Source organism: Strix aluco, chromosome 9 (genome assembly GCF_031877795.1).
Source record: "Strix aluco isolate bStrAlu1 chromosome 9, bStrAlu1.hap1, whole genome shotgun sequence".
Taxonomy (NCBI): Eukaryota; Metazoa; Chordata; class Aves; order Strigiformes; family Strigidae; genus Strix; species Strix aluco.
This window is the reverse complement of record NC_133939.1, coordinates 11,652,326-11,716,570: the sequence shown is the minus strand read 5'-3', so window position 1 is coordinate 11,716,570 and position 64,245 is coordinate 11,652,326. Positions and strand designations below refer to the sequence as shown.

Here is a 64,245-nt window from a genome sequence, read left to right as displayed (position 1 = left end):
GTCCTCTCTGTCCTTCACATCACGCTGAAGTTCCCAGGGATGCCATTTTTGCTTTCAAGGCCGTGGTGGGGATAACTGTTAAGAGTCTGTAAGATTGGACCCTGTCTGGGATGTATGTAACATGTATGTGCATTAACACGCTGACATTTCCAATGCATGATTAGTCCTGAGCCAAGGATTACCTTCCGTGAGCCCTTTACTGGCTACTAAGCCCATGGCATCTCTCTTGAACACTGGATTTGGGCTCCTAATGCACCGACTTCCCTGTAATTAAGTGTACCAGCTCCTGAAGGATGTTTGTGCAATAGGGGGAGTGAATCAGATGCTTTTCCACCTGGAGCCTGTGGACATTAGTTAATTATACTGGCTGTGAGCCACCCTGCCCTAGACCAAAGGGCTGGGTACGTGTCCTTGGTTCACTTCCAGACTGATTTTTGCTGGCTGGTTTGGGATCCAGGTGCTGGAGAGTGGGGAAGGCAGTGCTGTATCTTTTGCAGTTTCTGACCAACCTGGGCTCTTCCATGTTCCCAAAATGGTTGAGATGAGGACAGTGCTGCTGTTGGCCTGTTCAAGGCCTCACTGGTGGGTGCGTGCCCATGGGAAGCACAGACCCGTGTCACCTCTGGCCCTTCTTGCAAAATGCCCCTTGCCCTGGCCGGCTGCTGTCCTCAGCAGGCGTCGTGGGGCTTCTGCTGGACCAGGGGCTGCACGTGTCCCTTTGAGAAGCAGTGCCACCCTCAATGCTCCTTTGTACTTTAAAACAGTCCTGAGGGGATATGATGGAATAGTTTTGCTCTGTTTTTTCTGTTGTTTCTTCCGTTGGGAGCTTTTTAAGGATGCCCTCTAAGAACCAGGGTCGAGTAGAGGGGCTGACGGGGTGAATGTCCTGCCTTGTTGGCATCTCCACGGGGCGGTATTGCAGCGGGAGCTTCCCTGTCGCCGGGAGCTGCGCGGGTGAGGAGCGGGTGTCCCCGCGGCCGGCACGGCGGGGCCGCAGTTCCCTCTCGCGGCCACGGTTTGAACGCACACCCGCAACTCGCCTTTGTAATAAAAGGCTCTTTAAACCAGTTACCGACCCTCGCGGAGCCTGAACAGCACCTCCGGGCTCTCCTGCGGAGCCTGCCGGGGAGGGGAGGGGGGCGGCGGTGCTCCGAGCTATTCCGCCAGCTCCTGCTCTTCCCGGGCGAGGAGGTGGCTCTCCCCGCTGTTCGGGAAGGGCCTCTTCCTCCTCCCCACGAGCTCAGGCCAGGGCTCCATCATCCCAAGGCAGGCAGCCTGAGCAGGAAACCCTGCCGCAGGGTGCCAGTGGCCAGGATCCCCCCGGGAAAGCCCTTGCCTGCTCGCTCTCCCCCTCCCCGCTGAAGCGCTGGGCAGCATTGCCCTTCCCAGGCTTCTGGCACCGCTGTGCCACCCGTGTTGGTCCCCTGCAGGACTTCGGTGTGATGGGGCACGTGGGGGAGAGGGGCAGTCAATTTTGGGGGGTTCCTTCTTATCTCATCTTGAGGGATTCCTGATGCTGTGCTAATTATGCCTGGTTTAACCAGGAAGGCTGGGGAGTGGTAACCTGGCTGATGGCTCTTTGCCTGTTAAAGTGGGCTGGAAAGTAAAGTCTTCTCTTCCTCACAACAGAGGGTATGGAGGGTACACTGGCAAAGAACTGCCAGGGTAAGGTGTGCTCCTGCGAAAGGCAAAGGAGATGAAATGTGCTGTGCCATGTTCCTCTGGAGAGGCAGGCGGAGGAGCAAGGACTGGCACAAGTAAGGAACAATACAAATGTGGTGAATGGCTTTTCTGACAAAAGAACAGCTTTTGCGGCATTCCTTGCTTCAGTGCAAGGTGCCATGTGGCTGTGGTGTTAAGACTTACCTGGAACAATATGCCTTAAGACTAGACTGACTGTCATGGGATGCTATGGCATGAGTGATTTGTGGGAGCCCAGGGAGGGAGAGGAGAAATGAGTGCTGTATTTTGTGACTGTATAGGAGGCAATAGGAATCAAGCTGAAGAAAGGAAGGAGAAGGACAAAAGGTTTAGCAGAGAGGATCCAGCAGGATGTGATTCTGGAGGTGGAAAGCACAAGGTATTTTCATATCCCCTGCTCCTGTGAAGGAGATGGAAGAGCTGGTAGAAGGATGTAGCTCTGAGCCAAAATGCATTTCCACCACAATCCCAAGTCAAGGTCAGCAGCATGATGAGTACCAGATGATGAAGCCAGAGGGAATGTCTTACATGATAAGAAAGGAAGGTTAAAAAAAGGAAGATTAAAAAAAGCTCATAACCACTAATCATCAAATAAAGCCTTCAGATAGTTGTTCTTGAAAATGTTTCTCTGGATATGCCATCCTATAGCCCCACGTTCATGCGGAGTCCCTGCCATGAAGTCTTTGTATAGGGAGAGCGCTGCCTTCCATTCCTCTTTGGGCAGAGAGCCAGAATATCACTTCTGACAATTGGCATGAGCTAAGCAGGTCAGGTTTAAAAAGCAGAGGAATAGGTATGTACAGGTCTGAGCTAAAAAAGACCATTGGGCAGCAAGGTGCCTTTTGGTGGCTGCCAAAGTATGAGAGAATTATTAGTTCTGGTGGTAGGTATGTCTGCTGGGCTAAGCACTGTATTGCGGTTTGCAAGTGCAGGGAAACCTTGCACAGCAAACACGGTCAGGGCTGAAATACTGTGCTTGAAGGATTTTTAGATCCAGCTGCATCATGTGTTTCACCTATGTGGTCCTTACCTGTTGTCTGTACTAGGCCGATTTTTTTTTTAGACCAGACCTGGGATAATATTCTTGTCCTTGGTGACCGAGTCAGACTGACATGCACCAAATCCCCCCTTACAAATAGGATTCAGGCCAGATTCTCAGGGTGTTATAGACCAGCACATTACTCAATAAACTATTAAGCTTCTGGTAAAGGTGGTCCTGGCATGAGGAACTGGTAAATGATTACAGGTGTTCCTGCACAAGAATGTTTGTATGCAGCCAGCATCCGAGTGCGGTGGGCTGAGCGAGCAGCTCTGCTGTCTGCTGGACCTCAGCTTTGGTGTGGGTATCAAGCAGTAAAGCACCAGGAGAGACCCTGAAGCTCCCTGTAGGGTACAGCAAGTGTAAGGTCTGTAGATGTGGAGACTGAGAGCCTCAAAAGGAGACAGATGCTTAAGTCCCCTAGAATCAAAGGTGGTTCAGGCACTTGCATCCCTCTGAGGCTCTGGGCTGGGCTGTTGGGGTAGCTCTGCACAGAGTTATCTGTTTTGGAAAGACCTGTTTCTTCCACATGTCCTCCTGTGACCACTCCCTGTGAAGCCTGGGTGAAGGCTTGCACAATCTTGGAAGAAGTGAATGTAGTCAGTCCCTTTTTATAGGGACTGTTACCTTGCCACTTCATTTTATAGCTGAGCCTCTTCAGAACCATGGGAGACATGAGGCCTCCTCATGGGAGATGTGAGGTAGCGTAGGGCTGGATTGACTTGCTGCTTGGTTTGATTGTGGTGGTAGTGTAAACAGGGAAAAAATAGGTTGAGGAAGGATAAGAGATGGAGAGAAAAAGCAGGTTGTAAGTTTAGGAGCTGGACTGAAAGAGGAACACCAGAGAAAGAAAAGCACCATGACACAGGCATGAGCTGAATGAGTGGGGTGTGGGCAGGATTCAGGAGGTAAGAAGGGTGGAAGAAGGTGGACTCTGGAAATAGAGAGGAAAGATTAGGAAACAGGGAAAAGCTGAAGGCAAAGTATATTTAAGCTGAAGTATTTTAAAAACTTTAAGCTGGACCCATTCTTCCTGAATCAGTTTCCTTTGCTGTCTAACCCAGTAAGGCAGATAAAATCCCTCTCTTGGGGCAGGTCAGGGGAAAGATAATTGCTGTCTGCTGTTCTCCTCCAGGAGCCTGGGGAAGCCTCCCTGGCTGCAGGTGTGTGACATGGTGTGCGAAGGCTTATCAGATGGCATGCTCCCCACCACTTTGCTCCAGGAGGTTTGCCCTCACCTAATCTTGTAGCTCATCTCTCTGGGCACAGTTCTGTCTGGAATGTCCTGAGCAGAAATAGCTTCACCCAGCTCAGTTAGGATTTTCATGTAAGCTCAGTGTGTGTGTTGGTTATATCCAGACACTTGTTCTAATTTTCACATATTTGCTAGATCTGGGATTAGAAACTACATCTCTGCTCACAGAGAAGGGTCCTGACCAGCTCTAGTAACCTCCCTGGCTTGTCCTGACACGCAGGAGTTCTGTTCAAGATTGGACTCAAAGGTGTGAGCACCACCAGTGCCTTGGTAGTGTGGCAGTAGCTACCAAAAAACTAGCACTGAGGGGAGGAATTCTGCTGTTGATTAGCTAACCACGTGGACAGTATTCACATGCACAATCCAGCTGCTTAAGAACTTGAAGGATAAAGGCTTACAGCTGCTTCTACTTTAAAAGACATAAAAAACCTAGCTAACATATTTCCTGTGACTACACATCCTTCCTCAGTCCATATCCCTCCATTAATTGCTCCAGGGGGAATATCCTTTTCTTTGCTGCCTTGTCGTGGCCCCAGGCGGGCTGGGCAGGGGCAGTGAGCGGGGGGGGGGGGGCGCTCCTCGGGGCCCCACGGTCACGGCAATACTATTTAACAGCAGCGCTTTTCCTAAGCCAGAGCTCTGTGGTTTGAGGAGGGGAAGGCAGAGCCAGCCCCACAGCCCAAGCCACGGGTATGCATGTTTGAACCCAAGGCCACCTTCTCCTCCTTGGGAAGCCACAGCCCTGTGCAGGTGACCCTTCCCCAGGCCGGGTAGGCTGCCAGGGACCCCCCCGGCAGCCCTGAGCCAGGTGGGCTTTTCCCGCTCTTCCACGAAATACGGTCTAGCGGCCCTGCTATTCTAGAGAATACGCCGGCCACCGCCCCGCCCTACGCCGGAGCGACGTCGGCGCGCGTTGCGCCGCTACACGGGGCACCTCGGCCCGGCGGGGCGGCGCCGCTACACGCAGTGTTACGGCGCCGCCGGGCAGTCCCCGCGCCGTCAGCTGATGGGCGCCGGGCCGGTCCCGCGGCAACATGGCGGCCGAGATCCACTCGCGGCCGCAGAGCAGCCGGCCCGTCCTGCTTAGCAAGGTCGAGGGGCACCAGGACGTGGTGAGCGCCGCGCTCCTCATCCCCAAGGAGGACGGGGTCATCACGGCCAGCGAGGACAGGTGAGCGGAGGCCGCCGGCCGTGGTGCCTCACGGGGCGGTGCGGCCCCTCAGGGCCCGCTCCCCCACGGGGGCTCGGCGAGGGGCTAGGCCGGGGCGGCGGGAGCGGGCGGGCAGGGCAGGCCCGGCCCGGGCGGCCCCTCGGCGGAGGGTCGGGTCCCCTCCTTTCCCTCCCTTCCCCTCCCTCGGCGGTCTCAGCTCCGTGCGGGGCTGGGGCTCAGCCCTCCGATCCGGGGCGGCGCGGTCCCAGCGGAAGGCGGGAGCCGGCTGAGCCGGGGAAGCGTGGCGGGGTGCAGGGGGAAATCGGTTTTTACACTGTAACTTTGCCAGGAGGCACACGGCCATGACTCTTTGCCTGGAGCCATAAGGAAATAGCCGAAGCTGCAGTCCGAGGGAGGAAAATAATATTAGCCGGCTTCCCGCTGGCGGAGGGAGGCAGCGGCTCAGCCCGCCCGGCTGCGGGTGGGAGCGGGGCGTGGGAGCGCGGAGCTGACAGCGTTCCCCTGCTGATGGGAAAAAGCTGTTGTACTTCATGCGTGCTTTCCAGCCCCTGCGAAGGAGATGGAAAAGTACAACTCATTTGTGTGTGTAAAGGGGCTCTGCAACGGCTGTGAGCAGAACCAAAAATGGAGGAATATGTTTTCCCCTGCCTTTAGCTGTGCAGGCTGAATCACTGGTAGGTACGTTACCGCTTCTCCTCTCTGTCAGGAGAGTTGGAACTCTCCGAGCTGCTTCAGTCAAAACAAGCCCGTTCTGATGGCTCAGTGTGAAGGTCTCTGCTTCCTTCTGTCTGAAACAGTTCAGGGAGTGAGTTGGCAGATCTGAGGGGAGCAGTGGTGATGAGCTGCTGAGGACAGTGGTTTCTGGTTGGAAGGGAAAATGTCTTCAGAGTCTAATCCTCATCCTCAGCACTGGCTCACATAGCATGTGAAACATCTGGGGCAAAAGTTGGTAATGTCATTAAGCAGTTATTCAGATAAAACAAAAGTGGAAATGAGGAAGCAGGTAGCACAGGGGGTTGTTGATTAGGAGGGGGATACGGGGTCTGCAGTGTAGTGGAGAGAGTGGAATTTCCCCTGTGCTATGTGGAAAGTGACTTTTAAACGAGAAGAGTAGTAGGAGATGCTTCGTAAGACCTCCTGCCCAGAAACTGCAGCAGTGTTTCAAAGCATGTTAAAGTATGAAAGTGCATTCTTTGAGATGTAGGGGAAGGGGGGGATAATTTTACTGTTATAAAACTTTTAAAACTGAATTTGTATTAATTTTGCATGAATTCTCATTTGAAAAGCCTGACCTTGTGAGAAACAGTGGGGTATGAGTACTGAAAATCAGCAGAGCTATGGTGTTACCTGAACTGATAAACTAGGTTTTCTGGCATTTATTTTGAGGTCAAAAAGAGCAAACAGACCAGCTAGCAACAGCACATGCTAACTTTATAAGCTTCCTGTTAGCCAAGGCATTCAGGAGGTGGGGGAGAGGGCAACAGATAAAGTGCAAAGGATGTAAACTTGTCCTTACCTAAGTGAAGTTTACCAGATACTAGTTTTTCATTAGCTGGCATTAAAGCAACAAAATCTGTATAGGAAAAATTTTGCCTATGTAAAAGCAGCAGGATTTAAATCTTGACTCTTTGAAGCAGTAGTACATACTGCTACTTGTTGAACCATGGCAGTAATTGTACCTAGCTTGCAGCAGTGACACTTGGATGTGTTAGGTACGTTTTCTGGCTTTGATCGAAAGATTGACTTGGTTGGTCTCTTCCCTTCCTGTAGAAATGACTATCTGTAGTACGTGTTGGGTAACAGATTTTGGATGAGACTGAGCAGCTTCCTTTTTATTGCACTCTTACATGTGGTTGTTCTGGTATCTTAGTATTGTGCAGGATGAAGTTGGCTTTTTGGGTGACAGTGTGGGCTGAATCTTAAATTGTGTTCAGTTTGTTTTGATGCACTTCCTGAAGGAGAGAAGGGAAGATTAGCAATTTTTAAGAGTTCATATCTGAGTTAAAACTGAACATAATTTCGTGGTACAGGCTTGCAGAGGCTTTCCTGTAGCAGACAAAGGCAGCCTTTAAACTTAAAGGTCTAATGCTGAAGGTTAGCAGTCTGCATGCTTAAACTGTGTTGATAAGAGCCAAGGATGCAGCTGCATCTTTATCTGGGCAAGTTTTGATGTCAGATACAGACCTGTGCAAGGAGAGCAGAGGCCGTTACCCATCTTCGGTGTGTGTAAATTTCTAAGAGAAGGTTTGGACTCAAGGCTAAATTTGTGTAGCCTGCCTTACTCTGGGAGTTTAATCAAATCTTTTAAACTTTCAGAAATTGTTGCACTGTATTACCTCTAATCTGGGATACCTCCTACAGTACATCAAAGCCTACTCATTCATGTATCCTTCACCTACAGTTTAGTATGTTATCAAACTTACTGCTCTCCTGTTTGTTCACTAAAAATGGGGTGTAGGTGTTAATACTGCATAACTGATTATGCTGCTAGCAGCGAGCAAAGTACAGAGTTCAAGAAGCAAAAGAGCTGCTGTGTACACCAAAAAAGTAGGGCCAGAGTATTTTTTATTACATCTTAATACAGCTAAGGCTGTCAAGTATTTCATAATAACTGGTCAGAGGAATGTGTTTACAAGTTAAGTAGTGAGGAAAACATTGGTGCACAAACATTCTCCAGGAATGTTGTAGCTTATCCTCTTGTTAGAGGAGTTGGAATTCTTTCTATTTTAAATTATATTTCCTAGAATGAGAAGTAATGGCTCTCTTTTTTTGAGGGTACAAAAGATGCCAATAGTTTATCTGTCAAACCAATAAAAATCTAGTTCTTTTTTTTTTAAGTTTTGAAACAAAAAAAGCAAGAAAGAATACCAGCAGGAGTTAAAAAGTTTTTTTTCCCAATCAGATTTTTCAGCAGGGTACTTGCTATCTGTGAAGCTTTCTCAGAACTTACCTAGAAAGGATGATTAACTCTGTGTCCCTGTGAGCATTTTGCCTGACCCTGGCTCCAAGACAGTGTTTGGAATTGTTGCAGTGTGTCCCTCAGCTTGGGCAGCCAGCTCAGGTACCAGCTGTGAGTTAGATCTGTCTGCTCAAGGCTGGCTTGTGTTTTCTCAGAGCTGAGATAGGCCAGGGTGGGCTGCACAAATCTGTGATACAGGCAAATATCTGGACTTAGACTTATTATCCTTATTCTCAGCAGACTAATAACTAAGGCAAGATGAGTGTTTCCTATCTGTAGTTGGGGTTCCTGAGGGATGATAAGCTAGTGTACAAGACCCTAAATGCAAGATGAAGGTATTATATTTACCACAGGCTAACAGGATCTCTAGGGTCACTAGCACATCTGAATGTGACCATCAGCAGCTGCTATTGCACTGCAACTGCTGCTTAAGTTGAGGTATTAGGGGTTTTTTCAGTTATGGAACTCAAATACTGGTCAAAACTAATGTTTTAGTGAGCAGAAATTTGATAAAAAGTGTCAACTGCAAGCTGTGTCCTTGAGCTTGCATTGCACCGTGATTAAACCAGATTCCTAATGCTGTTTTGGGAACACAGTCAATAGCAGTCTAAATACTTCTGGTTTATTTTGGCTACCAGAAAAATGCCATCTTCTGATCTTGCTAGGAAAACAGTTGTTAGTGATTGATTTCAGATAGGAAAGTTAGTGGTTTGAAGGTGTTGGAAAGATGCAGTTCTTGGAACAGGACTAGTGTAGCTCCATAGTACTTGCTGCAGTGCTCGTATTGTAACAAGTTTGGATTTGCCTGCTAATCTTTCATCACTTCTTTCTCCCTGACATTTGGGTTTCAGAGGGCAGCTTATGTGGCATGAGCACAGATACTGTTGAAACACTGAAGGATCTTCTCTGCTCTCAAACCCCAGATTTTTTCTCCAGTACTGTTAGGTGCTTACTGTGTAAAAGAAACAGCAATTGAGAACAATAAAAATCCTTGGAAACTGGTAAGGTCACATAGTATTGCTTAATCATGGCTTTTGTGTATGTGTTTCTTTATATTATTTAAAAAAACCCAAACAAAACAAAACACCCTCTTTGAATTACTCTTTTATAAATTTGCGTGCTTTCCAGCTGAAGGCAACTTCTGGTTCAATACTCAAATGTGTTTGGAGGTCTTTTTTAGTCTTGTTTTACTTCCTCCTGCCACTTTCAGGTATCTGAGTCAATTAAAAAGTGTGTATCTGTCTCTGGGTGCTCCTTAATGAGTTTCAACATTTTTACATCCTTACTGAGACTGCTGTCAAACAAACCTGTGTCTTTCTAGGCCCTTAATAGGGAATGCTTAAGGAAAGTGGAGTGGTAGCCAGCTCTTCTCAGGTACTGAGCACAGGCTTCTTCATTAAATAAAGACCAAGTTTTGAAAAGAGTGCTAAAGACTCCAGGGTTGATATGGTGGTTCTCATAATAAAACAGTTTCATTGTAGGAGACGACTGTGGAAGCAGCATTACTGGGGGACTTGTCTAGTCCTTTAAGCTAGAACTGGTGTTTCACAAGTTAATTTGTCTGGCAAAAGGAGATGCACCACAACAACAGGTCTGTAGGAGAGAGAACTGAGGAGAAGTGGATTTTGGCACAGGTTATTTGCTGACTACTGTGAAACAATCTCTTCAGATTTTGCTCAGTCAGATCTTTGTATAATTAGATATACAGCTGTCTGACAGCTTGTCTTTGCAAGCATGAGACTAGGGAAGTCTAAATCTTGCTTAAACCAAAATAAGAAGCTTTCAGAAGTTAATTTTGCTAACTCTTGCAGCTATTTGCTTAGACTCTCAACTTTAGTGAGGGACTGTATTGTAGATGATCAGTGTACAAATTACACTTCCAGGAAATAATTTGGTTAGAAGAAGCAAATCCTTGCTGCTTTTATATTAATTCCTAGTTTAGTATAATTGATCAGAATACTGAAAGGAAACAAAAATCTACTTTGGGAAAATCAGCAAGGCATGATATCACTACAATAACTCCTAGTCTTTTTATATCAAAAATAGTTACATGATTTTGGCTATCAGTGAAAGAGTTGAATTAGTGGTGGAAGCTACCATCTGAGATGTTTAGAACAGTTAGATATGATGGAGCTGCTTTAAAAAGCAGATTAAAAAGCCATTAAAAATACATAGGTGCTAACCCGTGCTACTACTGGCATTTGCATCAGAAGAATGACTTGGAAGCATTGTTTTCTTCATTTCCTCATGTTACCAAGAAATCGCAACTGCTTTTCTGAAGTGTTAACTTTCTGACTGTGGGGCAGGGTGTTGATTATTGTAAAGGGGAAGTGATAGCTTTTAAGAGACAGTCTTAATGCAAAATATTTAATGCACTGATGTGCATTTGCCACTGAACTGGTGGAAAAGTGACTTGATTCAAAAGCTAAAAATCATTGTTTTGAGGCAGTGTGTACTCAGCTGTACTGATTTCAAGTTTTAGAAAAGGCAAATAGTACATTAAGGGTGAACACTGTCAGCTTTATTTTTGGGTGGTCTTTTAAAGAAAAGCCCTTAAATGCGTTATAGAATTGGAACGCTACCTTTGTCTTCAACCTGAAAAGTTCTAGTCCTGGTGCAAGATACCAGTCCTCTCCTGTCCTCTTTTTGTTAAACTTTTACTGGCAATCCTGTATGATGTTTAGCAAATCTATCCCCTATTTTTTTTCTAGAAACATCTAAATACCAGGCCTTTTTTTAGTTAAAAGTAAATAAAACAGCTCATCTTAATGAAGTCTCTTGACAGTGTTTCCAGGTACACGTAGTTACTGATCATTTAGGTTTCCATTTAGGAATGAGGAAGTTGGATTCAAACAGTAACAAGAAGGCGAACAATGGTTTGGAGAGGAAATTTCAAGTAGACCTAAAATAACCTTAACACTGTCTACATGTGTGCTCTTAACTTCTTGATGTAGATTCCCTTCAAATGTGTCTGTTGTAGGAATGTTTTTAATTGACAGTAACTTTCCACTTCCTTGCTGATTCTCTTATGTCCCTCCTCCCAGGATTTGACGGTCATGAGAGTGGTATAATGCTAAATGTTCTCAAGACTGTTTTTCCTTTCCTTCCAAGGCCTGATTACTAAAAACTTTTTTATAAATAGCCTTAGCATTCTGTCCCAGTCGTCTGGTCAACTTCTTTCAATTCCCATTTGACTGGCTAATCAATCCTGTTTGTATTTAGGCCAGAAGTAGCAGTGCTGCTATGTTGCTTATCCTTTGTGTTTGTACATGAGGGAGTAGAGGCATGGCTTAGAGGAAATAATACTGAACTAGATATGATGTCCTCTGTGGATCCATACATCAATATTTGGGGATGGAGATGTCAGTAACGTGTTGGTCTGGAGGATGAGGTGCTTGTTACTAATATTCAGTATCTGGCTTGCTGAAGATGAGTTGTACAGGGAAGCTGTAAAAATTCGAAAGTTCAGACTTCCATAATGGAATGATTTGCAGTTCTTTTTTTTAAACACATCAAACACTTAATCTGCTATAAATAAAACAAACTGTGGTTTGCTCTGCCAAAGCTGGGAAGTTCCTGCAACTTGAATTTGACTTAAATCAGCCAGAGTCAAGGAGAAGGAATTAAAGGGATGTAGCAATTTCTGAGGTGAACTGAAATAGTATTTCCATTTCATACTTACTAAAACTCAACGTATTCAGAATCCAAGGGTGGCTATTCTCAGTATTCTTAGTATTATTATTCTTGTTATGTTAGACTACTATTATTTAGAGGTTGTTCCTCTAACTATTATGTTTGAGTAGCACAAAAGCTAAGAGGATTTGAGCTGATACATAGTCAATCAGCTGGTTCAGATGCAAAGGATGATGCACTTACTGTCTTCTCCCTGCTCTTCCCACGACACAGAACAATACGAGTATGGCTGAAGAGAGACAGTGGACAATACTGGCCCAGCATCTATCACACCATGTCATGTAAGTACAATGTTGGAGAAGGTAAGTGATGGCCAAACACAGCATGGATTTTGTACCTGTGCCATTTCTCCAAGTGCTGGATTCACTCAGGGATTGTAGATTTGGGAACTTTGCAGCAACTCTAGCTCAGGCTTTAATTTGAAACTAGCTGCGTAGTGGATGAGATCTAAGGCAGCATTCTGTCAGAACCAGATCCTTCACCAGGTAAATCGCTATGCATCTGCAGCTGTAAATGTCTCAAATGCTGGCAAGTAACTTGTCTCCTGAATAAGTGAGCTTTTCAAACCACTAGCTGAAAGTTCAGACATAAGAATATTCTCTGCTTTCCAAGGTGTGCATATTTTTTTCTTTTTTCTTTTTTTTTCAGCATTTAGATTAGTAAGAAAGCAATACTGAGTAGCAGCTTCAGTGTGGAGTAGATCTTGAATGTCAGTGTGCTTTTTTGATTTTGAAACCTCACTCAGCCTGGGTGCTTTGCTGTAACTTCTTTAATGTAGAGTTGCCACCTAGAGATGTACCACATATAACAAGAGGGAATACAATGACAAAGTAAAACATTGTACAAACAAAGGATAGTCTTTGGAATTACAATTTCTGTAGTAATTTGAATACAAATGTTACATGAAGACCAAAGAGTTGGACTCCTTGATGTTCTCTGGTTTTTTTCAGCTTCAAGCTGAGTAGCCTACAACCTAGATTAGAAATGCAAACTGTAATCCTCTTTTTCCTAACAGTTGGTCTAAATTACAGCAGTTGCTACACTTATCAATTTTATAAATAGACTATTCAGATTGTGCTCTAAGAAGGTTTATACAAAATACAGTGTGCCTGTAGGTAATTCCAAGGGATGGACTTGTCCTTATGCAGTATGACCACTGTAATATTCCACACTGTCCTGTCTGGCTTTAAATTTATAAAAACACCTTCAAGGCCACAATTTCTGAGGGTCTTGGAGAAGGTACTAGTTTAGAACAGTATATCCTTCTCATCCTTGTAATTTGCAAGTTTAATGAGGACATCCTTCACGGAAATTTTTTTGAAAAGTTTTCACTAGGACACTGCTATAATTTTGTTGTCATTGCTTTTCACATTTATTTTAACTCTTAATTTCAGAAAGGGAAGTAGGTCTTCAGAGGTTTTCTGCTAAAAGAGATTGTATGTTATCTCAAAAATATGAGGTTTTAAAGTTGCATATGTTGAAACATGATTCTGTATGAATTTGATGTGCAATTACATATTTGTCTAGCAATTTATTCTCTCTAATGATGCAGTCCTCAAATGTAAAGAATGGAATATGGTTCCTGTATACAACTTGGGGCTCCATTTGAGATAATTTAGTGAGCTCAAGTTCTCAAGTCTCACCAGCTGCACATGCTGTTGCTGCTAGCTAGGCTTACAGGCTGGGTAAAATTCCTCTTAACTGTGTTGCACCTTGTGGCAGGAAATCATGTTTGCATCTGGTTCCTAGCGGTATATCTGAGTTACTGTAGTAGTGTACCTTTCCTCAGCTTCACATATGGGAATTTAACTGTCCTACCAAGGAACATTATCTGTGTAGGCTAATTTCTATCAAGCTATTTAATCTTAAACAGCTTTTTGTCCTGAGTGAAAGAATTGGTTTTAATAAGTTATGTTTATCCTAATACCTCTATTTCAGTAACTGTAATGTGCTTGCTTTTTTTGACAGCACCATGTTCAGCCATGGCTTATCATCATGATAGCAGACGAATATTTGTAGGCCAGGATAATGGGGCTATCATGGTAAGTTGCTGTGATTTTTCTTCAGAATCTAGATGATAATTTCTTATATTGTCTGTGAGCACTAGGTGTTGCTGGCAGCTGATAACCTGTTTTCTTTGCCTTCTTTTTGGAATGCAGCTACTGCTAAATGGCTGAACTTCTTAGCAGTTCATCTGAGGTGTACATGGGAGGACTGCAAATAAACAAGGGTTCTTCTAGCTAAATGTGAGCCAGCTAGCCTCAGGAAGTCATTGAGCCATTAGTGTAGCAGTGGACCCAAACAATTACACTTTGTCAGGGAATTATTTTGAGGAGTACCTGAAGCTGGGCGGAGTGCCATGGCGGTGCACTAACAGGTTGTGAACTGCAGCTAGCTTGCATCTGTCTAGAAGTATGGATCTGCCTGTATCTCACCATGCACAAGTCTCTGAATTTTCTTGCTGCAGGTCTTTTTATGATATGGAAATTTCAACACTAGCTCTAAAATTACAAGAGGCAGGGTTGATTTATTTTTTTCTGGAAGTCTTCCTTCTGTCTTTCTATACTCTTGCTGTAATTGCTCTCCCTCTCCTGGAGAGCAGATACATATGGCAGAACAAAAAGTGGGTCTGTGTTTTTCCCCTCTTTCTTGGCAAAGGAGGGGTGACTTGTGACTCTCAAATGCTTTAATGGTTTCCTTTCTCTGTGAAAATAAGGTCAAAATAATAACTCTTCTGTAAGGAGCCAGGGTACTGCATGAATGTCGTAAATAGTGATTCTACTGATAACTACTGTGAATAGCCTACACAGAACTACATAGAATAGTGATTCTAGTGATAACCACTTGAAATTCTAAGTTGAGACTTAAAATTTCGGTAAGCCTAATGGATCAAATAGAGAATACTTTCACTTACATCTGTCCATTATAAAGTTTCAGATACCTAAATCCTAAATATTACAAGATACAGTTTTTTTTGTTCCTGCTGGGGTCAAATGAGATCATATCTCTTCCTATAATCTCCCTTCAGCAATCTCGGTTCTGAAAGGATGCTTAGTGTTGAAAATGTAGCTCACTAATAACTTTAATTTACAGTTGGTGTGTTGGTGTGCTATGCTCCAGCCTGAGAAACTGTGAGTTTTTAGTGAGATATATATTCCTGCTATGCAAATTTTGGCCAGTGAGGTTACTGCTCTTTTTTGGGTATCAATATCACATATGTCACTGCGGTATCTTTTCTAACAGTTCCACTTTACTTTTAGGAGTTTCATATTTCAGAGGACTTTAATAAGATGAACTTTGTGAAGACCTATCCAGGTAAACTGTTAACCAGTGTCTACAGTAACATTTGTGGGAAGGGGAGGCATCTAAAATGCTTAGGAAACTGGACATCGTCACAGATTAATCAAGTCCAAATATGCTTTAAATCTGACTGACCTTCTAGTTGTCACTTAGTTGGGGATAACTGTCGTAAGATAAATGTTCTGTTATTGAGTAATCGTCAGTCAGCTGAGTCTGAGTTGCAGTCATTATCATTAAGTTCAGCACATCATCGGTCTGCGAGTGTAATGAGCCAGAACTAGTGAGCTCAGATTTTGCTCTTCAAGTGAAGTAGTTATACTGCATGAATGTTAGGGTAAGAGCTTTCTAAAGGTGCATTTTGGTATTTGCAGTTTCTATCCTTACTTTCTGTAATCACTGGGCTTGGTTACTTCTAGCTGAAGGTAAGAGTCCTTGCCCTCTCTGTCACCTTAGGAGAGCAATAAGGATGAAAATAGGGATGTAGTTTTCAGGTACACAGGGAATAGGAATTGTTCTAAAATTTATGGAGATGCTAATTTCAACATTTGTCTGCACATCATTAAAAGAAATATAGAATTCAATTGGTTGAAATATTAATATGGAAGACCTGAAGGAGACTCTTAAAGACTGCAGATCATGTAGTGAAACAAAGTGCAGTTTGTCTTGTGACTCCCTGACACTGATAGAAGCAATGTTCTTGTTTAGGAGAAAAAGACCTTGTTCTTAAAGCAACAAAACCCCCCTTTATCCAAGGGAAGATGACTTGACAACTCAGTCAAAGGAAGTATTTGCATCTTGGAGGATGGGGGGGGCTTCTTTCTAATGTTCATGTAACTTCTTGCTTGGTGGCAGCATTCTAAACAAAGCTGTGTGGGATTTGGTTGCTGTCACAGATAGCTGTTTGAATGCTGTGGACTAGATAGACTTTCAGGTGCTTAAAAGCATAAATCTGAGCATAGGTCCCCTGGGGTCAGGAAAATAGGCACTTAAAGCAATTAAGGTTTTTAGATGTGTTACATTACACCTCAGAAGTCCTGGCCTAACTAGAGGAAGCTAAGGGTTTGCCTGCTCCTTAACCAGAGCATCTTGGGTATCTAGGATGAACTCTCTTCTCTCTCAGTGGGAGAAAGACTTAAATTAGCTGACATATTTGGTTCACTTAAGCTATTCAGATGGCAAATACCAAACTGAACAATGCTAACCTTTTAATTCAGCCTGGAGGCAAGTATATGATGGTAAAAACATCTCCCTGGGGCATTGCTTAGATACCATCTTCAACCTGTGTGTCTCTGAATTAGAACATAAGGACACATCACTTAGATTTTTAGGAAAAACTGCCCAGAATCTTTTTCTTCCCACAGCTCATCAGAATCGAGTGTCTGCTATTACTTTCTGCTTGACATCAGAGTGGGTTATCAGCACTGGTCATGACAAGTGTATCAGCTGGATGTGCACCAGGAGCGGGAGTATGCTGGGGAGACATTACTTCACCTCTTGGGCTTCATGTCTACAGTATCCTTTGAAAAACAATTGCTACCCTGAAACTGGAAGAGTACTTCGTTCATTTAGTTCAGTTTGTTCCCCCCGTTTCATGTAAAAAGCTAGTGTGAGTCATGCAAGTCTGCAAACCCTTATACTGATTAGGTGTTTAATACCTTTATTTCTGTTAGCTGTCGTTAGGCAGTAGAAGGGGATGTTGTGACCTTGAAGTACAGAAATTGCAGTGTGTACTAGTTCCTAATTTTGAGATGTTTGTCTGTAGCAGCTTGTGGAAGTGACCAGTAACTATCTATAGCCTGACGTGTATAATTCCTAGGCAAGTCACTTTGTTTCAATGGATGCCGGTGTGCATTTGAGTCCTTCTAGAGCATGAAACATCATGAAAGCCTTTTGGACTGCTTTAATTTTTCTACCTTTGCTCATGTTAATCTTTTCTATCTTTAAGCTATGGGGTACACTGAAACTTTATTAATTACTAGTAGTAATCTGTGTGCGGTTTGCTTTTCTGCAAATTGCATTTAACTGTAGCATTTGTAGCTTAAGAACTGCAGTTGTCTATTCAGCTGTAGGTACTTCAGGGCATTCTTTATCCTATGGAAAAGACTTACAAACCCAGTATCTTAAAATGTAGTTCATATATCAAAACTTTTGAGCATGAGTTAAATACTTTAAAGCTATTTTTTAGTACTTGTTAATGGTGGCAGTTTAGATGTGGCTGGACAGTAATTGGAGGTACTGATTGGTGTATGAGGATTAATGGCAGTAATGTAGAAGTGGCATGATTCAAAAGGTGCAAGAGGTCAACGACATCTCTTGAAAAAATAAAGACCTCTCTAGAATTGCTATATACCTGTGCAGTGCTAAGAAACTAGGAGGAATGCTAACTGCTTGGTTGCCAGCAGCATGTCTAGCCTTTTGAGGTCTCCCATCTATGCAGACCCTGCCTTACTGACTGAAGAGTTGGCCGGTTTGTATTGTTGTGTTGTTGCTCTTTTTTGCTGTCCTTATTTTAGAGTTCCAGGGGGCTTGTGTCCCACAAAACGTTTTATGTACAGCTCACCTCAGCTGAATGCAGCACAGAACTGGGTTAATACTGGGGGTAGGGGGTGGGGAGGGGAGACTAGCTCACAGAAGAGTCTGGCGCCTCTGAGCCTCAATGTTTGAATTCAGTGGGTTCTGTATCAAACACTTGCAAATAATGGAACAGTTCAGTATGAAAATGGAGAAAAGAATATGACCTTTTCTACCAAGGTAATAAACCTCCACCGAAGACCATGGCATTTGAAAATGCATTGTAATTGATCCTGCCTCTGGACTTGTGTTTGGAAGAACTAGCTTTCTGGTCTGTGTACTAGGTGCTTGGTCTCCCTATCAGGAGGTTCCTTAGGAGTTATTTGTTAATGATTGTATGTGTAAGCTTCTGAAAAACACAGTAGAGTGCCTATTCTTTACTGGATTAGTGGGGATAATGGTAGCCTGAACTTCCAAGATGAAGAAAGGATCACATATTCAGGGACTTAGTGGATTTGTTGAAAGCTAATTGTTTATCTCGAGATTCTGAAGGCTTAAGAGATTTCAGAGTGTCATCAGATGGCTTCTGCTTTTTCACTTGTGGTGGATTTTTTGGTACACTGACTTTTTAAGTTAGCCTTTTCTATTGCGTAGAATAGGCTACTTTGCTAGCTGCTGCTTGTGTTTTTGTGTGGCTCCAGGAGGACAGGTGAGTTTATACACAACTCCTGGATTATGTGGTGTCAGCTGTATGGGTTTTTCATAGCTCTTGCTTATATCCTGAATAGCAAAAGTCTTCTAAAGGTGGCAAATGATCTAGTTCTATCCAGTTTACTATGCTTTAGTTTCTGAAGACGGTAGTTACATAGTGACAAAAACTGAGTATCAGAAAACTGTGATGATGTAAAATGCTTTTGCCAAACATGCCACCTGGTTAATAGATCCCATGTTAGGATGTGGTGTGGCTTTTATGTCACTGTGAAATGACAGAACCCTTTCTGAAATACAGTTCAGTCTTCAATACTATGCTCAAGGACCTGCTTCAGTACACTTCAAAATGCAGAAAACAGAAGAAATTAGATGGTCTCACCTAAGTAGCTAGAACTTTGGCAGTATACTTCCACTGTAAGGTAAACTAGCTGTGGAGGTTCAGCATCCTTGTAGCTTAGCTTCCTATCCTGGGGGCATCAACTAGTATAACATCCTAGAAAACTAAGAGTTTATAGGAGCAGATACTAGGTAGGACTGAGTGCCACCTGTGGTCCAGTGAGGTGCTCCTCATGGTAGCTCTGCACTGCAGCAAGTAGCCTGAGGAGTTCTGGTATCTCTTGTAGATCATGACTGTGTTCTGCAAATATCTGCTAGAAATGGTCTAAATCTACTTGGCTTGCTTTAAACCAGGGGACGGATTATCTCATGGCTTCTCCAGTAGCTTTCTAAAACTTTTCTCATATTGTCTTACTTGCATATGTAGGGAAGTGTGAGAAGAGAGGAACGAGAAAGGTTTTTATTACAGTCTCCAACCCCTTTAGAAGTAGTTATGTAAATATTTATCTGGCATATTAAAATGTTCTTTTCCAATTTGTTTAGACTCCATAGCTGACAGCTGTGCTACCTATCTCTTAAGAGCAAATGAGGCTTCTCCTTGACTGATGTTCAGATATGATCATGAAACTCGGCACGCATTTGTTGGTGATTATTCTGGACAGATCACTCTCCTGAAGCTTGAGCAGAATACATGCTCAGTTATCACAACGCTCAAAGGCCATGAAGGTAAAGTAACTCTTCCTCTTAATTCCACTTGACCCATATTATGGTACCTCTTTGTAAATCGGGATGAGACATTCAGCTTTATATCTACCTCTTAAGGATAGATATTGGATAAACAACTAGTGCAGGGTAGTAGCTATCAAAAGCTGTTCAAAGCTGTAATATGGCTATCTCTTAAAGAACAGACACATTCTCGCTATGGGGAAATCTTAGCATTATCAATACTGACAGGTATTTTTATTACAGATGAAAAATAAAGGTAAACATATGCATTTGATTAATCACAAGTTAGCCACTAGATGGCCACCTTTAAAAATTTTAGTCTCCTTAACATTGAAAAGAAAGGATGCGAATGTGTTACTTTTTTTTTTTTTCTGGAGACCTTGTAGTACTATAATACTACATAAAGCAGCTTTAGCAGTGTCCAGACTAGATTCTAAAAAGCCACTTAATTCTTCCCAATGCAGATTTTGCTGTTCTGATCAGTATTCATGAGACTCTAGTTCAGTTTCCTATGTTTAGCTGAAACTAAGCTATGTGCAAGAAATCTAGAGAGCCTTTTAGAATCAAAACTGTCTAGTCAAAGACAAATGTCTCATCCTGTGTAGTATAGCAAGTCCTTATATCAAATGAAGAACCAAATAGTATGTAACATGATATGGAGCCACTGTCTGCTGTAATGAGTAAGGCAAGAATGTAAACCACAGAAGACTGTAATTTAATAATATGCTGAGAGAAATAAACGAGACTTAATGCCTCTTCCCATGTGGTACTGGCAGCTTTCAAATCAGCTGACTACTGTGCATTTAGGTAGGGGTGAATTACTGGGTCATGAGTCTCTGACCTGCTGGAACAGGCTGACTTGTTTAATAGCTGTAAGCATAGAGTAGACTTAGCTAAAGCTGGGTAGGCTCCTGATTTACAGATGACTGTAAAATGATAAAGCTGGTTCCGAATGTGGGAGGCAAGTTGAGATTTTCACATGATAAATGTCTCTTCTGATTTCAAGCAGAATTTGAGATTCAGTTAAGAGCAAAATAATTCTCCTGGCCCTAGAGACTCCTTTACCTCTGTATGCTTTAGCACTAGTCTGTGTGCAAATGCAACTCCTTGATACATACTATTGTTAGTCTGAAAGCAGTACATCTCAACATGGCACTATGTATAGTGCGTATTCTATCTATTGAGTTGTGGTAGGCTTCCAAGCACCAACTTCAGCAGTGCTGAATATTCGCATAGCAGACAACTTTGACTTGTATGTAAGTTCCCAAGGGGACTGTGATTCTCAAAACAAGAATTGATCTAGTATAAAACGTGATTAAATTTGAAGTGTAATAGTAGCTACTTCATCTTTCTTCCTTTTCTTTTTTTTTTTAAAGCAAAAGAGATGATTTGTTAACCTTTTTACCTCCGCAGTATTTGTGTAATATTCTTAACGCCTGGTAACTCTAAACTTTGATGACATCTAGTTCTTCTCTGAGTGCAGCTGTGTTTGCCAGACTTCAGAAGTCTGACTTCATCTTGTTTCCTTCCTAGTTCTTGCCTTACTGTGACTTCATAAGCAAGCAGTGTTTGCTTTGCAGTTTAAATGGTTTTAGAGCTTGTCCTTCAACAGTCAGCTTCCAGAATTCTCCATATGTAACAGCCTACTCTGAGTAATGCTGTGATAATACTCAAACTGCCTTTTATGGTGCAGATGCTCACTGTTCTCTGAGACAAGTATTCTCAAATGGGTCAGTCTGATAACAGTGTAGCCATAAAGGAGGCAAGAAAAATCTCTTGTTCCAGAGAGCTGGAGAGAACTGAATTGTGCTATAATTACCATTCATCTTGCTTTCAGACTAACAAGGGTTTTGATGACAACTGGGCAATGGAAGGATGCTTTAAAGGGAGGAATGTCTGTAAAGGAATAAAATGTTCCTGCAACTTCAAAACTATAGGTGTCATGAGTGTCAAAATTACTTCTTTAGTCTGCTGTCTACGTTGCCATGCATACTGCCAGATGACTCATTTCTTTCTATGTGTGACTAATGAGGTACACAGCCAGGTTGGGCCTTCTGAAATCTAGTTGTGTAATTTAGTATCTAGTGGCCAGATATGCTAACAGCAGTGAAACTGTCACTTAGTTCCTTATTCAAACTATTTTAAGGTTGTAAATTGTTATGTAAGGGAGTTGGTTTACTTGTGAACGCTGCATGCTGTCCTGCAAACACTGACCAACCACTTTATTGTAAATACGACTCTCTGTTTGACAAGTTCTAGTACTTTTCATCTTCCAAAGATCACATAGCAGCCTGCTGACTCTTAAAACCAACTACCTAAATACAAGGGGCAGAAGGCCAGTAACTTGAACTTTCTGGCTTATGCTTTGCATCTAACTTTCTTCTTAGGGATGCTTTGTTATGTTGTCAAATGCTCTTTGCCTCTCTAGCAGGACTGTATCTTGCTGTTGCATGCAGTCCTTTGTGTTAACGGTTCAATGTCTGTTACTGTAGTAAGGGAGTACCTCAGATTTCATTTTAATGACCCAGAAGAGCATCATTGTCTTGGGGAGTGGCTCCCTTAGATCTAACTGCAGAATGTTCTTTCCTAGGAAGTATTACTTCCCTGTGGTGGGATCCTGTTCAACGATTGCTCTTCTCAGGTGCCTCTGATCACAGCATTATCATGTGGGATATTGGTGGAAGGAAGGGGCGAACACTGCTGCTCCAGGGACATCAGTATGTAATGGTGTCTTATTTTTCCTACATGTTACGTAATGAACACAGAGTCCTGGGAACACTAAATAGCATGGCAAGATATTTGAATCTTTGTGAGTAATGTAGAAAACAACTTTTTGCAGAACTCTGAGGACTTTGAGGGAGAAGAAGGATAATCAGCACTAGGAAAGCATTACTGATAATTTTTTGTTGTTGTTGTTTATGTTTGATACTTCTAAACCTTGGGTAATAAGAACATAGTATAAAAGTAGGTTATAGAAAGAGGTGGGTAAAAATCCTAAATCATCTTGCTTGGACTTTATGTAAAAGTTGCATGCTTCTGTATTGTAAATACTTCACTGAGTTGCCTGTGAGGGTGGGACTAGAAACTTAATGTATGTTTGTGTACCCATGTAGAATAAGCTTCAATATGTTCCTGTTCTCTGTCTCTTTCTATCAGTGAGGTGATAAACTAATTGGCTAAATTACAGGGGTGGTCCCTCGACTTCAGAAAAGCATGTCACATCTCCACTGTTCTGTGGATTAGGTAGTTGTCTGTATTTAATCAACTTTTTTTTTTACAGAGACACAACACTAGCTGCCATTTTAAAATCTAGGGCCTTAATTCAGTCTGACAGGCAGTTCACCACTGAAGATATATTCTGTTTAGAAATGCAGTGGTAGTAGAGATCTTGTTTGTGTTTAAAGATGTATTTGTATAGTGCATTCTCCTCTTGTCTAATTCCATAGATGCCTCCATCCACCTTTGATCAAGACTGATAGCCTTAGCCCTAGAACTGTTGTTAAATCTTGAGGATTTAGTTTTATGGCTAAAGAACTAATAATAGAGTACCGGTTACAAAAAAGTAACTGAAGTCAGTGACTGGAGGACTTTATACTGCTGTTACTGCTGCATCATGTGTCCTGGTGAAGACTTTTAACACTGTTAGTTTCTCTTCAAACATCACACTTAGCATCAAACTTCATACTGAATGGGAAAGTAAGTTCTTCTGAGAAGCAGAATGACTTTTTTAATTCAACTTAGATGTTGCAAAGCAGTCCAATACTGTTGAGATCTTTTGTTAGTTTCTTAGGGTAGACTTTTATTTTGCCATGACTTTATTTAGGATTAAACTGTCTTATTGGTGAATGCATGCTTTGCTTTGCAGCTACAGACTTATTTGTTGTGATTTGTTAGCAAAAGTGGAAGCTCTGTCTGCTTCACAGCTGTATCTTGAAACAAATATTTCTCTTTATTCTTCCAGTTGTCTCTGTTTTGATAACTGGCTCTACTTGCCAACACAGAAGAGTATTTGTACGCACTCTGAGCCAGTTGACACTCAGCAAACTGTTAATGCTTACGGCCTGTAAATGTTAACAGGGAACTGTACTTCTGGTATTCTGGTCAAGCCTATAAAAACACTGTTCTAGGCAACATCCTGGTGCTAGGGTAGTGCTTAGGTGACAGCATCTGTTCAGTTGTCTTCATAGCTCTATTTAGACTTAGCAAAGTGTTTGGAAATCAGTTTTGGCTTCCTAGGTAGCTTTACAATGATAAATCGGGGTTTGCTGGGAAACTAAGCTTTCTTTAAACACTAATGGGTAAATAGTGTCTGCTTTTTTTGCAGTGACAAGGTGCAGGCTATCTGTTACATCCAGCTGACACGGCAGTTGGTATCTTGTTCAGCTGATGGGGGAATTGCTGTTTGGAACATGGATATCAGCCGTGAAGAGGTAAGATCATGTCCTAGGTCAAAGACTTCCCCCCCCCCGCCCCGAGGCTGATGTGGCTTGCCTTAGTCAGTTCTGCAGGCTGTTTTCCTCACGTTGCCTGAAACTTTAAGCCTGGGTGATATTACTAAAACCTGTTCTGTTCTAGTGGCTGTCCATACTGCATTGTAGTAGATGGATTCCCAGGACAGAAGTGCAGGACAGGCTGGGGATTGCTTAGAGTCTTCTCTCAATGGGACAACATGTTCACTGGAATGGCTACAGCCCTTGCTGCTGGAACACTCTAAAGGAGTCAGGCTTTTGCAGTAAAGACACCAATGGACTGTGCTTCAGCAGTCTTGAAATAAGTTCTCAACTTGTGTCAAAGCAAGCGAAGAAGCGAGATGCAGTTCAGAATGTAGAGATTCAGTCCCCAAGCAACATTTTTTGTAGAGACCTCAGCAAACAGCAACTGAGCCAGCCATGCACATTCTTTCTGCATCAGTTCATATCCATCATAGGAGCTGAGAAGATGTATATTACTACTGTCTTTGGTTAAACCATAATTATAGGAGGTACTTTATGGGGGCAACCAAAAGGCTTAGCCTTCCTTGCCCTGTTGCTTTTCTTTAAAGGTAAGTGTCCTGATTAAGAACTGTTTTCTGACATGGGTTGAGCTGTCACCTAAAACACACTGAATGCTCTATGTGATACTCCTAACATTTTCAGCAGAATGGTCTCTCCTCAAAACTTCTGCAATATTATGAAACTTTGTAGTTGCAAGGAATTGACTTCTAATACAATTGGGAAAACAAGATGTGGCTTGTTTCTTTTCTGGATCTGCACGCAATAATTAAGGGATTTTCTAAATAATAGACAGCTTTAATACAACTGAAATAATATGGTTAACTTAGAAGAGCTGTAATATCTTAGAACTTTTTGGAAAAACATAATCGAGCACAATCCAAAAGCAAAGAAACCAAATGTTTGAAGAATGATGAACATACTGCCTCTGAAGCATTAGCTAGCAAAGTCATGTTGTAGGGTATCTTCAAATATGCACTAATGCACATAAGACTAGAAGACAGACACTTGATTAGAGGGAATGGTAACTCCACTGACAGCTGTACTATTGATGTTGGGCAGTTCCAACTGTCTGTTGGTAACTGTGTTGGTAGTGTTAGCAGGTTTTTACCTCCTATTTAATGCCTGAAGTTAAGATGAAAAGAACAGGAAGATACCCTGTTTTTCTGTTAGAGGGAGCCAGGAAGTGGATTGTGTTCTCAAAAATGCTATTAAGTGAAAACTGCTATTGTAAGTAACTGAAAGAAAACAATTTGGAACATGTCACTTGGTGGAGAGGCAACTCATTTGCTCTACTCTCCTCCCCCACGCCCCATGCTGGACTTGTTGGTAGTAACATTTTGCACTAGCATGGGGGAAGGAAGGGGATGCAATAAAGTTGAAGATGTAGGAACTGGACATCTGGTATTGATAAATATTCATGGTGAGATGGTGGTGCAACTGACAGTACTATTGTTTTAGTACTACCAACAATGAATATAAGTAAATTGAGGAGAAAACCTTCTTTTTTTCCAGCTTTCATCCTGTCATTTCAGGGAGACTTCCCCATCAGGTGTATAAAGTTGTATAGAATATACATGTTCTAATTCAAGCCTACATACTAAAAATATTGTGCCGCTGTTTCTATCCCTTACAAGGATGCTCAAAGTATCTGAGAGTGTTGAAATGTATGAAAGCTCTATTTTAATTTGTCCTAGTCCATTTATGGCAGAACAAATAGGTGGGTGGGAGAAGGGATGCCTACTGAAGATGCAGGCAGGATGGAAAATGCAGATGAGTTCTTAATTATTTTGAACTGCAATCCTGGGGAAGCAGAAAAGATACTTCCAGAATTTACTTCTGGATGCCCCCTCTTAGAGGGGATGACTGCCCCATAGCTTTTACAGCTTTGATTACACTAGCCCTTAAAAATCATCTAGGCAACCAGAGCAGTGAATACCTGCAGCAAGTTTAATAACTTAGATGTTTGAATTAGTTTTCTTATTAAGGCAGTAACATAACATACTGCTGTGGGCTTAAAAAGCATAGGAGGTGTGTAGGTAACAAATAACTGTAGTCTTGGGTTTGGGGTTTTTTGTACTAAACTTCCTATGTACTATACCCTAGGCAATCTACTGTTGTAATATCCAGAGATGAAACAGGGCATCTTTCCAAGTAAAACTTTACTTTGGGTTCTTAAAACAAACTTCCTTGGCTGTGGTATGAGGAAAAATAATTCTGATTGCTCGCATCTCTTGCTCTTTTGTAGGCTCCTCAATGGCTAGAAAGTGATTCCTGTCAGAAGTGTGAACAACCTTTCTTCTGGAATATAAAGCAAATGTGGGACACAAAGACATTAGGGTTGAGACAGGTGAGACCACTGGTTTGAGTGCTTAGCTGTACTCCAGCACTTAAGCAAAATGCAAACAGAAAAACACTAAAGCTGTTAGACCTTTTAAACTGTTGGTATTTTTGCTGTTTTGAAGTGAGGTTTTATTGAGAGGTCACAGCTTCTAGGCAGTGCTAAGAAGTTTCCATATTCTGTGGAAAGTGCTGGGGCAAAACAGGCTGTGCTGGGAGTGCTCTGTTGGATTTCTTTGAATATTTCTATGCACTGGAGCTGTGGATGGCTAATCCTCAGGTGTTGTGTTAAGTGGCACACAGTGCCCCATAACTGAGCAAATTGCAGCCTGACATGTTGTAGGGTACTCGGTTCAGTGAAGCGGTGACAGCCCTGCTCTTACTGGGCTAGAATGTGAAAGCTTTCCAGATAGCTTTCTTTTTGGAGGAGCTGGACAGGCACCAAGACTCGTCTGTTTCTGGCTTTCTTAGACTGTTATTTCCTTGGTTGCTTGCTCATCCTTTTTTTTCCCCTGCTCCCAGAAGGAGCTTGCAAAAGGAGAAGAAGATGGGTAGGGAGAATATGGAGGCTCCTTAATGGCCAAGAATACTGTTCAGACCTCCAGAGTCCTTGGTTGAAGTAGCAGAAGACTTCCTAACAGGTTGCGAAACAGAAGCTTTGGCGTTGTTGTTCAGTGAACACTTGGTAAGGTGGTCACGTGGCACAATATTGTGATTTTTTTGTTTGTTTGTTTGTTTTCTTCTTCCTCCATGAAGCATCATTGCAGAAAATGTGGGCAAGCGGTGTGCGGCAAGTGCAGTACCAAGCGGTCAAGTTACCCAATCATGGGATTTGAGTTCCAGGTCCGTGTCTGTGATTCCTGTTTTGAGTCAATCAAGGATGAAGAGTGAGTATTAAGGAGTGAAAAGTCAAAGTAATACTCCTGAGGTGCAGAAACACTTGTGCTTGCTCCACATCCATACACAATGCTACAAAAACATGCCAAACTGACTCTCTGCTAATAGGCCACCTTTTGCTTGGGCACTCAAAGCACTTCAATGGCAGAGATCCCTCAATTGGCTCTGCAAGCTGATTTGGATCAGATGTGGTATTACAATCTTTTTATCTACTTTATTTCTTCTTTTCCATGAGCCCAGATCTAGAGTTGAAATATATTTGTCTCAAGATTTCTATTTAGGTAAACGATATTGATTGCACCTAAAATTGCTAAATGGGTGCCTGACAACGCATCACAGCTGCCAGGATGTATATGCATTAGCTCATGTACACTTACTGAAAACTGTTTCTGTGGGAGTATTCTTCACAGCCCAACCTTATTTTGCCCATGCAAGCAAATTGGGTTAAACATCATTTGCTGTCTTGTTAAGCTCTTCTTAGCACTGAAGGAACCCCCTTTTTATCTGGATATGAACAGCACTTTGCTGTTCACTGTCCTGTCACCTCCTTGTATACCTGGAGTGCCAAAGGACCACAGTAATCAGATGCCAATTTTGGAGGTGTTTGGGGTTTTTTTTTTTTTGGTGGTGGGGTTGTTTGTTTGTGTTTTTGTGAAAAAGGGAGGTGCTGTGCCCTAGTTGACTCATTATAGCCAGCAGAAAGAAATGTAGCTGAGCTTGACTTTTAACCGAGAGTAGAATTATTTACTAATGCAGTGTCCCACTCCTGTTCTAGTATTATTAACAGTCAGGCTGCAGAAGGCCAGGGAATGTCACACCTGTATAACTACACAGGCAATGCCTTAGCATGACTTGCGAATTTAATTCTGTCCCCTTGAATATGGCACTGCAGTTCTCAGGACTGATTTAGTAGTACTTGAGCAACTTAATTTTCTTGTTTGTTTTGCACTGCTATAGTAGTGCCATCAAGCTTCATCTGATGGCTGGCTTTCATTTGAATTGTTCTTGTGCAGCCGTACTTCCTTGGCAACCTTTCATGAAGGAAAACACAACATTTCACACATGTCCATGGACATCTCCAGAGGGCTAATGGTGACTTGTGGGAGTGACCGGATTGTGAAGGTATTCATGTACCTCTTTCCTGCATTAGATATATTTAATGGAGAGCTAATATTTGTATATATTTTTTTTCTTTCTGACAACTGTTGCTACAAAGCTAACTGCTGTGGGCAGCAAGAATTGTATTTGTCGCAGACTGTTCTTCCTGCAGCTGAACGAGGAGATGACCTGTGACTGCACTGTGTGGAGTCAGAACTGGTTACTGTTGGTGTCCTCTGGACAAACAAAACAGTCATCACCAGTAGGGGAATCTGCTAGCAGCCTTAAAGATACAGACATGATGAAAAAAGTGCTGGCTTCCTTTACTCTGAGCTCCCTGGCTTCTTGGAGCATTGCCCCTAAAAGCCCTGGTTAGGGAGACAGTGACGTGGAAGTCAGACTGATGTAGAATCTTGCTGTGCTTAAGCTGTACATCCACCATGCATGTCAGAACTGAGACTGTTCCAGTGTGTCCCTGTAAGCATGTTTATAACAAACTACATAGCACTTTTTAAAATGGACTTACAGAGAACTGCTAGAAGACTCTCTTGAGCCCTAAGTTTGGCTTTTGGATTGTAAGGCTGGTATAACTCTTTATGACATTTTCCTCAAGTATAGTTTAAACAGTATTTGTTACCTTGTGTCCAGAGAGGTCTTTGTTTGCTTCTATGCCTCTTACAGAAATACTTCTTAGGTCTTATAATAATGCTATGTAATTCTCCACAATATTTTCTTCCAGATCTGGGACATGACGCCAGTAGTTGGTTGCAGCCTTGCAACTGGCTTCTCTTCGCGCTGATCTCATACCTGACAGGTTTATGCACCTTATGTACAGCAATATGCACCGAATGAATGGAATCCTTCTTAAGAATACTACCGCAAACACTGGTTGCTTGATTCTTCTCCTGCTGCTGTTCCAGGATGGACAGTCACCTTTGTAGAGCACGGCTTTTCTGTTGGGCTCACCAGGAATCTCCTCGGTGCGGAAGTGCAGTTTCACAGCCTCTTGGACTAACGTAAAATGGCTTACCTGCAATATGACACCTTGATGAAAGGACCTGTTGTTTCTCGGTTTACATATGTAGTGTTAACAATGTGCTATCTCTGCTGATATATCTTGTACAGATACCTTGTAGCGAAAACATTATTGGAGTAAAATGAGTGTAGTAAATTCAACTTGTGCAAATAGTAAAATAACTTATTCTCTCTTCCAAAAAGCAGTTCTGTAGAAATACTTTTGAGCAGTCGGTGTCTAAACTGCCTCCAAAAGGTATGTTGGTTATTCCTATGGAAGGAGGAGATACTTCAAAGTGGCAGGTAGCTTCTTTCAGATGAGATAGTAAGAGAACCTTTTATCACACAAGATTTCCTTTATTGGCTTTCTTGTAGTGTTTGTCTTCAAGTTCAGTTAATAGTGGAATCACTTTCGTGGGACAACTGTTGTGTTTAGGTAGCTGGTGAGTCTTCAAACAATTCTAGGCTCTTTAGTGTTTTAGCACAGCTAATAAACTTCTGTAGTTCTTACGAAAACATGCAGCCCAGCTACTCTACTTTAAAGACAGGCCGTAGGTATGAGCCATATACTTTGACAACTCTGTAATGCTGTTGGAATGGGAAGCTAAGCAAATCTGCCTTGTTAAATGTAATGGCTAAGAAAAAATGGCCAGCTAAATTTTAGAGACTTTTTCCTGTGGAAAGGCTGATGTTTCTTTAATGGTAGGGAACCTGTCTCTGCTAAAGTGAGCAATAATTACTGAGGTACAGAACAGCTGCTTTTTTCCCTGCACCTAGGTCCATTAATCCTGAAATATCTATATTGATCCTTTCCTGTTACAAAGCTGAGAACTATGAAGAAGAGCTGGGAGGCTTTTACGACTGTGCAGTTGGCATGTACAGGAAATAACTAGTGAGATATTGTCAATAAATTGGTCTGTCAGTTGTGTGAATTTCCTACGTTTGAACACTGTAAAGGAGAACTTACTTTGAAACTTTGAAAGCTAAGGTGATATGTCACAGAGTTTAAGCTTGGAGCTGAGATTTTTTCTGAAAACAGAAGCATGTGTGGTGAGGACAAAAAATGTGGCTAGGTCAGCTGGCCTGGTGGTGTTGCACAACTGTCAAAGGTAATAGGCTCTTTCTGGCAGAGGACTTAAGGGTTGGCCTGTCTTTATTTACAGCAACAATCAAGTGGTGCTATGAGTGTTAGTGAATTCAAGTCCTAGGTGTGTAACTTGACACTAATAATCTGCACTGGACCATGCTGTAGGCTGAAATAGATGAAGATCATGGTATCATTAATGTCATGAATCACTTGCATTTTAAGCCAAAAAGCTGATAGTCTCCAAAGGACATTAGAATCCAGAATATGTTAGTTACTGTTATTTTGGATCTGGCTTTGTCTACCTTTCCATGGGTCTTCTCTGGAAGTTTTGCAAAGAGTCTTTCAAGTTGCTAGGCTTATTGGGCCACTGAAGAATAAACAAAGCCTTCTTTTGTGGGAATCCCAAAACTTGTCTTGCCTTCAGTTTGGGATTTAGCACTTGTCACACTGGTTGCATTCATCCCTTGCTACATGCTGTTTAGCTTACGTTTTTTGTGAAGGCTTATTTCTAAGCTATTGAGAGAACATCAGCTTGTACTAGAAAAAAGTTGCAGCTTTCATCTCTGAAGGCCTTCACCCTTGTGAATTAGGAAGGAAACTGAGTTGTTGGAGGGGTGAATAAGCCCTGATAATGCTCTGCATTTACTTTCAGACTTCTTCCAGAGCCAGATAGGAAGAGAATGGAAGCTTTCTCCCTTGTAGCGTGTAAGGCAGAACATGAGTTTCACTGCTAGAACTGTTCAAGATCCGACTGTGGTAGGGTCATGAGTTAAGATGGGAGATTGATGTAGATGTGGGATGAATAGCATATTTTTCAAACCAGACATTCTGAAACTTACACCAATGATACTGATATGTAACTCCTTTGCAGCTAGCACTCCTGAGCTTCATCTTTTTTTTAGTTCTGATTAGTCAGTGTGCCCCCTGCTCAGCATGCAGCTCCCCCCTTCCCTGTGACTACTTCCTCTGCTTCTTTACATTACGGTTTTGCCACTATATAATATATTCTCTACTACATATTGTTAAACCTAAGGAATCTATTTTCTATAATTGATATACTTAAAGATAGTGTCAGTTCAGATATAACAAGACAATTATGGCTGCTAAATCATTAGTCATTTAAATATACTCTTGGTGTTGAATGAGTAATGCTTACAAACCACTAAAGAGATAGTGCTTTGTTCATAAACAACTATTTTGAAGGCACATACTCTCTCATGAAAATGAACATATTTCAACTATGTCATCTCCAGTGTGCAGTTACTGAGAAGGCTTGATTTGAAGCATTACTAATCTCGCTTGTATAACCTCCTTCATTGGGGCAGGGAAGGGGAGCAATGGGTACTAATATGTGCTAATTCTTTACTAGTTGTATTTCTGTACCCTGCATAGTTAAGAGATGGTAGATAAATCTGTCCCTTGCTCCTTCTTGTCTGTTTTTTAAACTTTGATTACATGTACAATAAAATATTTCTTGATATTCACTTAGTCTATTTGGATGATCCATCTTTTCTTCCATTCCGTGAATGCACAACCCCCTTTGTATGCTCTGGCTCCTCTTTTACATGGGCCATGTCCAAGTTCTAGGTTGGAGGGAGAGCTTGTCAGCTGTGTTCTGTTGGAGCTGAATGAGCTGCAGCAGTGGGGTTAAAGGCCCATGATGAGCCAGTGAGCTGAGAGACAAACAACTGCTGCGTGATCCCAGCCTAGGGATGTATAACCCTATCCTGTGTACTGCTTGCCAGCTTGTATAGACCTCTCCTCTGGTTCATCTGGTTCCCCTTCAGAGGTCTGCAAAGGTTCTTACAGCATAGAGTATCAGAGCATCAACCCCTTCCCTGAGATCCCTTGGACTTGGCTGAGTTAGAGAAATACTAACTTATGCTGGATGGGATAAGCAGAGTCTACCATATATATACAGAGGACACAAACTGCAGCCACAGGAGGTGGTTACACTTGTCTCATGATACTTTCTCACAGAGAAAGGATGGGGACAAGCTGGGAAGCATCCTTATCCCTCACAGCCTTCACAGGCTCAAATACAGCACTGGCTGACTTTCTAACGCCTGGAATGGCTGAATGTTGGCCTGTTAACATGTGGTGTAGCTCACTGCTCCCTAGGGTATTCAGGAGCAAGAGAAGGAATCTGAAAGGGTTTCACAAACTCTTCCCACCTCTGAAGGGTGGCCGAGTAGCCTATGTCATATACTGTAATTTTAGGGTTTTTTTTAACAAGACGCATCTCATTTTGTTCAGTTTAAACTTCTCACCTTTCCCACAGCAAAATACCCTGTTTTCTAGTTCTAACAAAAACTGACTGTAAGCAATGAAGCTGTTACTGATCTGTAGTTGGAAAAGCCTGTTTAGACATCTGTGTAGACCATCTTCCAGAATGTTTTAAATAAGGCGTGTGAACTCTAGATTGGTTAAGTTTGAGAATGTTTGAGAACTGCAAATGGTGTCCTTGTAGTGAAAGCACTAAGATATGTGTATTGGTTTTCTAAATGAGAATACATAGTTGATAGCTTCTCACATTCCTTATGTTGCAAACTTCATTTAAATTTCAGATAAGCTGTGTGGCAAGTCTTAGCAATGGGTTTTTGGTGTGGTGTTGACTTTACTCATTGGAGAGATTTAGAATACACTCGATGCAGGAAAGGGACAGATTTTTGTGTTGATCAGATTTACTACTACATACTTCAGAAGGCAAACTCTCTAAGGCTTTTTGTCTCTGTAGATGAAGTCCTCATTGCTGAATTACCTGGCTAACAGTGAAATACCATGATCAAACTCTACAGAAAATGATGAATTTCTGCCAGCTTAACAGTTAAATTTGTCATCAACTCACCATCTTTCAGTGAGTTTCAGTATGGCCTTTGAAGGCTTTCTCTGCTTCTCTGATGGGTATAAGGCAAGCCTTCTCAATGATCTCTTAAGTGACTGCTACCAAATGATCCAGCAGTTTTTTGCCCCTTTGCAGGAAGTAAGGGCATGGTCTCTAGGTAGCTGTGTGTGGTCTACTAAACTCTGTTGAATATGTAAAAGATAATAGTTGAACAGATTCAAAGACAGTGTTACTGATTTTATCACTTCGGCAATGGAAGAAAGTATCAAAACAGTATCAGTAATAAAATACATACAATTTATTTTTCATAAAATTAAATATATTTTATCAAATAATAAACTGAAATATATGGGGTCATTAGAAACTTTGTTTTCTGCTTCTATAGCATGAGCCTTTTCCCCCCTCAATGTACAGGCAGCTCAGAGTTGCCCTAATTGCCTTCCAATTCACTTATGTACCCAGGGTTTCTTACCAGTTTTACTATATAAGCTGTGCTCACACAGAGAAGTTGAACCGTATTCTTTGACTTACTCTTGATGTGTTATACTAATTTGGGAGGGATTGACTGGCTTGTCTGCAGAACATTAGTACATTCCTTTCTAAATTGCTTTTTGTCACAAAGATACTATGGGTTGCCTTACATCTAGCTGTTATAACTGAATTATATATAACTCAAGTCCTGTCAAGTTTGTTTACAAAGGCCCTGGTGTGCTTGGAATCATGCGTTCCATGAGACACCCAGAGGCTTCGGTATCTCTTAGCATTTATCCAGCACAAAACCAAGATAAATTTATGTAGAAATACAGGTTGACTGTAGGATTTCCCATCTGTATTTTTATATGTGGTCTTTCCATTTTTCCTCTGAAATGCTTTATATTACCCTGTTCTTCAGGCAACTGGCTTGCAATAACAAATGTTATGGAGGTGCATGTTTTTCTCCCCTTTACCTTGTTTATAGGAAAAGACACAGAATAGGGTTTAACTTGCTCCTAGCTTTGCTACTATAGCTGTCTTTCAAATGAAGAAGATAACCATGACTTACTATCTATATTGATTTTTCTTTCTGAAGCCTGTTTTCCTCATGGTTTCAGCTGCTCTCAAAATCTATATGCATGTATCTGTCAAAACTCTTAAGTTTTCATGAACTGAAGTGCACACCTGTGTTGCTGATCAAGAGTGGGCACTGCTTGCTAATATTCCTTGATGTTGCTGCTAAGCCATAGCTATTTTTCTGTTCTAGTACTGTCCTTTGTCTTTTCTCTGTTCTCATTCATTTCTCCTTCTTTTTCTCTTAGTTTATAGCTCCTTCTCCAGGTTTCCTCTGCAGCAGCATGCCCATGTTGGAGTTCGGCTCCTTGAGACAGGTGCTAGCAGCTCTTGAAGCACAATTGAACTGCTTGGCTGAGCCTCCTGGTCTGTAAGAGTGAGCTGGTCTTGTAGTAGCTGACTTAAGGATGACTGAGGCAGCAGACATGGAAGGTGAGTGTCTTTTAGGAGACAACCCATTACCTCATCCTCAGTTACAGGACTCCATCCCATTAAGCAGTGCAGCCATCACTTGCTCTTCTGTTGGCTACAGTCTTTGCAGGTTGGAAAAGAATACTGTAAAAGCCACTACCTCTTACAACCCTGTGTGTGCAGTGTCCCAGCTAAGTGGTGGACCCCAGAGTTTGTAATGTTGGTGATTGGTAGGGAAGGACTGTTGATAGTCCTTACAGGTTTTGGAGAATGTCGGAGTGATTTCTGTAAGGGTAGAGAAACGTTGCATGTGTCTAAATGGTGTCTGTGGGACACTCAATTTAAACTTAAATCTCATAGGTATAATCTAAAAGAGGGAAACAAGGCTATAAATTGTGTTCATTACAGTCCTTTTATGGAGAAGAAATGCTGGGAATATACGCATGCTTACAGGCAATGAGGGATGTTTTAGTCCTCCTACTCCAAAACAGTTCTCTTGTTTTATGGTGTGAATATACCAACTGAGCACTCTGCTGTTTCAGAAGCGTGATCTGAATATGCTTAGATATTACAAAGAGGATGGAAAGAGGAAAAAAATTAAACTGAGGGAAGGTGGAGAGGGCAAAGAATTGAATGGCAGTGGTTAAAGCATGCAGAGCCTTGATTTAAGGGGTGGTAAGGAAGGACACTACGGGCTGTTAATCCAACTGAACACAAGAGGGCTACAATAACACATTTTCTCCTGATAGAAGGACATTTCAGGATGGAGCTTTATTAATGTCTGTCTACGTTTTGGCCTGCTCTTAGGTTTATACAGCCGGCAAATGAAATAAAATGCTACTTGACACCCTTTAAGTACTTGTGTACACCTATCACCAGTACAGGCTATAAGGATTTGAGATTGCTATTTTTAACACTTTTCTGGTACTTTAAACTGCTTAAATGTTGGTACTACTTACTGAACATGCTGTTGCTGCTGATAAGGTACCAAAATCTGTGGCACAGATATATAATTCGATATGTTCTCTAGTGATATGAGTGTTTTGTTCTGCACTTAAATTGTGGAGAGTCCAGATTGTGTGAGCAAATAAGGAAAAGGGAACATATGAAAAGCAGGGGGAAACTGGAAAAGTACAAACCCCTGCCTAGTAACCAAGAGCAAGTGTTAGATTGCTTCTCTATTGATCCAAAGTGCAATTAAAAGCTACCTCCTGCAGCTGAATTTAGATTGGGCTTTTAAAGTTTCTATTTCCCCTACGGACCTAGTATCAAGTGGAAAAAAACCTGCACAGCAGGTCTGTAAAATCATCAAGCAGGCTGTGCATCATCAGCCTGAACTCCTTGGTTTGCACAGGGCTACTTACCCGAAGCAGTCCGTGGCTCTTCGTGCCTGGCAGCAGCTCAGTTTAGGTGCTGAAACACGACACCAAGGTGTGTGCTGGCTAGCATCAGTGTAAATAGCCAGTGTTCTGCTTCATTTGTTGTGGCAAAGTCAGTAAAAAGCTTCTTTCTGCAATAAAAAGGTGGGGATTTTTTCAGAAGGAAATTTTTTGCAGTTTTTTAGAAGGAAGTGAGATGTTACATTTTGTTCTCTCCCTGCTGTTGTTTAGACAGTGGTTTGTATCTCTTAATTGGAGCTGTCAGGATTTGTTTGTTTCCCTGGAAATATACGTGAAAAATAACTTCCCAATCAATTGTAAATCATTAGTGAAAGTATAGCTTTACTTATATGGTCCAGGATTAGCTTCTGCAGTCCATAAAGCTTACAGAGATTAGGAGGGCCTAAGACAAAGCTTGTGCAGGTTTAGGAGTAATGACTTCTTTTCAAATAAATAATGTCCAAACTTAACAAAACTTATACCTAGGAGCTAGAGGAGCTCTTACCAGCAGCTGTAGGCAAACAAGGCTTACTGAAGCCACTGTAACTCTCAGTGTGAACGTTTTCCACTTCTGAATGTGATAGGCTGCTTAGAAGAGTGGAATATAAGCAAAGAGGGTGCAGTAGCAGTAAGAAGCTGCTTGCTTCACTTAAAAGCCTTTTCAAAGGGCACTCAAGAAAGGAATACTAGCATTTTCCTCCAGGCAGAGACAAACCAAAAGAGAAGGGTCTTAAAGCCTTTTGCAGCCCACTTTGAGTTAGAGAAATAAATTTGCATTACTTTGCAAGCTTTTGTGTTCAGATGAATTAACTGGGCCTAAGGGAAGGACCCGAAGGGTCCATAGTATGGCATTTTTCTGGCATAAGATCACCCCACCAGTTCACCTGGCACAACTGTGTGCCACAGCTGCCTCTCCCCTTGCTCCCATTGCTGTGTGACACTGATAACCATCAGTAGTTCCTACGTGGGAAGTTTGAGCTATCTTCTTTATCATAACATTATGCAGGCACACAGTGCTAGTGGCAGAGAGGCAGGGAGGGGAGAATTCCAACTCCTTACCACTTCTGGTTAGCCAGTCATTAAATACAGCCTGGCTTTCTGTGCTGGAAAGCATCTAATTTAGGCATGATCCTACATCTGCAGCCTAGTTTCTGTAGGGCAGGAAAATTCTTCTCTCTGCTGACCTGCAAGATTGGCCATAATGGGTTGATGTTGGTCACTGCTGTTAATGTGCACTGTATGCATGCTGTGTCTGCTGCTGCTTTTTTTCTGATGTACTTGCAAAACCACAAAAGCAGCAGGCTAGTTCTCTTGAGTTCATGGGCCTAATTAGGTAAGGTCTTTTCATAGAAAAGTAAGATTATTTGGAAACAGTTGTTAAGCAAAAAAATATTATTGTCCATCACAAGTAAATTACATAGCTAGGTAAAATGTAGGCTGCTGAACAGAGTTGTTTCTGTGAAACTGAGGGGAATGTTCATCCCTTAATTCTGAATTAATTTCTGAGATGAATGTTGATGCCCCACATCTGTAGTACAACTGCACTGTGGTGTCCACATTCTTGCATATAAGACAAATCCAGTTCCGAGGGTTCACAGAGACGTGGCTTTCCCAGTGCTGCAGCGGTATCTGCGGACACTCCCCATTCAGCAACAGTGAGGAACGTCTGGGGTTTAAGTGCAGAGCCAGCTCTCTGCTCTGCGTAGGCCACAGTAGGTAGAGCTGTGGGCTGCAAGGGACAGGAGCACGACCGTGGTTGTGGGGAAGCCAGATGTTCACCTCCTGGGGAAGGCAGCGTGGGTACTGTGGCGCTTCCTGTGGCTTGTTTACTCATCCCAGCTATCTTTCAGAGAATCCAGCAAGAGGTTTTGGTCTACTTTAACAGATGCTGATAGCAATAAGCACTTATTTAGCTCACTGAAGGCAAGATGGTGCCCCAGCAAAACCAGCGAGGCCAGTGCTGTCTGACAGTGTAGCGCAGTGTGTGCTGCACCACAGCTGTGCAGTAAAGGGCGAGCACGTTCGAGTGGCCTGCAGGTAGTGCTGCTTTATGGGCCCAGGATATGTACTCAGGAAGCGACAGAAGCCAGAGGCAAGTGAGCAGATGAAGTACAAGTGAGATCTGGAGGCAGCTGGGACTCGTACTTCTTGTGTTGTGCCCTCCAGAAGTGAAACCAGAGTACTCGGCAGCTGGCAGCATCACAGTGCAGCATGCGCCATGCTGCTTGGCAGGACGGGGTTGGAACGTACAGAAACCAGAATGAGCAAGAGCAGCGAAGGGCTCTATGAACAGCAGCATGTCTGTATAGACCAAATCGAAGCTGAATGGGGGCAGAGAGGAGTAGGGTCATGCACGCTTAGGAAATTGTGGAAATTACCTCCACACTGTTAAATGAGTGAGCGTAAGGAGGACACCTCTGCATATGCTCTCTGCTCTGGCAAACAAGCGTTTCCAACGCAGAGTGGATTTCAGCCCCGTTGCCCTCTCAGCCAAGCACGCACAATTGCTTTTGATGGAAGGACCTCTCCCCCTTTGCTGAAGCCAGAGGCTGAAGCGGGGTTCCACCTGTGTCAGCCACTGGCACCAGTGTCCCCGGGAGTCCCTGAGCTCCTTCGGATTTCCCTTTCTCTCTCACCCTTCAGTTGCATCTAGCACTGCACGAAAGAGCAGGATGCAGCTCTGCCCAGAGACACCGCTCGGGGCTAGATGCCTGCTGTGCGCTGGGGAATGTCTCTCCTTTAGACTGCAAACATGGGACTTAAATGTCCTAAATCTTCTAATTTTATGCTCATGCGGTAGTTTGCATCTGGATCAGACTCCTGGTAAGAGCTTGAGAAGCCTTAGGCCTGGATTTAGAGCTTTTGTCTCAAGTGCTGAGTCTGTGGATGTTGCACATTCTTTTGGCACCAGCTGCTTATCAGCAAATCCCTGCCAGAGGTTACGGGGATTTGCTGATCTACCGGCAGAGCTGCTCATGTCTTGCTCTCTCATCCAGCTCTGTCGAAGAGCACAGGTTAGCAAAGCCCAGCCATTTAAGGTATTTAAACTATCTGAGTTTCGTTTTGATGGTGATGGGCTGCAGAGCAATCGTGCCTGTAGCTCTACCCGAGTGTCTTTAGGGTATGAATGCCGGGAACGGGAGTAGCTAGAGCCAGCGGAGGACACGGACAGCGTTCTTACTGAACTGGGGTTTCACTGGGGCGAGAAAGGCGCCCGCTGAGCGGTTGAGGTGTGCACAGGGCCACAGCTGGGTCATCCCGTGTGCGGACAGGGTCTCTGCAGCCCCCGCCGCCTCCCAGAACCGGGCGGGCAGGGGGGAGCCGTGCCCCGGGCAGGCCGCGCTGCCGCCAGCACACGCAGCTGCACCGTCCCGTCCCTCTGCGGGGCGCCGGCCCCTTCCCGCGCTCGGCCTCCCCGCGGCAGGAGCGCGGACGGGGCAGCGCGGGCCGGCGGCCCCTCACCGCCAGGCCGCGGAGGGCCCGGGGCCGCCTCTGCCCACCGCGCCGGCGGGGAGCGCGGGCGGCCCGCTGCCTCCCACAGGGCCCCGCTCGCACTCCGCGCTGGCCGCTGGGCTGCCCCCTGGTGCCCCCCGCCAGCAGCCCCGGCCCGGCCCGGCGGGGAGGAGGTGCCCGGGGAGTTCCCTGTCGGGGCATTGTGGGAAGGCGCGATGCGGCCGCGGCCTCACCTGCGCGGGGCGGGGAGGGGAAGGAGGGCGGGAGGGAGGCGGCCGGCAGCCAGCCGGGCCGGGCCGGCGCCCAGCCTGCCGCCGCCGCCGCACCATGGTAAGTGGGCCGGGGCCGCTGGACCTCGCCGGGGCCGGGCGGGAGCAGCCGCCCCCTGCCCCGCCGGTGCCGCGGCTGGGCCGGCGGCGGAGCCCCCCTCGCTGGGGCCGGCGGCAGCACGGCGGAGCGGAGTTGCCCCGTTCCCCTTAGACCCGCGGGGAGCGGGCTGCGCCGCCCGGGGCTCGGCAGGGGGAGATCCCCCCGCGGGGCCGGCCTGGACGCGGCTTTCCCAGGAGCCTGAGGCAAGCAGAAATGTTTGCGCGCTGCCTGGAAAAGCAAAGTCCCCGCGGAGGTGGGCTCAGACCTGGAGCCGCTCCGCCGTCGGAATACCCCTGTCCTGGCGTGCCTGGGGAGAGGGCAGGTCCAGAAGTGGTGCGCCAGCCGGCTATTTTGTGTTTGGAAAAAAGAAACTTGGATTTTTTTGAAAAACCATTCTGCTGGGATAGTCCAAGTTAGCTTCAAATAGAGGTAAAATGTTCTTTAGAAGCTGCATGCCAGCCTGTTAGGGCTGTGCCGGCTGCTCCGAGAATCAGAAATGCTATTTCCAAGAGGGTTTGAAAAAGGTCTGCACCTGTTTTGAGGAAATGAAAGTAATTTTCTTTTCCTTTCTGTTTTCTGACCCTTGGGGTGAGCTCGGGTCATGCTGACAGCCTTTCGTAGCCAACCAGGAAAACAAGGCTGTTACAGAGAGAGGTTTTATAAAGTCTTCCTGTAACTTGAGCTGAGGTTCAAGTCGGTTCCAGTACCTGGAGAAGGATCGAATGTGGTTTCATACGGATCTGTGTCTTTTGGCTGGCTCTGGGGTCAGAGCGGGGCAGTGCTGGGCAGGGGGTTTTCTTGTGACGGGAGCATTGGGAAGAGCTTTTCACGACGGGTAAGTGGAGAACTTGGGCAGCAGCCTCGCCTCCAGCTCAGGTGCCTGTGCTCAACTGCCTGGTCTTGTGGGGGTTGTAGGTACTTAGCTTTGCCTTTCCATCAAGTAATGCGTCTGTGAGAGAGCATGTGGGTCTGGTTCTGTTCCTTGTATGTTGTCTATCGGCAACGAGTCCACGTGTGTGAGCCGGATTATGGCTGGGTAGAGAGTGGCTTGTTTTTGCTTGGAAGGGGGCAGCAGCCCTTCAGGTTAAAGGGCTGACAGGCAGGATCCTGCGAGGGAGCCCTTGGGTTCTCCGGTGCTGTGCTTGGCGGTGGTTTGCTGGGTGGGTTGCTGTAGTTTGTTAAGCACGATGACCAATATCCTCAGAATAATGGCTAGATTTTCCCCAAGGAGGACTGCGGGCTCTCAAGCAGTAAGATGGTCAGTGGATGCCTCTTAATTGAGAAACCATCTCACTGCTTGATAATTCAGACTTGGGGCAGGTTCTGCGAGCATGCCCTGAGCTGCTGTCTCGCACAGTTTGCCTATTGTGTGCGTCTGTAGTATCAGTTACTGGCAGAGCAGCTGAACAGAAGTCTCTCAACTCCTTCATCAGAGGCCAAGTTTTGTTGTTTGTCTGTATCCTCAAAGGCAGAGCTATGTTGTTTCTTCTCAGTGGTTTCGCTAGAATGCTAAATACGTGTTAGTCCAGTGTATTTAGAAAGGTGTACCTGTCATTACATTTGCAAATAGAGTATGCACAGTAATGAATTTACAGATGGCAATGCAGTCTCCACACCTAAAGTCCCCATACAGATACAGCATTTCTGGTTACACCCTGAGACAGCCCTACCTATCCGCTTCCCTCGGGTAAAGCTTGTGTAAACAACTGGAGTTCCTATTTTGCTCTTGAAGGTCAGTAAATATGGGAGCTGATTTCGGGGAAGCTGATCTCAAAACCCTCCCTGATGCACACACTTCACAAATGCTAGTTTTCAAAGCACTCACAGTGGTCCCAGGGGAGCGCTGCATACAATAGTGCTGCTTATTGACAATTTGGAAACTGTCTGCTGCATTGATTGTTATAATTTTATAAGGTGAGTGTGCATTCTTACAATTAATTTTTTTTTTTTTTCTTAGGTCAGTACAAACTGGCATTAGGACATTAACTAGTGCTGTCAGCCTTATCTCATTCTCCTGTTGTAGAACCAGTGCTGATGAAAGGGTGCTTTTGTCAGGGTACTCTTTTGGCTTAAAATTCCTCTGTCTGTCATCCAGTCTCTGTGAAGGGGTTGTTACACTGGGTTAGGTGTCAAGAAATAAGGGTTACTGGGTTACAAACCAAGAATAAGCCTTATTCAGGCTCACAAGTGAAGAACTTTTCAACAGGTCATTTAAACTCTCCGATCGGTTCCTCCGGTTTGGAATGACATAGTTGTGCTTGCCACCTTTTTTTCTGTGTTTTGAGATCTGAATGGAAGGTACTTGAGCAAATCCTGTGTGTTTTAGCAAAACAGTTGTTTCAATTGTTTGCTCTGTTGCAGATGTCCAAGGAAGTTTCAGGGAAGAGTCTGTTTAGCAAAGCTAACTTCACATCCCGTTGAGAAAGACTGCTTTTCTGCCTGGCTGCTACTTTGTGACATGTTTAAAAAAAAAAAAAAAAAAAAAAGACTCTTTAGAAAAGAGACTAAATTCTGCTCCCTGACGTATATGGGTGCAGCAAAGAAACATGTCCTGAAGGATTGCTGTCTCAACAAAGTCAAAGAGCAGGGAGAGAGCAGAGAAGAGAAAATTACTAGTTTCCCCAAGGACAGGTGTTGCTTAGTGTTTCAGCTGTAAGTGTTGCAACACCTTGATCCTACTACCACCTCAGTGTTATCAGTATTAAGTTCATGACAGCACACAGCTCTGCATGTGTAGCTTTGAGTGCAGAATTGGTGCCTGCATAGCAAAGGGCCAGCTTCCCTCCTATCTGTGCTGCTCATCAGTACAATGGGAAAAATTAGTACTTGTGGGCATGATCTGAAACCCTGGAGAAAGATCAAAAGAATCCCACTGAGCACAGGGGCGCTAAAAATGTACTTGGCGTGAATAGAAAAAGAGTTGGCAAGCACTGTTTCCACTTAGCAAGACATTTGATACCAGCCACTGATCTAGAGGCTTGGGTGGCAATATTAGTTGAAGTGACTGCAGCTTGCCTGGTGTTTGGAAAGGAACTCTCAGCTATTCTGAATATTGACCTCACGAACAGTCTTAATGCCCTTTATTGTTAAAATAGACACAAATCTGTAAAAAATGTTTTCAGTGCTGCACAGAATTTACTATCTACAGTTTGAAGAATAACTGCTTTTTTCCACTCTGATACAGTTGTGTATTGGCCTAGCAAAGACGATGAACTTTGCCTCTAGACATTTACCTCTGAAAGACAAGAAGGGCGGCAGATTAGAATAAATGAGGGAAGGAGAGAAAATTACAAATAAATGATTCTTATTGTTTGAGGCAGCTTCTACATAGGAAGGAAAAAAAAAAAAGAAAGTCCATGTGGTATTTCTTTCTTTCTTTATCTTGTAGTGAACTATTAGTGTGGGAGTAGATAATGGTAATGGAATGGCTTCCTTTTTAGAAGATCCTGAGTAGATAGACTTTTCAGCTTGGAATGAGATGACTGCAGGGGAAGTGATAGAAATGCATGAAATCATGAATGCTGTAAAGAATGGTTGCTACAAGAAGAGTCAGGTTACATCCTGTGAAACTTTTAGGCACTAAATGTAAAGAAAACAAAAGGCCCTACTTTTCACACAGTGTAGATGAATGTTTTAATCCACTGCCAAGCATGTGAGTGTCCTAGTAGTTAGGTAGTTCATAGAGGATGGGTCCACAGGTGGGTTGTCTGGATCCAGTTTCTGGCCCCGAATCCTTAAACCTGTGATTCCTGGAGACAGGACTACCAGAATGATTTTACGCATGCCCTGTTACTTATATTCTCCCCTTCTGGAAGCTGCTCAGATCAGAGTACTGCTCAGGGGGTGATCCATAATCTGGTATTCAGTTACTCCCTGACATTCAGTTGAACTCTTGAATACTGTTTTGTGGGATTTCCTAAGAAAAATGTTTTTTAGGATTCTTCTCAGGAAGTCTGTAATCTCTGACTGTTGATGTGGTCCTCTTCCAGATTTGGATGTTCTCTTTCAAGTACTCACTATCATTATGGGTTGTCACTGTTGCACTAGAGGCTGCTCTGGACTGCCTGGCTATGCAGTAATTGTGATGCACACTTTACTGTCTCTGGGTAATAAGCTTATTTCCGGAAAGCAAAAGAAATGTTATGGTAGATCATCTGCTGATTCTTTAAGTCATTTTTTTATATTTTCACTCACAAATAAGGAAATTGTAGGCATGTCTCAGAGCCAGGAGTTACTAGGATGTTGAGTGCCTGCAGGGCTTTGGAGAAAGCCATGGCATCTGGGGTAGGCAAATGCAGGAAGAGGGCTGGAGGGGCAATGGGCAGCCAGGGCTTTGAGGAGGCAAGAAAACGCTGCCAAGCATGTGGACCATGTAAAATGTTTGCTGCTTTTCTGTATCTTTACTTGAATTACTTCAAAATCCCATGCTTTATAAACCATCCCATAGATGTTCTGCCTTCTGAAGGCATCAGCAGCAAAAGGACAAAATGATGAAAGTACTGAGGAAACTGATGGGTCAGGGAGAGCAGGTGTAGAGCTGCTACTCCCCAAAGTACTTACAGGATTTATGCTTCATCATATACATCAGGTATGTATGTGAGACAATTGTAGTCTTTCTAGTGATGCCTAAATTAAAACTGTACTGCTCCTGTAAAAATAATTATTTCTGTATCACGTATGCACAGCTACTAATCACCATCCCTGCCCATTCATTTCCCTACTGTCCTATTCCTGCAGGCTGTCATCTGCATTTACTTCGCTGCTTTGGGTGTATGCCTTCTTGAGTGGCCACCCTTGGCCTTTGCATTTTTGCAGATGTTGCAGTTCAGAGAGGTGCAAGATCCAGTCATGCACAAATGATATTTCATTTGTGAGTAGGAATATGGCATGCAGAGTCATTGGGGTAGGATGAAAAAAAAATTTACATTTCTGTGTTTGAAGGCAAGCTTGACGTGACATGCCTTTTTGACCAGACATGTCTTTCTGGCCTAGTCTGTCCTGAATTTATATTTCTCAATATCACAGACATAATCCCAGGTATTCTATGTATCAGTCTTTTTCTTCTCTAATGTGCTGAATTTGTGTAGGATGTCCGTCTGCTAGCCTCTGTTCAGACCTGAGAAGAGAGGGCGTTGAAATCCCTCTTCACCAGCCAGTAAATGCCTGTTGTTGCCTTGCTGCTTGCAGTGGAGCTTGAAGGTGGTTTTGCTCAAACACTTGCAGTTCTCGATGGCTTGTTAACCAGCGCAGGAACTCCTCCTGTGTGGTCATCGTCCTCTGCTTGGTCCCCTGAGGTGAGCGATAGACACAAACCACAAAGGAATGAGAAATGGAATCATTTTTGCTTGAAGAAAATGCAGAAATTTACCATGTTGTTCCTTTGTTTTGCAATGCTGCATGCTGGAAGGAGAACACGTGAAGTGTTGGGTGAGTGTCTGCCTGTCTGCTCTGAGCTCTAGAAAAACCATGGGAATGGCTACATGAAACTCTTCACAACTCGCTCAGGAGACAGCGATGGGGAATGACCAGCACCACAGGCATTTCCTTTCCTTCCAAGCCTCATGACAAGACCCAGATGAATAGCAGAATTAATTTTTGGTCCACTTTTTCATTCTGGAGGCTAAATTTTGGGCCAAAGCATTTTGTGAAGTCCTGTGCTCTAGCCCTTCCTTCCGTAAATAATGGTTGCTTCTTTTATGTTTAGGTTATGAAATCCATGTCATTTTTTTTACCTTACTGAAAAACTGTCATTTTAAAAGGGAAAATTGAGAATATCTCTATTGAAAAACGCCTAAATGAAATTCTTTGGTGTTTCCAAAAAATTATTCCTGTGGTCTTTTAGAGTCATTCAGAAATGTGATCCTAATTCACGTGTATCTTTGGTCCTTCCAGAGCTCAGGTTTTCTGTGAGTGTCTTTGTTGGGAGCTGGAGGAATGGGTGCGAGGCTTCTGCAGACCTGCAGTGTTCCTGCTCCATGGGGCACAGACGTCCTGGGCTGAAGCACTATCTGTCAGCTGGCTGAGGAGCTGGGGAAACTCCTCACCTTCCGGTGTGCCTGCCCTGTTCCAGAGCAAAGCTTTTTAACTTTGCTCCTTGAAAGGTCAGAGGCAAGGGAAGGGCACTGCGGCAGTAAGGCTTTGCAAATACCTGATAAGCAAACTGGAAATGAGAATAAAAGAGGCTGCTCCTTTCGCCAGAGTCCATTGAGCTAGATTTTATCTCTGTTTCTTCACCAGCTGTTCAAGGAACAGACTGGGAAAATGGCTTCTTGTGACTGTAAAGTACATTGGGACTATAATGAATTAGAGGTAGCTCTCGGCAGCGTGTTTAGCCTCTCCCCTGGTCTCCTCCTTGTAGTAACCTAATGAAGCTTTCCACTGCCTCCCAAATATGTATTATCAAATAAAAATACCTCTGAGAGCCCAGCCCAGGAGGCAGAAGGGATGTGATTACCTAGTTAATAATTGTTCTGAATGTCTTCAACTTGTGCTGCTTTCTGTCCCCAGAGCTGAGACTAAAGATGTGAGTGCTGTCTCTCTGCTTCACATGGCTGTAGTGCAGTCACTGACCTGCCCTCAAATGGCAGAGTTTGAGCCAGGTTTTCAACAGACTCCCCTGCCTGGATCTGTTCTTTCTTATTGCCTAGAAACTGGAGCAATAAAAAAGTACTGATTTAAGAAAACTGAGAATAATTATCCTCTGTAAAAACTGGATGTCATTGCCTGCATCTGCATCTTAGGAGCTATCTTGGAAAGCTGTGCAGTCTCCTCTCCAGAGAGGTGCTGGAAACCCGGCTTTGCTGTTGCTGGAACCTGCAGCAGCCTGCGAGGAGGAGGCACAAGCATGCCTGTACTGTAGGGAGGACATTGAAGGAATGCTACCGAAGAGAAATGAGCCAAGGTCGGGGGGACTAGACCCGCTGGAAGCAACGATAAGCAGGAGCAGGGCTGGAGGGAGCTTGTGGGGCACTACAACTTCCTTGAGCTTTGTTTTCTGATCCTTAGGTAGAGATCAGAAGTGAGGAGCTTCAAGATGGTTTTGGTTCAGAACTTGAGCTCAGCTATACTGTTTTGATCATAGTTTTATTTAACTCAGGTGAGGCTATCAAGAAGGTTGTTGGCTGGATCAATACTGTATGGTGTAAATATCCTTTAAATGCTAGTATGCTCGTCTATTTAAAATCTTCAGTAATAAGATAAGGGTGACTTCTGCATCATGAAAAGCATAAAATCAATGTGTAACTATAGTCACGTGTGCCTGTAATGATCTGGCACAGCTTTTATTGCATGGACTTTGGATGTATTGTTTAGGGGAAATTGTTCAGAAATGTTCCTAATAGAGATTAAGCGTGAAAGAATTTGTGCCAGTTAGGCAGCAATACACTACTTCAGTATTTTTGTGTTGCTGTTTTTTCACTTACTTTCTTTTTTCTTCTTTGCTTTTATCATACAGACTAAATATGTATTTTAAATCTTAAAGATGAGATTCTACTGTGTTTAATAGACATATGTCAGCTTCTGCTCGGCTGTGAATAAAAGTTGTGGTAACAGAGTATACAAGTAAGGAAATTAATATTTTTGATAAAGTAGCCTTGTTTGGATTTTACTTATTGCTTTAAAAGTCCCTAAAACCCCAGAGTGTATGTATTAAAGGTCAGTAGCCAGATGGGCACTTCGTGCAGCAGCAGAATGCCAAAATACATATACTTCAGTGTGTTATTATTCTGTCTCTTTCTGATCTGGCTAGATTGTTAATATGTTAGGTCAGTAGTTGTCCATTCAGTATGTCTTTCTCATTTCATCCTAAACACCTGGCATTCCAAATCATCTGTGTGCTCACAGTATAGCTGTTCATTTCTTTTGTAAAAATTTCAGTATTTACTTCCCTCCCTCCAAAAAAACCACTAAACAAAGCAAATACTAAAAAGAAATTTTTATTCTTCAAATGTTTTGGAGAAAAACATAAATCAGCTAATGGCTGAAATAATTTGGATGTTCATGCTTTTTAAAAGAAACAATTTAATGAAAGTAGGTTTTGTTCATTTTCAGATGTGATGTAAAAATAAATACTAATAAAAAAATTCTGGACAGCTGTCTATGTACGGAAATACATTCTTTCATATCAGAGGAAAGAATGAAAGGTCGTAAAAGATAAGCAGAATATTGATTCAACTAGACTAGAACAGTGTCAGAAGACCAAGATGACTTCAAGGGAGTCAGAATAAGTTAAAAGAGAACTTTATGATAAAAAGTTGCTTCCTCTCCACCAGGTACAGCCAGTCAGTCTGGTTTTCCCCAGGCTCCTGTCAGCAGCTGTTGCCATCTCAACAGCTGAAGGTGTGGCTTTTTTCATCCCACCTCCCTTTTTATGTGGTCCATGAGTTTTTCTTTATTAGCATGCCATATATTCCCTGTTGCGCTACTGGCAGCAGCAGGCTTAAATGGAAAGTTTTTAAGGAAAACTTAAAAGTTTCCAAGTTCTGCCAAGCTGTCTGTTTTAGGATAGTAGTTCCTAAATTACAAATTCTAGTTAACTGATAAATTTCAGGAATCTTTCTGTTTTATAAAGGTGACTTTGTTTTGGGAGGGCTCTTAACTGGATTTGGAAAGGTTACGGCTGAAGCAGTAACCCAGTGCTGCTGGAGTGACAGAGCTGCCTAGCTGAGCAAATCCTTGCCCAAACCAAGCACCCAGGAAACAGAAGGATGCTTGCTTTTCGCAGCCTTCCAGCTGCCATCTCCTCTTCTGCATTCCCTCCCCTTAGGCTCCTTGGAGTCCTCCCATTTCCCTGTCCTCCCCTACCGAGGGACTGGAGCAGCCAGATGTCACAGAACAGGTTTGAAACAAGTTGGTAAACTTCACGCAGGTTGAATTACAGGAGGAGGAGAAGCATTTCTAGTGCACATTCTTCTCACGGTGGGGTGAATTAGAGCATTGACCTCTAGAGTTCACCTCGCAGGAAGAAATGTGGCATCTTTTACATGTTTATGTCATTGGACAGTAAACTGGAGAAATTACCCTGGGAGTCAGGAAAGCCACTTTGTGTTCCCGTGTTGTCGTCTTTATTTGATATCCCTACAGGTGGTTTGTTCTGTATGTAACAGAATATAGTCTGGAGTCCTTTAGACAGTCATAGTAAACATTGCAGTACAGATTATGTTAGGTTTTAAAACCTTTGTAAAAGCAACAAATGCTCCGAGTTTGAAACCAGTGAGCCAGCTGTGAAGTGTTTGATCAGTTTGGAGTGTGAAATGGCCAAATACTGGGGAAGGCTGCACCAATGGGGACCTCCAGTCTTGGCAGGGAACAGTTCAGGAGACAAGCTTGGGTGAGCTGCTTATCAGATCATGACAGCCCATTAGCAGAAAGAGGGAAAGGTCTCCCAAGGAAGGTGGAAAAAAATCAGTGTGCATTAGTTTTATGTATTTCTCTTACATTTACTGTTTGTGAACCTGTACACCTTCAGTATTTTGCATTTTCGATGTCTGTTCTATTTACTGTTAAATTATTTCATGTCAAAGTCTAACATTTTTTGTTGTTAAGGGTGTTGTTTGTTATCCTGGTACAGTTTTGTAGATCTCAATAAAACAGAAGGCCCTGTAACTTTCCAACCAGTTATATAACTTACAGCTGCAATTGATTCAGAGATGCATGAGAAGAGGATAGAGTTCAGGTTTAGAAATCTGGTTTAAATGCTTGATTTAAAAAACACAACTATTTTTCCAACTAGAAAATAATGGCCTACAAATATAAAATGCAGTCATTTAGGCTACTTACTGACGTTTATGGAGATCATTTTGCACAGTGCTCGAGGTGGTTGGGTCTGATTCAGTAAAACAAACTAATAAAATTACACTCGGCTCCCAGACCAAAGCTTGTCTCCTACAGATTCCACATGTGAAGGCAGCCGATGCTCTCATAGGAACTGTACTCCTCATCCCGACCCACTCAGGCTTGGACCTAAAAATTCCCTCTGGCGTTGCCTCTGGGTCTGGTGATTGTTAGTCACCGCCAGCACACCCTAGAATGGTAGGAGAAGGGAACCAAGCACCCTGTTTCAATGGTATTTTTCTTGAAGCAAGTAATTTGCCTTTGTTTTCCTCTGGAATCTGAACTTACAAAGATGAGCAAAACATTGCAGAATAATCTACCTCTATTTGTAGTTTGGCTGCTGAAAACCAACCCAAAATTCCTTAATCAACATCTGTCTTGTCATTAGCACTATAGGAAAGCAGCTATGTTTTCACAGTCAAGGAGCAAGGAACAGATGAGCTGTTAGATTTGTGTTTGTGCAGTACTTCAACATTTCCATGTTTATTGATGCATCAAAATCCTTCCAGTGAGCTGTATGAACAGAGCTATGAGACCGAGGAATGTGTTGTATCATGTCAGTGTGGCTGGGCAGAGCAAAGCTCAACTGAACGAAGCAACATCTGTAGCAGTTGGATGCTTATGCGTACAAGAATTAAGCCATTTAACTTCCTGAGACTGTAGTGGTATTTACCTCCTAGAGAGTTCACCAGATTGAATGTACTTCAGAAATTAGAAAAAGGAAGAAGAGTCAAAAAAGAAAACCCTACGGTATTTTCTCAGTTTCTGCAACTTTCTGACATATTGTTTTGTTATAGGAGCTCTCAGCTGGCCAGTCATACATACCTAGGCTTGAGGGTACACTGTTTTGCTGCAGACTGTAAAATTAGAAATAGACTACAGTAAAGGCTCTTATCTATTTTCTAGCTGTATATATTTCTATAATAGTAAAATTTCCTTTTGAGGTATGCAGTTACATTCTACGTATGAAACAGTGTGGGATGGAAGACCCAAAAGATAAGATTTTTGAAGCTTGTGTATGAATCTTGATGTGTTTAAGAGCATTAATGGGTATTTTCTGATTGCAAAGAATGTTGCCTCTGCTCATGAAAGTGGTGGTGAAACATCAACTGCATCTTTATAAGAAACAGTGCAGTTTTCAAAGCTTTTAAATGGAGAGCAGCTCACTTTCCTATGGGTGAAGCATAACATCCTGAAGTAAACTAATCAGCAGAAAATGGTGGTAATATTCACAGTAATTCCCTGGGTTGCTGGTATTTAACCTTTTAGAGGCATAAAGTTGCTCTCCTGGAGATCCATGGCACTCAGGTTTAAGGTCTGTTGGGTCCAACAGCTGAACCTAAACCAGAATACCCTTTCATTATCTTTCCCTATTGAAGCACTGCAGGCAAATATATTCCAGAGGATGTCTCCAGCATGATGTTGTTATGCTGAACATGCTGTCAGCTTTTGATAGGGATTCATTGACTAATTCCCTGCATTTGCAATCGAATCTGATCATCCTCTCCTATCTGATTCATCATATTTTTAGAAATTTATCAGATAGCTGCTACCTGTGCCTGATTGCTTTTAAATGGACACCCGCTGACCTGCTGCTCTTACCTTCAGAACCTACGCTTTGCTTTTCGAAGTGCACTCATCTTTACAAAGGCTTTGGAGTTAATGTGCTGTGCAGCAAGCAAAATAGTCTTGCATTGATCCAGCTCCTCTCAGTGGACAAGTGTATGGACAGTAAGTACTGTCCCCTCATCTGCTGGGAAGGGGTAACCCTGACAGCTGGAATATTACCATGTCAAAACCCGGTTGGTAATATGAACAGAGAAAAGCAAAAATGTGGTGCCTTGATCTTCACTGTAATCAGGCCATGTGTACTGCCAGCAGCATAATTGTTTTTATTTAGCATGCTCATCTGGAGAGTATTACAGAACTCAACACAAGGCAGCTACAAAATCCTTGTAATTTTATCAAGCACATTAGACTAATGATAGCAAGAGCCATACTTCCAGCAGTAGATCCAGCCACAGGCACATATGAATAAAACAGTCCACCTTTTCCTAAAATGATCCCACATTTGAAGTCTTTCTCAATATAGTCAGAACTCTTATCTCAGGATTACTCAACAGCTATGTGACCTAATAGCTAGAGAATGGTTCTGAATGATGAATGAATGTTTTGTTTAAAATCCAGTAGCGCTTTTTTTTTTTTTATTTTACCTAGAAGCTTCCCTGGTGCACTTCTCTGCTTGGACTTCACCAGAGGTTTTGTAGAATAATTATGTCTTCACAGAAATCTGCATTGTAATCTTGATAGTAATTGTGAACATTAACTTTCATCCTCACTGTGGAGATGGAGTGATGGGGAAGTAAAAGTACAGCAATAAGCTGGAATAGAAAACAAGTAGGAGAAGGAACTAGGCTGAAGATTGAGAAGCTATAGGGAAGGGTAAGGCTAGGCTAATGGGAACGGGGATGTGGAAAGGGACCTGCCAGCTCTTGTGTTGGGAGTTTGCAAGGATTGGGAGCAAGTGAGGGAAATGAGGCTCCTATGCTTCTCCCTGGTCCTCCCAGGGAAGCCTTATCTCTGCACGGGCAAGTGACAGGGTGCCCGTCATCATACACGTGGCTGTGACTATGGTTAGACATCCTTCTGCCTGGCCTCTGTTGGGACTGGTGAGAAAAGCAGTGGGGATGTCTGTCAAGAACAGGGCAGTTCACAGTGTCTTCAGCCGCTGGAAGCATCTCTATCCCTGCTAGGTTTGGGGATTTTTTCCATTTAGCAGAAGACATCCCACTGAGATGGATGTCATCCTCAAATAGATTTCCTGCATTCTTAAAACCATTTCTGTGCTGTGGGTAGATGACTTGCTGTACTGCTTAAAGACACAATATGGTCAGTTATTTTAATCTGCTAATAAAAGTATTTGTATATATGTGAATTGATAATTTTCTCTCAAAGGCCTGCTGGCATTTGGAAGCTGGTACTTCTGTATTTCAATAATTAATAATAATGGAAAAATCATGGGTCAACCTATGTAAAATTATGACTGGCTTTAAAATTGAAAGTTTATAAGAGTGTAGGTATTGTGCTTTATGTAACATAGTATCCTTGGTCACTGAGGTCTGTCCTTTGTCATCAAGGTCATCTGTGTTTTGAAATCTGGTGATTTCTTTAGTAAAACTAGTCAAGCTCCCTTTCCAAAGTAGTTGGTTTCTTCTGCTCCTCATAGCCCCTTATAAGGAACATGCTGCTCTGTTTGTGACCTGAAATACTGCAACACCAGAATTGTTAATGGTTATGATTGCTATCTAGGTATTCATATTTGTGCCACACTGCATCCTTGATCTCCCTAGCCCTGTTGTATGTAAGTCTTTATTCCCTTCACTAAGGTGTCTTAACCTTGCTGGAGGAGGGGCTGGGGCCCTCACCACTGCGAAGTGGTGATGCTCCTCCTGTTCCCCAGGGAAGTGACAGAATAGGAAGCAAGTCTGCTGTTTGCACAAGGTAAAGGAGGATGGGTGGGGAAGGATGCAAAGGGAATGCGTAGGGAGAAGTCCCACAGGGAGGGGAGAGCTGCCAGGGGATGAAACAGGAGGGGGGAGGGATCTCTGCTCACATGTTCATCTTCCCCCAGACCTCACTGATGCTGCATCCAAACGTCATACCAGGGCTGGAGATGCCTTCCCTAAGATCTCACAGATTTCCAGCATCAGGCAGAGGAATGCTCTTTGGTGTTAACCATGTTGTTTTGTTTACTCTAGATACACTTTATACTGCTGTTCAGTCGGCAGGGGAAATTAAGGCTTCAGAAATGGTATACGACGCTACCTGATAAAGAGAAGAAAAAGATCATTCGAGAAATTGTTCAGATTATTTTATCTCGCAATCAAAAAACAAGTAGTTTTGTTGACTGGAAAGACCTCAAGCTTGTTTACAAAAGGTGTGAGTAATTTTATTAGAACATATAATTACTATTCAAATAAATAACACGTGCTAGAAGAGGAAAAATAAAGGCTCACTGTAAGAAAAATAGCAAACAAAACCCTAAGTGCTAGACTAAGCTAGTAGGATTGCCACATTGGCAATCTAACTGGGTATAACAGCAGTGTCCCTGGATAAATTGGCAGGGTAAATTGTGGGGTGAAAAATACTTTTGCAGTCTGTCAAATGAGAAAAATGGGAGTAACCTAGTAAGTATTAGTGGTTGAAATTCTGTTAGAAAGCTTTAGGCTTCACTGCTCCTTCTAATTCCCCAAGGTAGCCTGCTGAGATGTGTGCTGGGCTTTATCAGGCTCTTTGGGAGGTTGCAGGAACTGTTCTGGGGCATGTTCAACATTTTGTCAAATTTTGTCTTTGAAATATTTGTTGCTCTGGAAAGTTTTCAGTCCCATTTCCTTTCCAAACAAATCACTGGTCCCCAGTTACACTATACTTAGCATTCTGCCTGTTAATTCTTGTAAAGTTGTAGCAAACAAAAGTAGCCTTAAGGTATAGCATATTGTACAAATTAAGCAGCATCTCCCATATAGCAAAAATTGAGTTCCATGCTCTGAAGTGATGGGTGTAAACATCTGACCAGATGATGTGACAAGTTGGGCCTCTAGCTACAGAACCAGAGAATTGAGGTAGATCATTACACCCATCTTGGGTTGATTTAAACATGAAGTTTTGCTGAAAGTTAGTTATGAAGACTGTTTGGTCCCAAGCAGTTTCATGCTTTCTGGCCCTATGTAAAACATTATCATTTGATAACCAGTAGGCTTGCTGAGTTGTAACTCCTTCCACCTTTATTTTTGTCTTTATTTTTTAATAAAGAGCAGTAACTCATTCTATAGTTTAATTAACCCCACTTACTGTGTTATTGCAGCAGGTGAGTGAGACCTTAAAGTACTACTGATTTACTGGTTTAAGACCAGTGTTGGAGGTATCCCACTTTGCCAAGGGTGGAGTTTGTTTTTCTAACTAAATTAATAATTTGTTTAAGTTACCTATCTTTTTAAGTGTTCTCTGGGACACTGTAAGAATGAAAAAGAATAATTATTTTAGAGTCCAGATAGACATTAACTGTCATTTGCGTAACTTCTAAGAGACGAGCAGAGCACTGAGGATCAAGCTGGTCACTCTTATGTTTTTGCCTTTGTTTCCCTAGGTATGCTAGTTTGTATTTCTGTTGTGCAATAGAAGACCAGGATAATGAGCTCCTGACACTAGAGGTCGTTCATCGATATGTAGAGCTTCTGGACAGATACTTTGGAAATGTAGGTTTCACTTTCTCCCATGAACCATGTTCCTGGCTATTTGATAATCAGTTATCTGAAGCTGTTTTGCTTCATGTTTCCATCTGCGCTACTTGCCCGGTAGGCTCTCTCAATCCAGAGTGAAATTAATTTTTAGAATATTTTACAGAATAGTGCTGAAAATAGCATAAGATTATTTTTCCATCCTTTCTTCCCACTGCCCCCCAATTAATCTTGATGCTTTGTATGTCTGTCTTGGAATAGAATTTGAGGGGAAAGCTTGAGGAAAATTACTTAGAAAATTTAATTCTCTCTCCTGATATCTTCAGATACACTGGTTTTGTTTGTTTCATAATATTGTGTAACAGTTAAGGACATATAAAGAGGAGAAAGGTGGTGGTGTTTTTTTAAAGAAAAGACCTGAAGAAGGTCCAAATAAGTCTTTCAGTAAGTGTTTAAAGACTACAAGAGACCCATCTTTTCTATGAATATTTTTGAAATTATTCCCACCACCTTAATTAATGTCTTATTTAAATCACTGTGCCATGACTCATGTTTGTACCGCCTCAAAACAAAAAAGCAGTTGGTGACTGTAAGGTCACTAGGACAAGGAATTTGTCTTGCTCAGTGAAACTGTGCATGAATGTATGTAACCCGTATTACAAGTGCTATGTAAGACCTATTGTAAAGTTAGTAGGGTAGGAAGTCAGCTTTGTTCTCTGAGAACCAGTATGAATGTAGTGTATTAGATAAAACAAGAATGTCTTTGCTGTAAGTTTAGGCTATATATGTGAACAGAATATGTGCAGAAGTTGCAATATTACATAATATGCAGTATCTTTCTCCACCCTGCTACCTGCCACAAGAGTGCATATGTTGAATGCATTTGATCGTCTTCTCAACTTTTGGCCCAGTAGTGCTTATAATGCTGTGGAAGTTATTTAAATGTGGGGTGTCCTTTTCTTCTGGCAGGTGTGCGAGCTGGATATTATCTTTAATTTTGAAAAAGCTTATTTTATTCTTGATGAGTTTATAATTGGTGGAGAAGTACAAGAAACTTCAAAGAGGTCTGCAGTGAAAGCCATAGAAGACTCTGACATGTTGCAGGAGGTAAGGCAGAAGACAAGAGGCAAACACCTCATCTTCCTACAAGTTTCTTGTTGGACAGGAGCTTAAAATACAGCTAAGCGCTTCTGGTACTTAATTATCAAAATGTGTCTTATGTTCAGTTTCAACAGGTACAACAAGGCAGTTAAGGTAGCAGTCACATAAGCTTTCAATTCAACCTTTTTGCATCTTGCAGAATCATCTGGAGGCTCTTTATATACTGCTGTTGCTCTGGTAGTTTAACTCCTAGAGTTTCTTGGATATTATATCGAGAAATAGTTTAAGACATATCTAAGATATTTATATAATATAAGAACATAATCTAAGATTTCATGTATACATGTATATATATAAATACAGAAAAAAACTCTTTCACTAATGCATTAGAAACAGATGACCTACTATTAACATTCAAAATTGGAAAGAGTATGTGCTGGCAAACTCCACATTCATTCATAAACACCCATGTAGTTTTTCTGGAGGGCACAGATATGTAACCTTTATTCAGAGCCCTGCAGGAATTCTCTTCTGTAACTTGTACCATTGAGCCAGGAATGGCAAAAGCAGTTGAATGTGACGAATTTACTTCACCCCATTGTAATACTGAAGGAAACAGCACGCTGGTAGAACTAGTTAGGGACACGCTGTGCAAGTCGAACAGTTTTTCACAGTGGTTTGGCATTTGCACGTGAAACTAAGCCAGCTATGTAAAAAGACCAGCTAGACATGATGAGTTTAGCCGCAACAGTGGTATGTCACGATTTGAAGATCAGATTCTAAAACGCTGTTAAAGGTTTTTAAAGCAGAATTATTTCTACATTTTAATTAATGTGATCTAATTCCGTGTGTACCTACAAGTGTCTTCAAAGAGGACAAGAGGGTTTGTTTGAATATCACTGTACCACGCCATAATGCATCAGTTGTTTCTCTCTTTTTATTTTTTCTTCCAGACAGTGGAAGAGTACATGAACAAGCCTGCATTTTAATGTTAAAACTACCTGGAGAGAGAACTGCTGTATGCACCTGTAAAATGCGCTTCCTGAAATTGCTTCCCAATGTGCCAGATCCTCAGAGAAATACCAAAAACCAATAACTAAAGGGGTTTGTTTGTATAATGGTGAAGATGAAGGTCAGCTAATGTAGCACAGGGTTTAACAATTCTGTACTTGCGTTACTCTGCGTATGAGTTTCTCAGAGTTGTTATTACCCTTGATCAAGTTTCTCTTCTTCTTGCTGGACTAAACACTTGTTTTGTACCATGTCTTTTAGCTACGGGTTTTGTCATCATAAAATGTTGCTCTTAACAGTACTTTGAAGAGGTATTTTTACTAGTTTTGGTCCATTGCTGACCGTATGACTCTACTTTTGTACAAATGTCCATTATTTTGAATGTAATGATTATTCTGCTCTAATAATAATCTTTTTTCTAAAAGCCAAATTTTTGTGGGCCCTGATTTCACAAGGTTGTTTTCTTGAAGAGATTAGCCCATCTAGTATAGGAAGAAATATGCTCCTCTTCAGACCATCCCCTTTCTTTTACTATCTTCCTTCTATTTTCTGCTCTAGTCTGCTAATAAGACTGCTCCAAGTGCTACTAGAGCACACTCCACACCTCCATTTAATCTGGAAGACTGTTCTGACTCAAGGTAGACTTCTTCCAGGTTTAATGAATCCTTTTTGCTGCTGCATGCGGATGGCCTGTTTCTGTCATTTTCCTATCCCCTTCCTAGATCCCCTGGACCTGGACAAAAGCTACAACCCTTGGAAGTGTGCAGCTTGAGAGCAGGAGATATCCTAAGGAGAAGAAATTAATCTTTAGGATTTTGGGGTGAAGATCATCTTGATTATCTTTTGGTATCCACCAATAACCGCCTTTCCCAGTAGAGTTTTCCAGTCCCAAATTCACACACGTATTGGAATGATCAGCTTCCTGGTAGTTGAACATGGCCCATTTTTGTGAAAATTGGACAATTTAACCAACCTTTTATAACTTTGCAAGCTGCACAAAGGGGAAAAGGGTGAAATAGTAGAAAGGAGAAGAATCAGCTGGACTGTGCATCTTACTGTGTGTCATAAAACATTGTAGCTGTGTGTGGGGAGCCAGGTGTGTTAGCTTGCCTGTCTTTCTGTCAGAGCAATTTGGACTCTATAAACTGATTGAACTGGCTTCCTGAGATTATTTCCTCTTTTAACAGAATTCAAAGCTCAGAGAAATTCTCTTTATCTTAGTCTGTCAAATCATGACATTATTGTGTACAAAAAATTAGGTAAGTTATCAGACAAATATGCCAGAATGATCTGAACATTGATTCGCATTTCCCTTCAACATATATTTTCTTTGATTTCTGGAATGTACAGCCAGTATTTTCCTGGAATGTACAGTCAGTATTTTCCTTCAGGGATTTTTCTAATCTTTAAATGCCTGCATGCCTAGTCTTTTTTTCACTGCTCCTTCTTTCCCAGTCTGTTTGTATCTTCCTGGGGAGGGGTTTGAGGGTTTTTTTTTGGAGGGTGGGAGCACTTTGACACAACATGACAACTTTGGTAATTGTCAACCCACTTTTCTGCTTGTGTTATCTAGTCTGTTAGTAAAACTGTGACAAGCTGGTTCATAGCGTCATGCTGCTCTTTTTATAATTACTTTATCCATCTGTTTTCTCTGTATTGATGTCAAAGGCATACTTTCAGCATTGGAAAAATAGTGAAATTGCTGAAGGGCTTTTAATAGCTCTGAAGACATTCAATTTAATAGTAAATTAATGAAATTGTATGAGTTGTATATTATTTTCTCATGGTTTGAAATGAAGTTTTTTAAAGTAGAGTGTTTAATTGATTAAGAAGCCACTTCAGAATGTGCAAAGAGGCTCTTTCCGCTCTTTACTTCTACAAGTGACTTCTATTCAGTGAAAAATCATCAGGAGTTTCATTTGCTTTTACTCTTTTTTTGGAGCCATGCTGTGATTCTCTGACTCTTGTAACTGTCATGTTGCTTGAATTCTAGAGTATATCAAAATAGGAGTTCCAAAAAGAAGATTTCTTGGTATGAATAAGGGTATCATAAGCCTGTCTTTTCAGTCATTCTAAGAAGAGCTGTAGGACTTCTTTCTCATTTCAAATGAAGAATAATTCCTTATGGAAAAAATAATACATTAGCTAGGGATACTTATGCCAGCCATATCAATACAGCATCTGAAATAAATAGCACTGCCAAACAGATGTATCCAATGTCAACTTGAGAAGTGTGAAGGAGTGAGTATAGTTTGTTTGCCCTAGTGCAAAGGGTCATTGGAATATGGTGTGCCTGTTGTACCAACTGCCTTTGTGCTACAAAGTTGGATGGAAAGTATGTGTTAAGCACTCTAAAGAACTGCTAAATTGTTTTTGCTCTCTAAGAAACATCTACAGATTCCTGTTGCTTTGCCTATAAGATGGGCTACTCAAAGTAGGCAGGTGAGCATTACTTAACCTGACTTTTGCAAGTGCCAGTCTGTATGTACTTAAGAACACATTGGTTTGAAACATAAAACTTGTATTTATACTTTTTACAGCCGTCAGTGAGAAAGGGGTCACTCAGCTGGGTGGTGTTATAGGCATTCAGTTCAACCCGACTCTTTCTCCAAGCCCAAATGAAACCCAGTTATTGTCAGGTTGCCTTTAGGTCGCTGTGTCAAAATGCCTGTGCCTCCATCTTTGTGGAACTCCACTGCCATCAACAGGACTCTACATAGATTAGTGCACTGTGGAGTATAGCTCATCAGAAGATTTATGTCTCTCTCAATATCTTATTTCTTTGATTTCTCTTAAAGCAGGAGATACATATTGTATATATGCACAAATCTCTCTGAAGCACTGCACGTTTCATTTGTTAGCTGTTGATGTTTGTCTTTCCAACCTGCCTATTCTAGGAAATGCTTAATGTAAAGCTTTCTGAGATAACTTTATGAATTTATTATCTAAGAAAGTATTAGAAAGCAGGTTCCTTAACAGTTTTCCCAATCTCAACTCTCACCTTGCTGACAAGTTTCAAGCACATATGTCCTAGTTTGCCGAATTGCATTTACTAAAATCACCATTAATCGTGGTCATGTTGCTAGCCTAGATTCCCTTCCTTGCTTTCACCAGCTGCATCTAACAGAAAGCTTCTTGATTTTCTTACTAGCATCTCTGCCTGGAGGATTCTTACAGTGATCTTACTGCTTACCAGTTGTGACAGGGCTGGTTCTCTGTCATGCCATTATTTGCAACTCATTAGTTGTGACATCTTTGAACATATCATAGCAATTAAAAAGAGACAGATGTTAGACTGGGATAAAAATAAGTGTAATAATGTCAAAAGGAATACTATAAAAGTATGACAAATAATCATGAGTGAGAGGTAAGAGTGGCAGGATCTCACAGGATTAATGAATTCTTATAATTTCTGTTTCTTTTTACATTATGCATTTCTGAGTGTTGTGGCTCATTAAAAGGTGTCAACTCTTACAAATAACTGTAGGAAAATTGACATTTAGGTTACCCCTATCAGCCTTTGTTTAACAAAAAACCACTGAAAGTGAATCTTCAATACCTCCCCCTAGCTGCTCCTACAAAAAAAAACCCCTGTGCTTTTAGAAACCCAGGTGGGAAACTTACTGTTAAGTTTAGGTATGGTTCTGTATCTGAATTTATGTTCAACAGAGTAATGCTATACTTACGAAAGGGTGAATTACTATTTTTTCATATATTTTACAGTCCTTTCAATAGATAACACATTTCTTATCCTCTGCTTAGCACTGTGCTGTGTTGGAGTAACACAGCATGCAGTAACACTACATCAGGGGTCAGGAGAGATTGGTTTATAAGGAAACATTAGAAGTGTTTCAACAGTGTGAGTGAGGCTTTCAAAGATACCCAGAGATGTTCAAAATAACAAGGCTCAATACATTTCATAGAGAGAGAAAACTCCTATCTGTACCTGTTCATGATGTTCTACTCCACTGAAAATGCGTTTGAAAATATTTCTGTTAGCTCCTGTGTGAGGGGGATGTTGCTCTTGCCCTGCATAAAATGACTAAATCCAAAGGTCTCAATTCTGCAGTTAATCCCTATGGTGGGATTTTCATTAACTTTATCTGATGCCTTTATGAGCATGAGGTCTGCGTCATCATCTTACATCATTATATTTTTGTTTTAGACGGCTGCCAAGAACTTGTGAGCTCAGACCAGGTAAAAGCATCATTCTGGGGAATTTGACGACATTCCTACTGAATTCGATAGCCTGCGTGTTCCTTAGCAAGATCATAGTACAAATAAAATACAGCTGTTGGTTTAAATGTCTATTAGGATTGTTCAGGGATTTTTTCTCATGAAGATAGCTGGTCTAGGCTGAAGTATAGTAGTGAAAGCGTTTATAGCAGAAATAACAGGCTGTGCTGCAGACTTAATGTTTGCTGTCATGGAAACCTGTTGCCTTGGAACATGACTAATGAGACCCAGGCTAAGGGAAGGGAAGAAGCGATTCTTGAAGTTATTCTTCAGCAAACCCTAAGGAAGACCAGCAATGCACACTATCATAAATTATAGTTATTTCAAGTTCTGTTGTCTTTTTATTTACTTATTTAACAGCTCTTGTAACCACATTCATACAAAGAACGCTATAAAATAGTTCAGAGCTAATCATTTGGTCATCTAGAAATAAATAGCATTCCTCTTTCCCAGTACACTACAAAATTTGTCCAACTTTTGTGGAAGGGGCACACTGAGAACAAACTTGTGGCTGGTATGGAATGCCCCAGTAAGCTAGGGGATAGTTAGCAGTTTAGCTGAGGATTTTTGCCTTTGGTCGTAGTTGTACGTTTTAAAGACAGTCCAGGTATATGAGGTAGGGAACATTTCTGTGTACATATCCATATGAAAAAATCTGGTTACCCCTGTTTATCAGTGTGGTAAGGTTGCTGCTTTCTAATGCTGAAAGGAAGCTTGACAGGGGGAACATATGGAAGGTATCTTAAGGTTTACCCTTCTGTCATCTTTTAAAATTCCCACTGAGAATTCTCCTCTCTTCTGGAGCTTCCTGCTCCAAACCCAATACGTATCATTACACACCAGATTCTGCAATGGAGAATAGAGTGCTGATGTTTCTTTCCTGCAAAGGTGAATTTGATGTGTCTGTTGTAAAAAACAATGCTGAATGTAGAATCCCTAGTTACACAGGGTGACAAATTCATTACAGCTTGCTGTGGATTTCAGCTGCTCTCTGGACCAGGATCTTCTTGCATGAATAAATTGCCAGCAGCTGTGTAAGTGTCCCTACCTTGTGGAGATCATGATTCAGGGTCCTTCTGGAAGCAAACAGTGAGGAGTCAGCCTTAGCTGAGCAGAGCCGACAATGACAAATCGCAGAGGAACATCTTCACAGAAGTTTCAGGTGGAAGAATATGGGGTTTTTTATTTCTCAAGAGGGCTTGCATGTGTCCTAGGTGAGTATTATGCTGCATAACAGCTCTGAAAGAACAGTCTGACAATGTGGCAAGAAGGAAATACTCTGGGAAAAAGAACAAAGAACTGGCTGGGTTTGTAAGCTGACAGCTGCATTTGGGGTGAAGGAGTATTGTTTTTCTGGTGTCTGTTAGTGACAAGGTGGTCCTTGTTCTCAGATGAAAACCTGGCTTGGGTAATCAGTTCTTATTTGGCAAGGACTGACACAGTGTTATGTTGGCAATGGCAATGTTCTGCTGGCAAAAAAGGTACTGCAGAGGGCAATGAAATGTTATAAATTATTTTTAAATACCGTAATAAAACATTGATTCATTCTGGTTGGGTTAATGTGAGGAAACCGCAACGTTTAGCATGACAGTTCTGTCTGAATGATGATGAAAATAATTACTATGTCAAAAATGTTACATTGTAATGTATACTCTAGCATTTTAATGTTTAAGCCTGGTGTAGGAGTGGAAAGACTAGGACCTCAAGAAATCCTGTTCATCCTTCAGTCCCAGGCAGGATTAGCTGTACTTAAATCATATCTGAGTTATGATTTTCTTCTTCAAATCAGCCTGTGGTGGAGATCCCAGAATGTTTTTGGACAGTCTGCCCTGAAACTAAACTCCCCCTCAGTTGAAACGCTCTTCCTAATGCCAGCTCCTTCACTGCGACACAAGCCCAGCACCACTTGTGATATCTCAGGCATAGGTATAAAAATACCTTTATTACATTTCTCTTTGCAGCAGCCTTTTAAGGGGTTTTCTGTTTTGCTGTCTAACTCCCAGGTAATGCTTAGGGAGTGATGAAGTACACACAGAGCTGTGCTTTCAGTGTGGGGGTATCGGACGGTTTTAACCTTGATTCTGTTGTGTGAACCATGTTCAGTTGTGGCTCACTGGTAGCTGGTCAGAAAATTTAAATAGCAACTAAATTGAGGAAGACCCAGAAACACGATTTCTTTCTCTTTCTCCTGTTTTCTTGCACTCTGTAACTGCTCATAACAACTGTGCATGAGGCCTGGATTCAGCAAGTTCTTTGGGGTGTCCTCTGTTACAAGTGTGTAAGAAAGCTCAGACTGCTTTAACGGGGCTACCTGCATTTTTGAGGCTTAAATTAATCCCCCTGCCTTGCTGGCCCAGCACTGGGGAAACAGCTGTTTCTTTTCTGATGTGGAAAAGGGGCGTTCTCTTCACTATTACAACTCAAGTCATGCTTTAAGATAAAATTAATGAGAAATAAAATTTTGTTTAATTCTAACAGGTGAGGGCTGTGGGTGGGAGTTTCAGCACATCATTTTTCAGCTGGAAAGCAGCAAAAGAGCTGACCTCCGACAGGCAGGGCTCTTCTGGAGCGCGGGGGAGAACTTAAGATATGAAACTGGGTATGTTTTGAAGCCAAGGCAAACAGTGAAGTGAGGCATTACAAAAGAGATGATTCCTGCCTTGCCTGACTTCTCTGCTGGGGTGCTGGGGTCAGGCAGGGCTGGGTAGTCTGTGATGTGCTTCAGCTGTGCTGAGGCGGGCACAGCTGGGCACAGCTGTCCCTGCGGGCGGGGGCCAGCGCTCAGCCTGGGGCCTGCGGAGGGTCAGGAGAGGAGCTGTGCTTGCATTACTTACTGTGCCTCTTCTGAAGGCAGGCTGCGCCGCCTGCAACAGACCCCAAAAACGCAGGGCACATCGGGTTGCTGCCTTGTGGGCCTGGGCAGAAGTCCCTGGTGCTTGTCCTTCGTCCCATGCTCCCCCCAGCACTGCAGGGGCCCGCAGAGCACCCCACCGGGGT

The 64,245-nt window shown here is 42.5% G+C and overlaps 2 protein-coding genes across 2 annotated transcripts; both read left to right on the top strand.

The window, feature by feature from the left end:
- Window positions 1-4,953: 4,953 nt before the first annotated feature.
- WDFY1 (WD repeat and FYVE domain containing 1) lies at window positions 4,954-31,812 on the top strand. Its single transcript, XM_074833698.1, has 12 exons — window positions 4,954-5,166; window positions 12,032-12,099; window positions 13,787-13,860; window positions 15,079-15,133; window positions 16,480-16,630; window positions 19,290-19,402; window positions 21,993-22,119; window positions 23,727-23,832; window positions 26,141-26,242; window positions 26,989-27,119; window positions 28,143-28,251; window positions 28,967-31,812. Exons 1-12 carry the CDS (start codon window positions 5,030-5,032, stop codon window positions 29,024-29,026), a joined length of 1,233 nt encoding a protein of 410 aa, XP_074689799.1. The 5' UTR covers window positions 4,954-5,029; the 3' UTR covers window positions 29,027-31,812.
- A 7,923-nt stretch (window positions 31,813-39,735) lies between these two features.
- AP1S3 (adaptor related protein complex 1 subunit sigma 3) lies at window positions 39,736-57,442 on the top strand. Its single transcript, XM_074833697.1, has 5 exons — window positions 39,736-39,793; window positions 53,422-53,600; window positions 54,810-54,918; window positions 55,870-56,007; window positions 56,955-57,442. The coding sequence occupies exons 1-5, from the start codon at window positions 39,791-39,793 to the stop codon at window positions 56,988-56,990; spliced, it is 465 nt and encodes a 154-aa protein (XP_074689798.1). The 5' UTR covers window positions 39,736-39,790; the 3' UTR covers window positions 56,991-57,442.
- The last annotated feature ends 6,803 nt before the right edge of the window (window positions 57,443-64,245 follow it).

Excerpts from the sequence above, each read along its gene's own strand:
- WDFY1 (XM_074833698.1), top strand. The coding sequence starts at position 5,030 with ATGGCGGCCGAGATCCACTCGCGGCCGCAGAGCAGCCGGCCCGTCCTG. Across the intron at positions 5,167-12,031 it reads ATCACGGCCAGCGAGGACAG|AACAATACGAGTATGGCTGA; the intron begins GTGAGCGGAGGC and ends CCCACGACACAG. Across the intron at positions 13,861-15,078 it reads AGGATAATGGGGCTATCATG|GAGTTTCATATTTCAGAGGA; the intron begins GTAAGTTGCTGT and ends CTTTACTTTTAG.
- AP1S3 (XM_074833697.1), top strand. Across the intron at positions 54,919-55,869 it reads TGGACAGATACTTTGGAAAT|GTGTGCGAGCTGGATATTAT; the intron begins GTAGGTTTCACT and ends TTCTTCTGGCAG. Across the intron at positions 56,008-56,954 it reads ACTCTGACATGTTGCAGGAG|ACAGTGGAAGAGTACATGAA; the intron begins GTAAGGCAGAAG and ends TTTTTCTTCCAG.